The sequence below is a fragment of the Watersipora subatra genome, chromosome 8 (assembly GCF_963576615.1).
Source record: "Watersipora subatra chromosome 8, tzWatSuba1.1, whole genome shotgun sequence".
Taxonomy (NCBI): domain Eukaryota; kingdom Metazoa; phylum Bryozoa; class Gymnolaemata; order Cheilostomatida; family Watersiporidae; genus Watersipora; species Watersipora subatra.
Window position 1 is genome coordinate 29,311,394 of NC_088715.1, and position 72,089 is coordinate 29,383,482.

Consider the following 72,089-nt stretch of genomic DNA (forward strand, 5'->3'; position numbering starts at 1 on the left):
AAAGATTTTTTTCTAATGATATTATGAAGACATAGAGCAAATTTTTAGAAAAGCCGGTTAAGTAGCTAGAGTGAAATGGTACAATGGAAAGTTGTTAAAAAGGCATTGTATAAGAAGCATTGTTATAACAATGTTGGAAGAATTGTTTGAACATTATTGTAATATACATTTGATAAAGGAAATGATGCTACACCATAGAATTCCTTTTACATTGCAGCTCAATATTACATGTTACAAATTTGTTAATCAGCCCACAAGCTCATATAATTTTTGTATCAGCAGTTTTAACAGTGCTGAAATGCTGCCATTGCTGCCAACAACTGTCAAATCGCAGCATATGATGCAAGTGAGTGCAGAGGGCTGTCAGAACCGTTGTCTTCAAAAACCTAATTTACCAGTGGAATTACTGACCTAGGATGTTTTTCTGCAAAACTGAATGTACACCTGAGAAAGTTTGACGACACTGTTAGAAAGGAAAGTCATTTCCTAAATTTAGAAATGAAAGAGCAACGGTGAGTATCACAATGGTAGAAATGATTGCTAACAGGAAAAATGGAGAACTGAATATTAATTTTTACACCATACAAGGGCGACTCTCAAAACTGTACACTTACCTACAAAGCTAGCTCTAGATCACCCAGTAACTTCATGTCATTTTGATATTACAAGCATTTTGACATTTTTGTTTCCATGTTGAAACTGTAAAAATACCTCTGCCGGCTTCCAATGATACCCAATAAGCATTCTCGGTCGAACAAATTTATTGGACATTGGAATTGCTGTCAGAAGCAACCAGTTAAATGATTGCACCCATATGACTTACTAGTGCGTGCGAGACAGCCAATCAGCTGAGAGGAACTGCAGCTTGATATTGTATGATAAATACAATAATCAATAAGTTTGAAGGTTTATTATTGAGGACAATATTTGACTCGGCTGCGATGTACTTTTGTTATCATACATGTACCTCCTAAAGAACGATTGTGACAATCTTGTGCATTCTGAATCAGTGTTCCATGGATGTTTGCATCAGTGTAACAATGACTTCATTAAAAAATTAAGAAAGTTACTTTCCTGTAACACTACTGGGAAATACCGCTAAGGTTAAAAATTATGTGACACCTTTATATACCCTTTGGTGTGCAAGCAAATGTTATATGAATGTTTACACTTTAACCTTTCACTGTTTCTTTCCAATAGAAATGCCCGGACATTTGTTTGAAAGTATGAAATATGCTACACCATAACATTTAACTCACATTGCATATCAATGCAATATGAACAGTTATGGTCACATTTCAAAGTAACCTTCATGAAACATTGCTAAAACATTCAATAACAATGTTCTCTAACAATGTTATTATAACGCTAGTTGTTTACTGCTGTAATGTTGGCTTTTATCTCTTTTTTTCTATGTTTCTGTTTTGTATCCCTTTCTTTTATCTCTGTTTGTCTCATTCTCCTTCCTCCATTTTATTACTCATTTTAAGTCAACTTTTTATAAAACTCTCTCTGCCTTTTGTTTTTGCTCTCTTTTTTGGACTTTTTCTCTCCTTCATATTTGTTCCTGTTCCATCTTGTTTCTCTTTCTCATTGTTTATCTATATCATCTCTATTTCTATCTGTTTTGCTCTTTTACTCCATTTTTTTTCTATTGTTTTCGTCTTGTCTTTAGCATTTTTTTATTTTATTCGTTTCTATACTATTCATTTTGTTTTCTATTTTTTCTTTTTGTTTCTTTATCCTTCTCTGATTTATTTGTTTAGATTTACCAAAAAATTGCAACAAGAACTGATAGTATGGAATCATACCAATTATGAGAAGATATAAAACATCACAGCAACACTTCCTTTGAAAATTATACAATAAAAAAGGTTCGAGGTTTTACTCACATTATGTCTATAATTCTCACTATTTATGGAGGCATATTACTTAAGAAACTATATTACCCATGTATATATTGAAACATGAATTGTTTTATGTAGAAAAGTTACTGAGTTACCTGTAATATTTTGTTTTAGTTTTTGTATCAACAATTGTTTAATATTAAATAAACAAAGACACACTCCAATTTTATAAAAACAGTCAATAATGGATCAATAACATATCCCTTAGAATGGATCACCCAAAAACCAAAGTTAACACTATTTGTCAGCTTTGGGTCTAAACTTGTTAATTTTTTCATATCTAATAACTTTTTATAGTAAGTTCTGGTTGTAACAGTTCCACTATAAGAACAAAGTATCATTAAATTGTGCTCACTAAATTTATACACAAATCTTCAAGTTTCAAAAAAGCTACACTCCATGCACCATGTGCTCTAATGTGAGTTGACCTCATATCCTAATAAAATTATATTGAGTTTATAGACTATAGGGCAGAATGTGGCAAACCAGTCAAGATGACACAAAAGTAATAATAGAACAGACCTTATGAAAAGTGTATGAACCAATTATATCCACAAAATGGTTTGAGCCTCTGTGTGAGGAGAAAGCATAAATTTAGAATTGCATTCAACGTGGCAGCGTGAATGCGACTCCTTAGTACAAGATTCAAAAGGCCTACATGCTGCAACTTTTCTTCCAGATTTTGTCTCATAAAATAAAATTTTTGATACTGCTTTGAGCAGTGCAAGTTTATCATTTTATTTTATAGTTTTTGGTTCATTAAATAATTCAATGGATTAATTATTGACATTAATTGCTGAAGAATACCTTTTTGTTATTAAAGAAAAATGCTCAAAAAATTAAAACTTGTTAATGCAGCATCTTGATCAAACTGCTGATTTTTGTTTTATAAGTCACTTACATCAGTTCTACCTAAATGTTATCAGACTCATCACTGCTATGTTATGCATAACACAATCACAGCTGTTTAATGATTATTGAATATCCTTTGAGACAACTAACCAACTTTTATGTTCAGTAAATAATTTAGCAAGTTTTCACCAGATGAATCAAGTCAATGATGAACGTAAACAATATGTTATAAAACCTGCTAAAATGACAATCGATTCATAGTAATTCATGGAGGTAACTGTTAAAACTTTATCAATAGACAGTAATACTCATTGTAGTATTATTACTAAGTCATCAATGTCACGTGTACTTATAGAATGTTGAGTGTAGATGAGGAATGAAGTTGTCATGAATTTAAAAAAATATATATTATTAATTTTGAGGTGAATAAAAACATAAGCAGCTAAAGTGGCTAATAAATCATTCAAATCAATTAATAAATCATATAATAATTGCAGCAAGCGGAAGTGGTTAGAATAGGCCAAGGAAAAGTTAGTGTTAGCAAAGATTACATAAAACTAATAATTACAATGAAAAAGCAACGGAGTCACAAATTAGTCTTATCCTACTGAATATCAAACCTAAGTTGTCCCTTACTTCTAGCAGCCACCCAGATATTGTCCTCATTTACACACATATCTTGAATAGTATCTTCATCTTTGATGTCAGAGAATTTAGGGTGAATGATTTCTGCTTTCACATCGCCTGTCAAGTAGACACAATTTTAAGCATGAATTTTGTTTTGGTTGTAAATAGGCTATCAATCAGTAATAACTTGTACTATAATTTTAAATATAGGTACATGCATATACAAGTATCAACAGTTCACTTTGTTGTATCATATATAAATAATAATAACATAGACTAAAGAATGTATTACTTGTACATCTAAGGTTAGACTACAGTGGAATGTAAGTAATACATACAAATAATATGTGTATGTACCTTATAGTTATAAACCTATTTTAATTATTCATAAAAGCACTATATTGTAGCTGTTACAGAGGGATGTAGTAATCGGTGACACTACAGTAACTGTTCAACTGTATTTATTGATAATCCTGTTTTAGCTAAACTTTCTTTCATGGAGTCGAATAGTACATAAAATGTTATGAATTGTTTAGGGGATGTTGGTCTGGGAAAAATTGAGTTGTTTTAATTTATCATGAAATCACTATATTATAAATGTCACAGAGCGATGTTGCAATGGGTGACACTTCAGTTCTACTTTCACATATACATGTTAATAATCCTGTTTCAGTTAATGGTTCTTTCATTAAGTCGGCAAGTAAATAAATTGTTAGACGTTTTCCGGAGGAATATTTGTCGGGAAAAAAATATGTTTATTTTGTTAAAACTGTATCGGTTAAGGTAGTGAAAATGGTAGTTTAATTTTACTAGAAACTATTTAATTGAATTATGACTCATTTTCTACAGAAAACTTAGTCATAAAAGTTGCAATCTTATCAGAGCTTCATTCCAATTAATTGTAACTTGATGTCAATAGTTTTAAAAGCAACCATGTTAAATGTTAAAATAATAAGGGCAAATTTATGTTGCAGCAATTTTTTGTTTACCAGAATGTATTATTTGTTCTGCCATATTGTTTGAGTGCTATGTAACTTTCATGAAAATTACATCTCATTTCAATTGATTTATAAGAATAGTAAAACCTAACAAATTGTTTGAGGCTCAGCAACCTAAAGGAATGTTTCTCAAAATTTAAAATACTGAATCTTTTTGGCACTGTACAGAAGTTATGGTTAAATATTTGGCGGTGAAATAGTTTAAGTTGCTATACTCTATACTATACTCATAAATAAAAATAGCAGGTCATTCATACAGACTGAACCATGATTTTAACATGTAATAGTAAATTATACACTTAGTTATTTCAAAGCATATGCCCAGCAGCTTCACAGAAGAAATTCATTTTTATATCAGGTACTTTAGTTAGACAGCACACAAATTTTGCATGATAAGCAATTAAAAGAAAACAAGAAAATAATATTTAACTATTTATACAATTTTATACATTTTTATGAGTTTTCTTACAGACCTAAACATAAGTTACTTATCACACAATTATTAATTAAAACTCTAGCAATACCACTTACTAGTTTTATGTACTCTCAAAAATCTGTCATCTTCATTTAGCCTGAGATCTTGTAACAATCATTAGCAAATCTCACTTATAAACCTCTCTACAACAGCTCTAAAATAGTGAAATTATAAAAGTCGATCAGGAAAATTGTAAAGCAGCCAAAGTTAATTGCAGCTGTAAAGTGATAATCATTATTGTTATGTTTTAATTTCTTGTAGCAGTTCAATTTTAACTGCAATAATGAAACTGGTAATGCAAACAAATTGGCTTCTAAGTCCTATGTGATGAGCATAATTACCATATTTTTCACAACATGTAACGTTTGTGACAGCTAACTATGTCAGCGTTAAAAAAGATCAATTAATAACTGATATTGCTGTTATAGCTTAATATTACTAACTAAGCGCTGCCTCGTTTATTTGAACACATTCTCCTATCATGAGAACAAAAGCTAAACAGTAAAAAGGGGAAATGAACCAGTTTGCAGTATTTTCTCAAACAACTTCCACAGGTGGCTATTTATCAAGTGGAAGACCTTATATGATATTGATTAAACTGTGAGTGAAAGGCTACCAGCCACATGCTTAGCACAGTTTGATAGGTAATGGCTAGACTTAAATTAACATCATTCCATTTTTTGTTATTAAAGTCAAAGTAATGAGTGTAAATGCCAACTCCTAAGATGTTAGCTTTTTAGCATTCATTTTAGCATTGAAATGCAAATATATGGCACATTTTAATATTGTTTAGTTACCTATTACAATATTTTGAATAATAGTTGTTACCTACTACTTATGGCAGTTTAATAAAAAGCACTTAGTTTACTATCTAGCTTATATGTTCCCTCATCATGTTGTTCTCTTGTTATATCACTCGTTAAATTTGTTACACCTTAATTCTAATCAGATTATTTCACCATAGTAAACCAATAATTGAAGTTGTCTCCTTCCATCTGCACTAATTTTATAAATACTAAAAGGATAATACAGTAGTTTATATAGTACTTGGTATAGGGATAGTCAGTATGTCACTATGTCACATATGTCACTATGATATTAGCTGAAAATCTTCACTATAATAAGATCTGTGTCTGTTCAAAACCATTCTTAGAGGTAAGAAAAAAATGCATTGTACCTGTTTTGAACTTACATGTTTGACTATCTAGCAAGGCACACTACTGACTTAACCACTTTACCAGCTTCCTGTTTTAATAAATTTATGGAGAAAACACATGACGATTAAAAATGACAAACTTTCATTAAATAACAAGAAAACATGATGATCTCTGATTGGTCACCAGACTGCCAGGGTACTAATTGCCAAAAAGATGACCCACTTTGCAAGATAGTGATATGATTATGGCTAGAAGTCATTAACTAAAGTTAACAGTATTTAAATCTTTAATAAGATTTAAATAACAATGATAACAATTATGAATAAAATTGGTGAAGATTTAAGCATCATATTAAGTTTTACAATTGTTTATATGACCCTTTGTTTTGTTGATCTCTTTCTTTACAAAATGTTTAATTTTCATACCAAATTGTACCGCTGATTATTTCACCAAGATAAACCAATAATTGAAGTTGTCTTCTACCAGCCAACTTATGTGTATAAATATCAAACCAGGGGAGCAGTACTACAGTATACGCATTACATAGTAGAATAATAGTCTGTATATGATTATGATATTAAAGGGTTAACTACCATAAACACCACACTTGTAAAAAGTAATCAATACAATCATAGTTGAAAGTCGTAAACTCTAGCTAACTAATTTTCAAATTTTAATAAAATTTTGTCAGAAATAATATTTAATAGTAAAGAAGGGAAATGATTTGAGCATTGCTTATTCACATCACAACTCAATCATGTAATAAGTTGGCAAGATTAGACGTACTGTGAGATCATGTATTAGCTTCAACTCATGATACTATGATAATCATAAGATAATAGTATTATAAAAATATTCGCTAAATATGGAGTTTAGGGTATTCAGAGTTAATGCGGTTTTTTGCTCCTTAAATGCAAAGAAGTATTAATAATAAATTCAACTTGTTTTTTCGCAATGTTGGATTATTATAGATAATTATATTTTAAAATGTTAGCCGCTAAACTCAACACGGAGCTAAGGCTATTCAGAATTTGCTGCATTTAACAGCTGATCAAATTTAAATAAAATAAAATAAATACTTTAAAATTTGTAGTAACAGTGATACAAATGTTTTCTCAACATACTAAGTGCAAATAAGCGTGAATATTCTTTTCAGCTATAAAGTTTATCTATATTTCCATGCTTCTTCTTTAAGTTATAATGTCTAAAAAGACTAAAAGGCTAACTAATAATACTGTTGAGGCAGCAGCAGACCAACCTGACTGATGAGAAAGCAGGAACAGTACTTTACTACTGCGGGACCAAGTCCATACATTTTTACTGGCATCACAGCAAACACCTGTGGAATCAGCAACTTTACCGCTGGTCCATCTTATTGTGCCATCATTTCTCAGTGAGTGAACTTTGTTTGCTTTCCAATCACTGACTATGATACCCTCTGGGTGGCTGATAGCTAAGTAAATAGGGCTACTGAATATAGCATGAAAAATAGGATCAGCAGTTTCACCAGTTAAAGAATAGACACATAGCTGATGATGCTCTGGGTCAGCAACATAAACCTTATCATTAGTAACAGCCAGCTTGCTAATAAACTTATAGTTGGGTACAGACCACCTCCTCAACTCATTATAGTTGCTCCCATCATATACAATCACTTTTCTTTTACTACCTGGTTTAGGCTCTAAACACAAGGTGTATATACAACCTTTGTACCACTGGATAGATATAATATTACCATCAGATACAGATACAGACTTTACTACACTTCCCTTGCTGTTACACAAAGTGAACTTGTTATTTCTTCCTGCTAAGATCTCTCCGGTAGGTTTTACATCTACAGAGTAACAAGCATAAGCCAGGACTGTATCACACTTTCCAAGAGTTGTCTGCTCTTTGAGCCCTGCAAGAATAAGCAAGTAATAGTATATCTAACAATAGTGATTTGGTATGTTAAACCCGGTCCACCTCTAAACCGCTAGAGGCAATAAAATTGAACAATGTTTATCCATAGTGACTCTGTAATACAAATAATTAGATGCCTGCTAGTAATAAAACTTGTAGTGTAAGCTAATAAATACCTAGAGTTGTCAGCTCAACGAGTCATTTCATTAATGTACATATATCTTGTTGCAATACTTACTGTGTTTTATTATTGCATTTTATTTACATGTATTATCTTTGTAGAAAAATTGGTATTTATGGTAAAACTATTCTAGCAAAGTAATAATAGAAATTACCCTTGTTGAACGTATTCTTTAAATTTTAAAAAGCAATTGAGGTCTTTTTAGCTTTGCTAAAAGTTTTAGAATATTTGCATATCAATAATCTTTTAATGATACATCAATCACATCTATGTTTATAAATGCAATCTGAAGCTCATATAAATGAGTTAGACTACATGAAACATTTTTTTTATAAAAAAACACAAATATTATTTTTCCTATGATCTTGAAAAATGAATATTCCTGTACATAAACTTGCCACGTGCGGTTAGGGAGCCAATATTTAAAAAAAAATTATTCATAAGGTTGCTTTTTCATGTAAAGTTATCCTCTCTTTACTGATTTACGGAGAGCAAGAACATTGTTGATGGAAGTACAAGTATCAGTAGGGTTGTGCCTTGCAAAGATCAGGGCTTAAAGTTAGTAAGGAAAGCTATAGTCGGTGTCGTTTCAATAGTTACTGCCTAGATATCGATGGAACGTAAACTTATGAAATAATCTTCGCGAACTATTTGAGCATGTTTGTTTGATTTTCATAGAGTTTCCTGAATTAAACTATTATTAGATTTAAATGAAACCCTTTATTTTCATTATTATACAATCAAAATTGGGAACCGATCTCATCAGTTGATCTTACTGCCAGCGATAGAGGCGTGCAGCACCTGACAAGAGATCGCATGTTCGTCTACGCAACATTTTTGAAGCAGATGATGGTGAACTCTGTACTGATTAACAGTGCTGAGTTGGTTCATGAAGTAAGCTTTAAGAACTATTGCACCATGTAGTCTATAAATAAAATCTGGCGGAACAAAAATTCAAACGGTTTGAAACAGTCCAAATTATGAGCGAAAAGTATTTTGTTGACTTTCTAAAAGTTTTTAAAACTGCTACAATACTACAATGCATACAAACCAACTCTAGAGGTTTTCTATGAAGATAATTAGTTCAAGTCTATTTTTCTGACTTTTATATAATAATAATCACACAGTCTTTAGTATAAACAGTAACCAGCGTTGCAAAACTAACAAATTTTTGAAATTCACTTCGCAGGCTCTAAAGTTACTATGTGAAAATCTTTTATGATCCTATTGTTTTTTTATTCACAGTATTCATTTTTTTTGTTTGAGTGCACATTTTAATTTACAGTGATGCAACATTTATTTGCATAAAATGTTTTATTATGTACTTTTATAATAATGGTAAATAGTTTAAAATCTAATATTTTACTTTAGTTGTAGCTCTTCATACTGATTACTTTAAATAGAAGTAATAAATAATAATTTTTTTTGATTAAATATTTTTGTTAATTATTTATACTGTTATCATTATTATTACTAAATTACAATATTTTTTATCAGTTTTAATATTCTTAAAATATAAATATTTAAATCTCAATGTTTCTCCATCTGTCAGTCTGTCTTCTGTCTGTCCAGCTTTACTGATGAAGTTTAATGACTGAAAGCTAATCGGCGAACCTGAATAGAACTTGCAGCCTCAAGCTCTGTGAGCACTTCTTTATCCAATGCACTACATTGTTAAACTTGCTACACCATAGAATAAATTTAACACATACTTGGAATGCATGCCAATCGTTAACGGTTTCAGGTTACATGTAAATACTGCAGTTAGCTTGATGTGTTTAGTCATACCAAAAGATAATATGTGCAGCCTTTCTAAAAATAATGCATGACCATTGAATACAGAGTACCTTTACATTGAAACAGATTTCCAATAGACTTACACAAAACTTCTGATTTTACTAGTTTTAGAGTTAATGTTAAAAGGCAGTTTTTGTGCCTAGATTAGTTCAGACCTCCTACTCAAGTATGCCAAATCTGGTGGGTCAAGCGCCTTGACTAGCTGCAGTGCTACTGTGTATGCTAGCCTCATCATACCTTAACAAGTAGGTACTAAGCTTTCATTTATCTTGTTTTACTTAATCAATATTATAACCATATGTTCATTTTTGCTTGATGCTGTATTTCTGCTAATTGATGCAATAAAACTCACACGCATGCACGCACACGCACACACACACACACTCGCTCATACGCGCACGCACACAAAAGAAAAAACCATTAAACTCATAAAGCCAACAATACTATTGGAAGCAGTGTAGATCTGTAGCAGGCACTATAATATAAGGTATCATATGAATTACCCAGAAATAAACACAGTACAGAGAATTAGCGCAGTACACAGACAGACCTAAACAATTGTCTAACTTTAAAAGTTAGAATGGCAAATATTGATGTTGAATGTTTTCATTAAAAGAAAATTTTGCGTACATAAACTTTTTTTATTCCCTGTGCAACATGTGGTATTTAGCTATTGGCATAACATAAACATATTTTAAATTAAAATATTTTTAAAATATAGATGTTTTGTATTTATAATCTGTAACACATTAATATAACAGTACATGACTTATTTATTGCATTGCAAGAGTGTATATGAATATTATATTAATATTATATACTATTACACTCATGTATTAATAGATACTCTCAAAATCCCTCTTCATGTCCTACATGTTAAATTATTTAATGAAATTGTCAACAGTTTTTTATTTATGATGTAAGAAATGCTCTATAGAGAAAAAATATCAGTATTTACTAAAAGTTTAAATATCTTTGCTGCCACCCGAGTTGGGCTTTTAAAATTCAATCAATATCTTCTAAAGAAAAATTTGCATATGTAAATGATTTATGCAAGTTTTAAAAATTTATTGAGGTTATGTTTGTTTCTTTTTTATAAATTTTCAAACATTTGCATAGCATTAATGTTTTAATGACACATAAATCAAAAACATTGTACCTGAATACAGTCTTAAAGCTCAAATAAACTTGTGGAACCATCCAAAAGAAAGTTTTTAAAAAACACATAATTTTTTCCCATGTTTATGATCAAGAAAGTTTTAAGAACAACAGTGCTGTGTAATCTATGAATGCCATCTGAAAAGTTAAGTACTTTCAAGCAATCTACAAAATCTTCCAAAAAGCAAAAATTTGATTAAGTTCGACCTTGTTGAAAATCCAATACTCTTCAGAACTGATCCCACACCTATGTTCCAATTAGTTTATTATCAGATTCGCCACAATAATGATCTGATTATTAAAATGAAACGGAGCGCAAAAAATTACTTTAACTTTGTGACTATGTGAAAACCTTTAAGGCTGCTATCATTTTTTTCATTTCATGGTTTGAAGTGATCAATATCCATTTTTTGTTAAATGTGTTGCTCAATTGTAATTACCACAGGGCAACCTTCGCTCTGAGTTAAAATCATGAAAATTGTGGTTATATTTAATGTTATTTGTTAACTATATATTTCTATATATAAGTACCCAAGTATTTTAACTAACATTTATGATATTATAACACGATATGCAAGTATTTTGAGTAGCATTGTTCAATATTAATAACAATTTTGTAACCGCTATCATATTATTTGACTTTCATTTGACTTCTATGGCACCAGCAGAGTGTGTATGAACTACACTACAAAATTTATAGGAGCTTTCAAAATCTATTTTTTATATTCTGTTTATTAAACTATTTTATGAAATGGATAAAAAAATTATTTGTTCTGATGAAATTAATACTCCTTTGCAGTAAAAAGCTTCTCTTTTCTGCATTTTTAGATCTCCTTGTAACTTGAGTTTGGCTTTAAAAATTGTCAGACATTTTGAAAAAGAGAGCATTTAATTCGACATTTGTATTTTTAACCTATTTTATATGCAATAATATTTTTATTGTATGTTTTGAAAGGTGAGTTTTTGACTATGTTTGATGCGTGATGAAAGTAATAACTACGCATATTGTACTTGTAGCTAGGTTGATTAGTTTTTTTAAAAGAGAATATTAGTGACTACAATAATCACAACACCAATTTTAATTTATAAGTGTTAGCAACATTTTGGTTGTATGGAAACAAAGTGTTACTCTATCTAAGAATAACTGCAAGATCTTTGGGCTTATTAGAATTTATGATTGGGTTTAACTTGGAATTTGATTTGAGGTCAGCTAACAATATTCTCTGACTGTTAGTTTAACAAAAATGGCTTAAGTCATCAAAACAATCTGCTAAAGTTTTTTGAATATTATGTAAATTTTATGGATGCCATGAACAAGCTACTAACATTCAAATAGCTTTTACAGAATCAACTTCAGCCACTCTTTTATAACTGCTGTTCATCAATGCTGTTATTCTAGAATGAGCTTTTCTAAATATCCTCATCCAATCATAATACTTGTTTATACATATGAGTATGAACCACTATTAGCAGATTCTAATAATAACTAATGAAGGTCATGTTTATGTTTATAAATGACTAAGGGTAAGACTAAGGCTATGGGTTATTCTTTCTTTGAACTCATCTGATTGGATATTTAGTACCTAGTCTACTAGTGAATAATAAACTACAAGATTATTAATATAATGTCTATAAAAGTGCCAAATCTACAAAAAAAGCTTTTTGGTCTGGTAGCTAAAATACTACCTCTTGTTTTACCATTACCTACAAAAACTCTGAACTCATTACATATAATCTGTAAAATGAGTTGGCTAACCCAATTTACACACTATAAACTGCACAGCTCCTAAAATACTTAAAAATATTTCTTTACCAATAGACATCTGCTCCACAAGTCTGATAAAGTCAGTATCCATGACTTTATCCATATAAGCACAATAATAGTCTAAGACAGACTGTGATCCATCTTCCATCACTTTCATAGCTTCCAGTTGGTGTGATGTTCTCAGCTTTTCATGTTTGCTAAGGACTGTAGTCAGTGCATCTGGAGTGGCTTGTACTAACTCTTGCTGTATCTGAGAAGCTAGCAAAACTCTCTAAAAAATTTAAAAATTATGGTTGCTAGTAAGAGTTATGCGGGAGAATAAGGCTATATTGCATACTTGCCAAGTAGTGGAGAGAAAAAAGCATGAGATTAATTACAAACATAGTAGTTAAATATGAAGCCTAGATTTCTTTGTAAAGCTTTTTTTTCTTCATTGGTACCTACATAGGAGGCCCTTCGTGTAAGACTTTTTTATTTGCCGTTTTCCTTTAGGGAAAACGGCAAGTAAAAAAATAAAACCTCTACTTTTATAGAAAAAGCTGGAGGAAAAAGGGATATTTTGTGTAAAAGGGTGACTGACTTAGAAAACTGGAGGGTCCCGGCCAAACTGGGAGACTTGAAAAGTATGATATATTGCCCTTTCCTACTAAAACTACTTATTTCACCTAAAAATGGTTTTTTCTTATGCAGCTGGCGACTTTCTCTGATAGCTTTGTTTGGGCAAAGTTATGTTACATAATCGTTTCAACTATAATGTAATTTAATTTCCTCAATAAGAGATTATTAATCCTTATGGTAATCTGTTATGAGAAGTTTTATCTACAGTTCCCTTAAACAAAGTGTACGAATTCTGCAGATAAAACTACTTATCAGCTGTTAGGTAGCTTTATGTGCAGTTGAGGGTAACTAATTTATGCAATGTCTGCTGCGTAAATTATTTATAAAATTGAACAGAGGCAACCGGCCAAATTTCATAGCTCTTTAAACTGACCTGCTTTCTTCTCAGGTATATATAAATTTTGGCAGCCTACAATAGGCGGTAATTAGTTAAACTTAGTCAAGGCTGCATCATCTTAAAAACGTCTCATTCAACCCCCTAAAAGCAGTGACATGCTCTAGATGACAAGCTACCACATGAAATTTCCAAAATTCTGTCGCGACCACCCTGTGATTGTTCAGAATTATGCATTCAAAAAATAAACCAGCTCAGAAGAGTTTGAATATATATAGAGTCTTGGAACATCAGTGACAAAGACAGAAAAACATATATTCATCAGAGTGTTGACCAGCAAACCACTTATAAGACTACTAGTGCAACAAGAAACACAGAAGTAATTTTGCATAATAGTTTATATAATTTACTTATATTATTATTTACATGGTGTTCAAAATAATCTTAACATGACATCATTCATATTATATGTAATACAACTTTGCATGAAACATTCTTCAAATATTATTTAATTATTTTTCATATACCATTTTACATAATTCTTCCCATGTTGCTTTATAAAATACCCTACACATGATATTTTGCTGAATATTGTTTTGCAAGTACATCTGATGATTATTTACTTTAACGTCATTATTCCTACATTGTTTATTAGCTTTCTTACATCTACAGAATGAGAGATAAAAGAGGTGTTCAGCAAATTGTTTGCAAGAAAACTTTGTTATTAGCACTTGCCTACAGCCAATTTTTTCTTAGGAACAGTTGGCTACAGCAGAACTTGACTGTGGAAGCAACGGTCAGTATGAGGGACAAAAAGCCAGTCCAAGCGAAAATCGGCTGATAGACCAATGCTATCTGACATCAAAGTCTCTCAATTTGCCGTAACCATAAAGTAGTACTTTATAGGATGCGTCATAAAAAGGTGCTTCTACGTTTGATTACTTGAAGTCAAGATTTGACTTAACAAAGCCGGCAGCACTGACAGTCCCACATGCCATGTCTTTAGTGTAAAAATCAACAATGTCAAAAGATTTGATCAAATTTTTGCATGAATCACGACGAGTATTCTAGCAGGAGTCACGCGTTAAATCCTTAAACAAACTTATAAATAACTTTGACTAAAAAATTGAATTAATAACTTTGACTTTAATTTTTTGACTATATTTTTGTTTGTGATAACTGTTTGTGATAACTATTAATTTGTGTGCTTAGTTTTGTGGGGAAATTAAAAACATATTTATCAAAAGACAGTAGTTTCAGCAACTCTCGTATAGTTTTGAACACTTTTGTAGTGAAATTATTGGTTCCTAATTGCGGATGTTACTAAACTTACTTTAATCAAAATGATAGATCCCTTCGCGTAAATCCTAAACAGATTAAGCAGCAGACATTGCATGAATTAAATATCCTTAACTACACATAAAACTACTTAACAGCTGAGAAGTAGTTTTATCTGGAGAAGTCGTGCATTTTGTTTAAGAGTACTGCAGATAGAACTACTCATAACAGAGTAACAGAGGGATTAATAATATCGTATAACTAGAATTAAATTAAATAGTAGTTGAAAAGATTTGGTAACATAATTTTGCTCAAACTAAACCTTTATAGCAAATTAGACCAGCTGCATAACAAAAAATCATTTTCAAGTGAGATAAGTGTTTTAGCAGCAGAGGGCAGAATAATCTTCTCCTTTGCCAGAGCATTGACATCATTATAGTGCTATTCTGGGTTATGATATATTTGTTATATGGCTTTTTTGCCTCACAATGTAGAACACATTGTTCTTCATATTCAGCAATAGACAGTTTTGTTGCCTTTCTACCTTTAAAAAAAATTCCGAAAATTTGTTTTGGCGGTTGGTTAACTGAAAATGATGAAATCACAAAGCTGCCAAAAGCCCATAGAAGAGAAACGCTGCTTGCCACATTGTCAGCTCAGCATTTCTTGTGTTTGTTAAATGCTTGACATTGTATGAGTAAAATAAAAAATGATAAAAAATAGGTGAAAGTTAAAATTTATTCTGTATTCTAGTGTTTAATATAAAATTTAAAATTTATTTAATTATTTATTCCCATAAGGAATTTATATGTATAACTTTAATTCTTTAGCCAATGGTCCTAAGACTGAAAAAGACATTATGGAATGAAATAAGAAAATTATTTAATGGCAATAAAAACTTTATTGCAGATTATGACGGTAACAGTGCCTCTTTGTTGGTACAACGCACATAAAATGCATGCACGGCGCACATACAAGACACTTGCAATGCCCAAACATTGTTGATACAACGCGCATACACTATCATCACAAAACACATACAAAAGTCAATAGAAAATAAAAATAACACTTGGTGTAATGTTCTAGACCTGTTTTATTAACAAGTTATACATATAAATAGAATATTGAACCATAATATCATAATATTACAATAATATTACTACTACTATAGCAAATTGGTATCTGATAGACCTTGGCTAACTGTTAAACCGTTCACAACTAGAAAGGCTTGGATCTTTACTGATGAGTGGGCGGTACTTCATTTCACAATATTACTGACATTAACACCACAACAACGTCACTGCAAAGACTTTGCCTCCCTTACTATTAAATCTTTACTTTCAAACTGACCATAAAATGGATCGCACTATGGATCACACTATGGAAGGCTTGGATCGTTACTGATTTAAGTACAATTTCAACAGCAAAATACTAGTTTTCCACCTGAATAGTCTAAACTGACTGAGCGCGCTGAGCTGATGGCTCAATGCGGTAAGAGTTTAAAATGTTTCAGTACACCAAAAAAGTCATGTACTGTTGGTCAACAAAACTGGCCTCAATAGCCCAATCCAATCATACCCCCACTTACACCCATGACATGGCAATAACCAGAGAGGCAATAATCCAATCAGACAGACCTCAAACAGATCCGCAGCAAACAGTTACGCAACGCAGACGGCTTGTTACATAACATGTTGTACCATGCTAGAAACAACACACTAGAGCAAATGCCTGCAAATCAGAAACATTTACAAATATTTTTATTATAATTACACTTTAATATTATTTATAATAATATTAACATTGTCACTGTGTGGTGCATTTGTTGTTAATTACTTGTGTCTGAATTGTATCCACAATGTTTGTGTGTTGCAAGTGCCTTGTATGTCCGTTGAGCATGCGTTGTAGGCGCGTTTACCAACCTAAGATGCATCGTTACCATCACAACCACTGAGTACACTATCTCAGGTAACTATAGGTACTTGAATAAACATGTTTTTTTTTGCAACTAAGTTTCCTTATTTACAGTGCGAGCATAAAAAAAATTATGTTTTTCACCAGTGGGTGCTTTCCTTACAAAATTACTATGGGCTTTGTATGCCTTTTTATATGCTAATTTGGCCTCACGAAGCCAACTCTGTCACGAATTTATGTTGTATGGTGGAAGGGCATTGTAGGTTAAACATAAAATGGCTTCGAGCTGCTTATGTATTGGTTGCTTTTATGTTTTATTGTCTCTTTAAACAAATATCACTAATTACTCCCTTGCATGCTTATGAATTTACTTTTTAGGCTTCTAACAATAAACAAATATTCTCAATAAATTAACTATGAAGCATAAATTGTTTCAGGTTGTAGAAATCATTGATAAGCGAAAAGTAGTAGTTCTTTATTAGCATATTTAGTAAAGAACTGCTCAGGGCATCCAGCAACAACATATAGTTTGAATAGACATTTTCATCGCAAAACATATTATAATAATACCTGCATATGAGTAAAGGGTAGTATTCCAAATAAAAATTTGACACCGGAATTTTCTCAAGTTATTCACATTTCTTCCGACTATTTTCATTGATTTACTAATACGGATGTGCTGATAAACTCGATAACTTTATATAAGATTTCTAGATTTAACAGCAAGCTTTAACATTGTGCCTTTGGTCTGTGAGTATTAAATTACTTTGTTGCATTGTTTTATTTTTGTGGGTTTTCTATTTTTTGTTGTTCCTGTAAAATAAATTTCACTGGATATCTTCAGCAAACCAGCAGTTTGGCTAAATATATATTACGGTAAATTTGAACAGAACCATGTTATAGCTAACTATGACATACTTATTTAAAGGCGAAGCATTTTTTAAATAAATGGATAAGAACAGTTCAGTTTTTAATATACTTATCAAAGAACCAACAGCTCACTACTGAAAAAATGTGTTTCACTGAAACATGCCAAAAAGACTAAATATAAAATTTGATTTTGAATTAAAGATGAAAAGGTTTATCAAAAGTTAAAGTTTTCATAATTGTATACTGCTTACAAACACTTTAAATTAGTTATAAAATTATGGGAACATTACAGCTCTCTATACTGTTACCCATTACTTACATGTACAGGTAAAATTGTCTTTTGTTTCAGAAAATCAATCTCTTCATTTTTAGATTTAGCCGCCAGTTTAAAAATTGTGTTTTTATGCTTTTAAGTTCTATTGTTTCTATTATTTTAGTTTCCTTTAGTATTACTTAACTTTTGTCTCTGTTATTGATTTGGTAAAAAAAGATTGTTGTTTACTAAAACAATATATAGAAGTTAACTTTATCACAACTGTTCAATGTTGTATTGAAACAAATTAGACCATGATACAAAAACAAGTATCAGCAAGCCAGTGGACTGGAGCAGCATTTACATAGGCTAAGAGCTGTGTAATGGGGTTTTAGCACACTTTATACATTTTTTCTGATTTTTAACTAGTTATTTAATTTGCCTATGTACCTGTACTAAAACAAAAAAACAGAATAATCTGTTTGCATTGAGTCAATAGACAATATATCTTCTTAGCTTCGCTTTGTGAAAAACAAATTTTTGGTCAATTTCTCTTTTACTATTTTCGACCAATATTATGAACTTATAAATAAGAAGTGTCAGCAATTTTACTTCATCGATCTCCAAATTTTGGAGCTGAAAGTTCACACAAACTTTTATATGGCGGTTTATGGGGTGAATGGCCTCATGTTGTAGGTTTACTAAAAATTGAAAACGCGAAGCATAATGATAGCAGTGAAAATCTATTCAACATTTATTCAGGCAATTCACTGTCTAATGCTTATTGAAAAAGCCTTTAGTTAGAAAAAGTCTTAAAGTAACAAATTTTAGTTCAAAATGCACACCAAAACTTATCAATGTCAATGATGAGATTGTCTTGTTAGTGCAAATTTGTTGAAAAATACAACTGCAGATTATATCTTCCAAGCAAAAATAGAAATTTTAAATTATCATTTGACAAATTGAAACACAAATTTTAGTCGACAAGCTTTATCGTTGAAGAAGATGAACCGCTGTTAGCCACTTTAGCTGATGCAAATTTAATTTTAGAAAATAATTCTTTATATAGTAAGTTTGTTTACAACAAAAGGTCTCATGCTAAACTAGACAACTTACAATATGTGTTAAAATAGAAAATATTATTGTGCCTTTGGTACACTAACTGAACAAGCACACCAGTACAAACAAATGCACCACCACCAGGAACAAGCCAATCAAACAACGCAGTGAGACACTGTCAATTAAAACCCAGCCAAGACATCACAAGTCACAAAGGTTGGCCACTATGATTAGGTTACACCTTTACAGTAATTATCAAACTAGCTTTATTGCTGGCATTGTCCAGGTAATTAAAAAGGATTTGGACAGACAATTTATTTGTATTTAATATGTACAACATTTACTGTTTTAACTCCTACACTTCAATTCAATGGAACATAATTTTGGTGTAGCTCAAATAAAATCAGAGAAAAAACACAACAAATGTAAAGGTTTTCAAACTATTGTAACTTATATGTTATATTATGAAAGAGGTGTTTTGTTTAAATCAATCAGAAAGAAAACGAAAACTGTAAATTTGTTAAAATGTAAATGGAAAATCATTAGCAATCAATAGCTAAATATAATATGTTTTTCTACTATTACAATGACAAATTGTTTGGTATACAATTATATGATTGTTTTCTTTAGGTTTTTTACATTCTAAAACAAAAATATTGTATTGGCGTAAAGAGTGATATATACCCCCCTTAGAATTATGTAATGCAACCACTTCCTGATCAAAATCATCGTCATTAAAAAAACTAGTAAGAAAACGATATGTTAACTTTAGTAGCTAAATTTACCTACAATAATTTAAGCGCATTATGTGGTTATGGTCTGCAATAAAATTTAACATTACATTGTACTACCTGCAGAGTTATTACGTTCGAGACAGACGTGTAACACCAACGCCGACTCTAACTTGAATGAGTTTAGCTTGCTTTACACAAACTTGAAGGAACTTAAAGTATGTATCTTAGTAAACGTTAAACCGTAACTAAACTTTTATCACTCATCTGTTTGGGATCCAATTTTTATCATAAAGAATGAGGCTGAACTGAGATAAATGCCAAATGTTAATTTTGAGAGAAGTTTTTGTTGATATATACGTTTATTTCAAGTAACTCAAAAATGCAAAACGAGTAACGATTTAAGAAACAACTTTATGTTTTTAAATTTGTCTCAAAAAAATTGCCAGTTAAAGAATTAAAATTAGTAGTCAAATGCAGTTTAAAAAGCATGCCTAATTTTCATTAATTTAACATTAGATTTAATGCTAATCTATTATAGTATTAAGTAAAAATTTCAAACATGAAATCATGGATTATTTCATAATGCCTAAAACAATTCACAGCGTCATAAATTACCTAAGTTATACAACAGCTTAAAATATAAACCAACACTTTTGCGATTAATTACCTTTTCCTTCAAATAATTAATTTCTGCTTTCTTTGCTGCTTTCCATTTTTCAAAATGCTCCTCACTCTGCTTCTTCAACTTTCGAATACTGATAAGCTTGTGGAGACAACTAGACTTTGGACAATGCTTTTCCTCACTACATCTGAATAAATACATTTTAAAAAATATATCAATAAAAATAAATAAATACTTGTTTTTAATCTAAAAAAATAGTATAGTAAATGGTGAACTATCTCTAGTACTAAATATCATATCGGAAAATAAAGCAAAAGTTAAACAGAAAAACTGCAATAATAGCAATCCGTTTTATAGACCAATCAAGTATTTTAGTCCATAATTTTGTACACCTGAAACTATTGGCACATTGTGGCAGATAAAAAGAATAAAATATTTTAGAAATCAATGGCATCTTGAAACAGCATCAAAGATAACCAAAGTACAATATTTTCAAATTCATTTTCTAACCTTTGACAGATGAATACTTTACAGTCTTTGCACTGCCAATCTACATGTCTGTTACAGCCAGGATAATCACAAATGGCTCCTACAACAAGACTACAGTACACAGTCTGGTGGTTTGAGTTGCTTATACGCTGAGCAAACTAACAATGATTATAAATCACAATGGAAGTTGTACATGAAACATGAAACATTAAACATTAAACATGCAGTTAAACATTAAACAACAACAAAAAGAAATTAAAGTTTGCAAAAAAATATCAGCTTGTAAAACTGTTGTAGGAGCATTTAGCAGTATATCTCAGATAACTCTGAGAAAAGACCTGTAAGGCTTTGTCTGCCCTTTCCTCATCAATCAGTCAAATTTAACAAGATTTTAATCAAATACTTTTGCATGTAAATTACTTCAGAAGAGGAACTCTAGAGACAAATATACACATGTAGTACTAGCGGGCACTGGGTATCAATGAGAAATAGTGCGGTATAAGCAACAGCGATTGGCTGATCAAGTTGCAAATAAAGACAGGTCAATTTAGCAAAGTTACCTAATAATTTCGCTTCATGGGCAACTCAATAAGAACTTATTAGAAATTACAAGCCACTCAAGTGTAGCGAAATTGATGTACATGCATTATCTGAGCATCAAAGTTACTCAGATTAAACAGGTTTGAAGGCCTCTAACAACTTTGGATAACTTTACCGTCTTTTAGCTTGTTCTCTTTGATTGCTACGTGGAGCTTGTCAAGTTGCTCTTGAAGAGAATTGGCCAGTAATGCTTTTGGGTAATCTGATTGAGACTTTGAAATCACTAAGTTACAGTATGGGCAGTGTGGATCTCTTCTATCTTGAGATGCTGCTGATACTATCCTCTCTGAAAGTTAAGATAGGTCTTTAATAAAAAATCAGACACTAATTTGAGAGTGAGCTACTATATAAGAATATGAATATCTCATTAACTAATACACTACAATGTATTAGATAAATTTATTACAATAAAAACTATGTCAAGACGCCAATTAGCATTATATTATACAATTATACTATATTAGACAATTAAAATTTATAATAGTGAATAGCAAAGTTTTTATTCTTTCTTGGTGTTCTTTTTGCAAGGTTTGCATAATAATACAAAATAGTCACAATGAAATTGAGACTGAAAAGTTGTACAGAGAATCAAGATAACTTTTGATTGCATTATAATAGTAATAATACTGACTATCGTTACACATATACATATTAAACATTAGCTCATTGACTGGATCTTTTTTAAAAACATTCATGGGGGTCCTCCCTTGTTTTGTGACGATTCTGACAATCCGACGACAGGGATACTTGAAAAGTGACAGACGAGATGACCATTTTTCAATGTAGGTGACAATGATTGCGTAAGTAGGATCACTAAAGGTATGACTACACGCAACAAATTTTTAGTTGGTACTGAGTTCTGGCCGAAATCACGAAAAACAGAATTATTTGGTCGAAATTCTAAGAATTATTTGAGCTGTGCATGCCCATCTAATTCGTCGACGAAACGCTTTTAGCAGACTAAACATATTATTAGCGAGCACGATTCCAGAAGCTTTAGCGATGAGTATAGTCCAAGATTTGTACAGCAACTCACAATAACAGCGCGAAGGCAATTCAACATAACACACACGATGTAACTGTTTAAGTTGCGCTATCATAGGTTAGTGAGCACGAATCAGGCAAATTTTTAAACTTGATTTAGTCCGAAAGCATAATGCGGTACACAAGAAAAGTATCATTGTGATTCACCATAGTAAATACGATGCAATCGACTTTATTACGCTAAAGATCGCAACATTTTCTACCACAATACTTTTGCTGTTAAAACGGAAATTTTTATTTAAAAAAAAAACGACTCGAAGCCATATTGTCCAAACCATACAAACATACAAAAGCACAATCTAAACAGTTGCATCGTGTGTACTATGTGTAATGGCACTTATAGTTTCATTGTGTATCATTTTACGTGTCTTGGACTATACTACATAATTGCAAAAGCTGCTAGTATCGTGCTCGCTAGCACGATTCTTGCAGCACAGAATATTTCTGTGTTTCGTTCATTTTGTGATTTCGGTCAGAACCAACGAAAAATGTGTTACGTGTGGATGTACCTTTACTAACTTATTATTTGTCCATAAATCAACACGATCAACGAAACTTCACTAGTTTTGGTTAGAAACATATGGCTCAGCATTTATAGAATGCCAGGTAATTAAGGTAAACAGCAACAAAATGCCACAACACTAACAGCAAATCTTTTCCAAGTCTGTGACTGAGAGTGATTATTAAAGACAATCTCGGTCTATTTTCAGTACAAGAAATGTAGCCCTAAAAACCTAAGACGGTTGTCACTCTTTGCGGAGTAATCAGCAACACTCCCAAACATCACTAATAAGTTTGTGAAGGTTGCTGGTTGAGCCATGCTTTTGATTAACAGAAGTTCAAGCTGAGCCAGTTTCAGGTTTTAAACACAACCCAGTGCCACCAGAATGGATATTTGTAATAAAATAATGAATGTGAAGAAAGAGGTTGTTTTGGTTACCAACTTGAAAAAGGTGATGCCAGTGATTTTAAAAGTGACGACAGTGATTTTAAAAGTGACTATTCTGACGACAACTTTGTGTGGTAGGACCCCATTCATATTTAGTAGCTTAGTAACCTAGTAGCAAAAGCAATAATAATACAAATTAAAGTAAAAATATAGACTAGAGCTACTAATATGAATCTACTAGATAAACAGTTGTATCCCTTCAAAAAAAAGCAGATTATTAAAAAGTCATTATTTTGCTTATGGTGGTACTTGAACCATGTAAACTAAACATTAGGAAAATCAAAAAGCACACATAAACAATGACAATAAATCTACACATATTTGTTGAGTGAGCATCAGCAGTCATGATTTTCTGCTTCATTCATTGGTTGCCACTGCAACTACCTGTACACTAACAAATTATGAAATATTAAAGAATTTACTTCTTCCAGCATAACTATCAAAAATAGAAAACTACAAGACAGCCAGATTAACTCTACAAATAGGGGAGACAGCACTCCAAATTCACTCAGTGGCATCTAGCACCATCCCTTCTGCGAAATATATTTTAAACAAAAAGGTAGCACCACACAGTTGCCGCTGTATTAATAAAACTATAGCGGTGCTAAGTTTTGCCACTACTTGGCAGTATTCTAATGCGCCAACAATTCTCTCAATTGTGATTTTTATCTGATGCCATATTGAAAGAAATACTGTTTAATTTGTGATGACACCGAAGCTTGTTAATTTAGAGACTATGCATAACAGCTTGTCAACGTGAATCTTATTATAAATCATTTACCAACTTATTACTTTAACAGCCTATGAAAAGATTCCACTAAATCATCCTAACTATGAATCAATATGATAGAATATTGGTAAATAAAAGTTAATGTTGTGATTGCACAATTGTGGTCATTCAAACGAAATTAAGACCAAAATAAGGGTAAAAAATAATCTACAATTTGAAGTCATTTTTGTCTCTTTAGACTAGCCCTCTCTAGATATATGTGAGCATTTAAAAGGGTATTTTTTTCAAATTCTCCGATTCAAATGGGTACTTGATTAGTACATGTATTTAGTGAACGTATATGAAAAGACTCTGCAAGCAATAAATATATGATCTCTTTTTCAGCCAATAATCAGCATGAGCTTTTTATATAGAAAATATAACATTTTGGTCGTGAAAAAAACGCGCTATTTTTGATTTTGAAAAACATTGTCACTGGAAAATTTACTGAATTGCTAGATCACGCTGTTATTGACAAACAATAGAACTATAACAATGCTTCTACTTCCAGTGAAGGTGACTCTAAGTTTTCTGAGCATCCTGTAGCTAAAACTTGGAGCAAACAACCAATGATTAGAGCTGACAAGTGTCAGCAGCGTTATTCTGCATAGAACAATTGGAGAATGGAGAAACATATCTTAAACTTTGAATCTCTTATAAAAATGTACTGAAATAAATGTAATAGTTTTACCGCTAATGAATACAATTACTAAATTACAAAATTATAACTTTTGGCTATCATCAATTATCGTTTCAAACATATTTTATTGTTTCTGTTAGCTATAAAATCTGCTTAAAATTTTCTTAGACAGTTTTAATTAAAAAATTCCATTGACGATTAGAATTTATGTTAACTTCTCACTTGTAACAAGTAAGGACAAATAATTGATCAATGCTTCCGAAAACAGAGTTTCAAATTGTTGGTTTGGTGTACTTATGCTTTTGTGGAACACATTTCCATTTTTTATTTTACACTCTAAATCTATCTAAAGTCCAAATTAAAAATTTTCAGTTGATACACGTTAGAGTAACACATCGATGACATATTTATAACATTTGTTTCATTGATTACATGATTTTTGTGACATCACAGTAGGGCAGTGGTGTCAGTGTGTACACTGTCATACACGGAAATGAGAGACATGAATGTGGGTTGCACTAACTACACTATGTGACATTCTGTTCCTCAGACTGTTCCAAGGTGTGTTGCCGAAGTGCGATATATTACAGATCTAATAAAACCAAGTTCTCTAAGAGTGGCCTTACGTAACTACCGACACTACCATGGTAAGTTCATAGCTAATTGTATGTTTATTGCTGATGATTTTACTAGATGCCAGATCACTTCCAAGTGGAGTTCAATAAGTTTTCTAAAAATCACAAAAGTTTTATATTTTATTGGTATTCAAGAATCCAGATGTGGAGTGTACAAAACCATCTGTAAGACTGCAGGAACATGAGACGTATATCACAGTATTTAACGACAGAGGATATCTTGCACCTGCATATCATTGGTGTTTTGGACATACTCAAAAGCACTTACACTACAAGAGCAGAATGATAATTACTACCAACCTAATTATGCAACCTTGGTAGTGCTATATCATAGGACCAAAGATGAAGAGGAATATTGAGATAAAATACATACAGAGTTTGAGTTTACTGCAATGGAGTAATCTTTTCTAGTATATAAGCTGATACTATGTGAGTTGACACGACTTAAATATATATTTTTAATGAAAACTTTGTGCAAAGATAAAAATATTTTGGCTGGAAAAGCTTTTATAATAAAATAAACATGTGGAAGATAATGCAAAACATAATTTGCAGAACATATTAATTACAACATAGCATAGTTGCTCCCTGTCCCAGTGTCTTGTTGAACAGATTGGTTCGTGAAGTCTAATCATAGTTGTATTGAAAGGTACTTTTGCATAAGTCGACTTAGTTCCAACGAAGCAAATGTATAGAGCGGCTCAAAATATTTATGTTCGACACTACCAAGTGAAAACAGGTAAGTTTAGGCGGCCAACCAGGTGCAATAATTGTGTTATTAATGCTTTGCCATAATAGGTGAGTTAGTTTCTGTAAAAAAAATCTTGTGGTTTCGTGTTCACTATTTTGGTCATCTCAAAAACAATTTGCTTTGTAAAATAATCAACTAATTAAATATGACCAGCTAACTTTTTTCTACTAATTGATTCCAATAATGACTAGAAAAAGTTGACTAGACATGGCTTATTAAGGATGCAGCTGGTTTTGCCATATATTAGGACGTATTTTTACCATGACTAATTCTTTTATTTAGTAACTAGTTTTTGATGTGATTAACAACTGCATTGTACTTCGCAGATACTAAGGCCCCAACGTAAAAAGATAACTCATCGACTTAAATACTACAGACTGAAAAAATCGTATTCGGTACTCAGATGTTTACACAGCATTTAGAGGAAACTAATATTACAATTTTTTAATTATTCGTACTTAAAGCGGTAAATAAATTTATAATAATGTACGTATTTGTAGCTGGATTCAAGGTTTTATTTTGACAATTATGAGCGAACAAAAAATAAAGTATATGCTAATAGAGCGGCGTAGGTCTCGAATTTCATTGCAATAGCCGATGTGAATACAGAAGATAGAGACAGGCTGTCTCACTATATGCATCATGTTGGGCAAGTCTCGGCACATCTTTTTTCCGAGCACTTTACCAGTGATAAAGTTTTGTTGATTTTAGTCTTGAAACATCCTACCAGTCAAGCTACTTCAAACATAAAAACAGTTACAACTGATAAAACAATACCTATAGATTCAGATAGAATAAACAAAAATTTGGCAAAACTACATCTTTAAAGAGTGTAATAATTTAATGGCATCACAGAGTTCATTAGTTGTACATGTTCTTGATGCTAGCCAGATAGCCGTCTGCTGTAGAAGTAGTCTAATTGTTTCTCTCCTATCTACCTATCATGCTGAGGACCATATTACTATGGTTAACATCACCATATGAATAAGTGACATTCTGTCTTTTAGTATCATCAGGGTGTAACAATTCTGATCAAAGTTCTAGTAATGCATAAACTTTAATCTAAACTAGAAACGGGAACTGTTTGCTGACTCACCAATACAAGAGAGACACATGCTGTGCTGACATGGTAGCATTCTCAGCTCAGCTTCTTCTGTACAAATAGGGCAGTCTAAATGCTCTCGTAACTTTTGGATAATGTTGTCTCTTCCTTCTGCCATTGTTCAGATTGGTGTCTATAAATGCAATTGCAGCTTTGATGAACACTCTTTATTTAAAACACAACAATTCAGACTTTTTCAATATACATCAAATGCTTTGTAAAAATAATTGTAAGCATTTTATAGTATTATTGCCATAAATATATTAGTAAAGTCGAATATAGAATATATGATGATACAATCTATTCAGAGCATAGTGATATTTGTTAAAGTTGAGTAGTTACCTCTTTATAAAGATCACTGTATATGAGCTTTAATTTGCTGATGTGATACGACGCTACAGCAGTAGCAATAAGACTATAACATATTATATAATTACCTAGACACTCATCTTAAGTATTGGAACTATCTGATATTTTTTGTTCCATAGAAACAAAACTATTATTAAGTAAAACTGTTAAATTAAAATTTATACGCACCTTAAAAAATACAAAATTTCCCCATAAACCCAGATTCACAGTATAAATATGTCTCTAAAACTCTCGGGCAATGCTAGGTGCAACTCCACTGTGTATGCCAGTGAACTGCAGTGCATGGCAGTGAATAGTGTCATTCCGGTATGTTATCAGTTATTCAGCATCTTAGGTTTTGAGAACAAAAGAATCATGAAAAAATGCTTGGCGTCACATTTGTACTAAAATAACATTATAATTTGCAACAATTAACTTCTTTTAAAACCAAGAGTGGCAGGAACTTTGAGCTGTGGTAAGCAGAAAGATTTATCAATTAGCAATTTTATCAATAGCAATTTATCAGGTAATAAAGTTCAACATACAATCCATCCATATTGATGAAGTTTTGCTGAATGTTGTTCATGCAGAAATGTATAACTTAGTGCAGATCATGTTAAATTTTCTAGCTATATTTCACTCACACAAATTAATACTAGGTAGCACTTTAGGTGAAAAAAGCGGTATTCCTTTATAAGAAGATTATAAACAGAAGCTGCCAACGTTCATCTAGTTTTATGAATTCACACATAGTTCAAGCAGTGAAGCAAAACAGAAAGCATGTAATGCTTCATTTGACAGTTTGTATAGCTGATGTCTACGGATGCCCAAGCACAACAAACTGTGTCATTTAAATACTGCTAGTCTCCTTTTACTTTTATACAAATAACCAGCTAATTACTATTTATTTTTGAATATTTACAGATTACTAAATTTACATAGTGACAATCTTACCCATCTATTTACATATTTATCAAAACTTGTGTGCATGTAGTATTGTATTTTGTGTATGCGTCTGTGGTTGTGATTGTCTAACTGTAACTATTATTTTAGCATTAAAATAATAGTTATAGATGCCTCTGTAGAACAATATTTTTGGACTTAAGGTTATGGAACAGGAGGCTTCTTCGTATTCCCATTAGGACTAATTGGTTCTGCCCCACGATATCGGCAATAATTTATCTCAAACTTGAAGCTTGGTGATTTGTGCACTGATTATATATACGTTATTAAAAGGTATACGTCAGTCAACTTTCCATGGCGATTTATCTGTATCATTTATTCCGTATGGATTATAATGGAAACGATTCACAAACGTGTACATGATAAAACTTCTGGTTAAATTTTGAAGTTTACTAAAATACTAGTTTAATAGTAAAACTTAAGTTTACAAAACTTAAATGAATTTAGTTTACTAATGACATGAAGGAAGGAAGTTTTAAGTTAGATTCAGAGTTCATGTTACACGCCTGTCTCAAAGGTATCAAGTCTCCATTATGTGATATTGTAATGTTACTTTATCTTGTAGATCATAAGCACAAAATGCACTAAAATCATCGTAGGTGCCAATAGTTACTAAGGTTAACATAGTATTTTGTTACTACTTTTAATGACAATGATTTTCACCAGGAAATGATTGCATTAGATAATGATTATGGGTTGGTATACGACTCAATGTACGTCTATAGCCTATAATATTTTTACATGCCAAACTGGCATCCAAAAATTGAAATGCCAATTGTTTTATACTAACACTGAAATGAACTGAAATAATTTAGTTGTATACCAAATACTTTTTGAGTGCTTTCAGAGTGAAATAACTATATTTAGCCATTACTTGCTAATGATTTCACACTTACATTGAACACTTATTACACTAGTTTTCTTTTACTTCTGTATAAATAATTCATCAATTACCAGTTATTTGTGATATTTTCATTTTTCTACCTTTGTAAGGTAGGTTGCAATCGTTCAGCGGCGCATTTGGTTTACCTCATTCACTCTCATTTATAATCGGTAGGCCTATTCTTGTGTTGATCAAAACAAATTTTAGTCGTGCAATGCTGAATAACGAAATTAATAATGCAATGCTTATAGGTAATAATTTAGCAATGACTGAAAATGACTGGAGAGTAGACAATAATAAACCAGATTTGTTTTTGACATTTTAATAACCCATCCATGGCATGCAGACAATCAAAGTATAAAATACAGAGAACTTAGATGGTAATCAGGAAGAAAAACAATTACAAGTACAAAAGTTTTTTGTTTCTTCTGTATAGATAATTTTAAAATGCCCAGTGATCGGTGATATTTAGATTTTTTTACCTTCTTAAGGAAAGTAAAAAAATGTTTACCTTTGTAATGTTAGAATCAATCAGCGGTGCATTAATTTTACCTAATCCACTCTTATTCGTAATCAGTAGGCTTATTCTTGTGATGTTAGACAAAATGTTGGTAGTGCAGTGCTTAATAATGCAATTAATAATGCAATGCTTAAAGTTGACAGTGCAGCAATGCATATTTCCAGCTACTAAACAGAGATATAGAATAAACTGCATAATATTTAACAGAATATGAGATCTCATGTTATTAAATAGTGATGATAAGAAGTAGTACTACAAACTAAAATGTTCATAAATCATTTTTAACTCCAAAGTATAGTTTTAATAAAATAATAAGTCTGGCAACACCTGGTGAGTTATATTTTAAAGTCTGTTATGCACCTAATAATTCACTTGAAAAAAACTAGACATCAGCGTTTGCAATATCTGTGAGAATACTAAATGAGTAATACTCAGTGCGTCTTTTTTATTACATCTACTGATTGGCAAGAGTTACAACTCAAAAGTCAGCCTAAAACAAGATATGAAATCAGTACAATGTGTTGAAATTTAGTGTATTAATGGCTAAATGGTTGTAGATGATTTTGATATAACACAAACATTTCCAACAACTCAGTAATCTTGAAATACTTAACTTTTTTAATATAATTTCTTAAAATAACATGATTGTTAAATGGTTCAAAACTTCTTACCTACTTACCTAATTTTTTGCAGTTTTGAATGGCAAGTTTTGAGGTTGAAAACCTTATTGCAGAGGTTCCTAAAATTTCTTCTTTTGGTTTATTGTGAAAATATTCATGAATTGCTGTATAATAAGTATTACCAACCTATACATATCACACATCAACTCAAATTAAAGTTACCATAAGACATTGTAGCATTTAGCAGCAACCAATCAAACAGTTAACAGAACACAAAAACCTGGAACACGTTCATGGATGAGGGTTTGTAGGTCAGACTATAAGACTCATGAAATTAGCATATCAATAGTTAAAATATGGCCAAACAGTAGCAATTCATCAAAGGTATAGCTATGCACTCACAAAAAAAGTTGTTAGCATTTATATACATTTATGTTAGCGGCCACCTGTTTGCTGGTTAACTCTCTGAAAGGTTACTTCAAGGTATCTCTAGCTCTCAGGCTATACAAAGAAGAGCTGAAGCTGAGAACTTGAAATGCTTCAAATATAGCTGATCGAATTTTGTTGTTAACATTGAACCTACGAGCCATTGAAAGTTAATATTATTGGTGAAACAGGAAACTTTATAACGCAACCCCTAACACAGCGCAGATCATGTTTCATTAGTTTGATTTATGTGAAGCTTAAAATCTGGTGCTTTTGAATGATTTAAACAGAAAAACTCTGCCTAATTAAAAAAAATACTGCTGTTCTATGAGTAGATATCCCTTCTCATTTTAAAAAATTCGTATATTTTGATTACATAAGTTTGTTTTACTAGGTTTACACTGCTATTTTTATTCAAGTTTAATGCTGATAGTATCTAAGCAACTCTCATGACTTGAGACTTTCTTTGAAACTATCTGTTCTGTCTTAATGTCTGGAAATGTGTTGAAAAAAGACAACAATTAACTGATAAAAATTGCTGGCATTTTTTGGTTTTCAAAACACTTTGCAGGAGATAGGTATATTTTGTGTACTTTTTCAGTTCAAATAAAATGGGGAATTTTTGTGAAATAAGTAACAACAGCCCGTAAATGTGATGTATGAAAAACAGAAGGCACTACTTGACAGTATACTACCAGTAAACATAAACAAGCACATTATCTGTAAATAGAAATACCAAAGCGCTCTCACGGAGGAAGACTTTCATGTATAACAATTTGACTCATGGGAATACTGAACTTAAGGCTAAGGTGTGGCCCATATATAGCAATTAAGTATTATATAACCGTAAAACTACATTGGTATTTCATAAGCATACTCTAACAGAAATTGTTCAAAATTGTGATGTATCCCACGGTAGATACCCCATACGTTTGTGTTCAGTTACATAGAGGTTACATCAATGTTTTACTAGCTTCTAGTTTATGCAACTAAACTTTAAATGTTCTAAAAAAGCAATGGTATTGTATTTGAAGAATAAGATTGGATTGAGAAGCTGTTGATGGCAATGAAGCTATAAAGAATGGTTTTGAAAAATGACATTTATTAGATTAAGAAAAGAAGTACACATTGCCAGCGTCTATAATGTTGTGTGAGAAAAACTATTCATGCTTTAACTTGAAATAGAGGGTATTTCATGCTTCATTTGCTAGTTTCTTTCAAATTTCAGAAGCTAAAGCCGTGAAAGGACTGAAATATTAAAAAATGGCAGTCAGTCTGAGTACAAGATAAAAACTTTCAAGTTTCGCCCATTTCTTTTTAAATCCGAGAGTCTTCACGCTGCGATAAAAGCAGGAGACACAGCATTTTTATTTGCTAGTTTTTGTCCGCCTAACAATTTCATGCCTTTGCATGTTTTAAGTAGAAAAAAATCTATTTTTGAGATGCAATACATATAGATGCAATAGACCCTCGGCAAAACGATTTGGTAACACATAAAGGGTTTGGTAAAATCACACACTATTCCTTCTGCAATGAAAAATGTGACCATATCCCACATCATTTGCCTGTTATTTTAACGTTTATATGTGGCTGCTTTAAAATGGATCTAAAAGAGATCCATTGCTTTATTTGCTAGTTTTTTTTAATTTCAGAAACTGATTGTTTTGATTGTATTAAACAGATCGAGTGATGTTTTTTGAGTGAATATGAGTAAACCTGTATGTTGTACCAATATGCACGCATTAAAATAGATATATGTTTCAAGCTAAGATGCTGATATGTAATCACAAGATTCATCAACTGCTTCTATAAAAACTCATTAAGCATATATATTGATTGTTCTCTTTCGTTTTAATATAAGTAGAATATTAAATCACCAAAATTTGAAATAACTCGGGAAAATACATTGAAAGACCAAATTCATTTCTTGATGTTTAATTATTCCGTGCAGAGTATACACCTTCAGAGTGTGAATTACTGATAAGTTAGATGAGAATCAGGTATGAGAATGACTTCTAAATGTGTGCTTGTTTCCTTTGCTTTCATTTGAATAACCAGCAAGTTAGATTAGCTTTTTGTGTACCATTCTTGTAGCTCATCGGGTTAAGAGCATAGTCTCAGCGTACCAATCCCGTAAGTGCCGGACATGATTTAGTCTTGGCAGGTATTTTTAAATTTATTTTATTTTTTTCAAAAATGGCACTGAAATTTTAATTGTTAATTTGAAAATTTTTAAAAGACATCACACTAATATTTTGAGGTTATAACTAGTCCCTTATACGCATGTGCAAAAAGAACACAGTGCAAAAAGTTGATCGTTCTTTATGGATAGCTAATCATCATGAACGAACGCGACTTTTTAGGCGCTGGTAGAAAAATTCATTTACAGAGAGATATTGACTGGTTTGAAAGTAAAGAAGAAGATTTTAGGGCAAAATAATCTGAGAAAGACGTTGAAAGTAAAAAAGAAGATTAACAGAGTGAATCGGAATGCGAAAGTGAAAATGAACCGGCCGGCGTTGAGAAAAGGAGTCATGCCAGATTTCATAGATGGGTCGATTTAAAACCCAAAGAATAGCATTTTTATGACAGCTTGGCAGGTGTAAGAAGCCAAATTCCTGGACAGATAAGTATTTTTGGTTATTTAAAGTTGTTTATTACATCGGCCATCATGAATGTTATAGTTAATGAAAAAAAATAGATATGGCCTTTAAAAACATGGTGATGCCTGGCAGCCTGTCCATGACAAAGATATTTGGCAAGTTTTTGGTTTAATTTTGCTTATCGGTAATGCCAAGAAGCCTACTCTGTTGACATACTGGTCTACCAATCATTTGTTATCTATGTCAGTGTTTAGTTAAATGATTTCAAGAAACAGGTTTTTAATGCTTTTAAACAGTTTACATTTCACAGACAATATGAAAAACCCTGCTGGCAATAAATTTTTCAAGCTTGGAAATGTTTTCACCATGCCATTTGACCGGTTATCTTTTGTTTTTCTGTCTGGCAATTTTTTATCTATAGATGAAGGTTTGCTGGCTTGGAAAGGAAAATTCCGCTTCAGGTAGTATATTCCACCTAAAAGATATAGATTTGGAATAAAGCTATGCTCTTTCTGCGATACTGATTCTGGCTATGCGCGCAAATTGTCTGTTTACATCGCTGATGAGCAAAAGCAAGCCAAAGGAACTGGTAAAAGAATAACTCACAACATAATCATGAAATTAATGAATGGTTTACTAAATTTAGGTCATTTCATTGTTTGCTTATGAATAATTTTTATAATTCGCCAGAGTTAGCAGCTGAACTAATAAAAAATTAATACTCATGTTTGCTCAACCTTCTGTCTAAACAAAAAAGTGTCTCTGGTCATAGCAAAAGGCTGGCAGATGCCATATATTGAGTTGTTTTGCTCTAAATCCCACAATGATTCATTAAAATGTTGGCATGTTATTAAAAATGTGTTGCTAATGTATTTGTTTGGACCTACATGTAGATGAAACTCACGATCTCGAAGTCTCGTGAGAAGGCATTGTACAGTTCAGGGTATGAAGGGGACATATAAATTGATCAAAGAACTGTTGTGCAGAGAGTTTGGCAAGCGGATTTCTAAAATATCAGCAGATAATGCTTTTCTAAAACAGAGGGCAAAAAAAATTAAATATATGTTGATATATATAAATATATATATATATATATATATTTATATATATATATATATATATATATATATATATATATATATATTGCAATGATGGCATTCCAATGATGGCATTACAGCGTTTTTATGGGAGTGTGTCACTGGGCTATCAGTGTATAGAAACTTGTTTATTCACCGGCAGTCAAGCGTGCAGATAAAGCCCAGATAATAATAATCATTTGGGCAAATATTTATAAGCTTGCTGATAAGGGCAGATGTTGAAAAGTGTGACTATCAACCTGAATGTTACGAGCATTTATTATTTTTATTCCAACTTTCAGCCCTTGATTTGGGCAGATGGACTGACACTTTTATCATTATAACAATGATTTGCACAGCTGGCTTCTGAAAAATTGTATAGGTATTTTTAGACACCCTTGAAAATGACTAAACCTAACGTGACTTTTGTAAACTAAACTTCAAACAAAATTAGATTCACACAGTTATGGAGGCTCTAAAAAAAGTCTGTGTTCTGTACCGATAGCAATGCCACCACTACTTTCTTCTTTTGTGCCAGATGGATGTAAATGATTATTGACAGAACAATAAAAAACATTCTTTCTACTAGTTCAACCATATTAGAGAATAGTTATATTTTTCCAATAAACATTATTGCAGTCAGGTCATCGCTTTGCCGTAAATTAATTATTTTACCTTGCATTCAGTTTTTACTGACATCTATGATATAGAAGTTCTAGAAAATGATATATATGTATATACAAATACATGTATATATGCATATGTATATATATACATATATATAATATATATATAAATATATATATATAAATATATATACATATATATATATATAACTATAAACATTCACCCACATAGTGACATATATCGCCCAAAAAGTTCATTAATCTTGCATAGTTTCATTGCTAAGGGATGCTTAATTTAAAGTGCTCAATTGCTACAAAAAACGCACCAGCATTGACCGTGATATAGCATATGAACCTTACAAACAACAACAAAAATATTTGACAAAGAAACAATGTTTTTTTATAAAGTAATGCCAAAATGCTTTTCAACAGCTGCATCGTAATGTGATGGAAAAATGCTAAGATTATACGCCATCTAGCATGTACATACACTATATGGTATATGATAATGACGTTGATTAATACACCTTATATAGGTCAGTGGTAGAGAGCGTGAACCTCTGTGAATTCAAAACAATGAGAAGGTGCAATTTTGATTGATATTTAAAAAAAGTCTTAGCTGGTCATACACAATGACACACCGACTTTGAGAACTATGTATACATATACATAGTTACGGTGGCTAAATCTGTTATGCATATATTATTATATATATAGTATATATTATGCATGTAAACATATACATTCATTGTCTATATATATATATATATATACAATGGATATACACATATATGTCTATGATATAGGCATACAGTATGTGTATTATATACATACAGTATATGTATAAACAAATACATGATGACAGAAGTTGAAAGTTATGGTCTTGTAAACTTTTATGATTCAATCAGTATACTATTATTGTACCCAAGGTGGCATATAGTAAAATATTAGTTCCCATTTATGACTTGAATGAAGGCAAACTGAAGGAACAGTGTGAGAGATAAATTTAGCAGCAAAAATTAAAAACAGATATTGACAGAAACACCACATCCTATTCTGCAAAATGACATATCAGTGTTTTGATGTTCAATATGTGACATTTTTTTCAACTCATTAGCAACCAACCACTCACTTCAGACAGAGATGAAGTTATGACTGCTGCACTTCAAACCCTAAAATTGAGTTATTGTGTTACTTTTGCAAAATTCTTTAAAGTTTAAAACCTTACAATTTTGTCAATTAGTTTTCAAGTAATAGATTTTATCTGTCTGGTGAAACATTTAGATGATTTTTAATGCTCTAACACTTAGCTAGTTTGTCATCAGGAAGCGCATGGTAACATTACATGTACTGTTTGGTTGGTTCAAAGTGCCAGTTACTTCACAAAGGACAGAAATAATTTTTAGCATAGAAGCATGGTATCTCACTCTGATTGTTAGATGTAGGTTTCTAAAACCTCAATTCTTTCCTGGGAAAACAACGTATGCTACATGGATGCAAATTTGATTATATTTAAAACTAGCTGCCATACAGTACCCATAGTTTATATGACATCACAAACATAAATATTATCCTGGTTTATGTGCGTGATTTTATCAGAACCTGAGTAAAAGAATGTCATCACTCTGTTCTATACTATAGAACAATTTTGATTACCTAGGAAAAAGGTTAGCACATTAACTAGCTTGTTTGGGAAACAATTTTAAAACTATGCTTTCAATTTTTTATCAATATATATGGGAAGAGAAGGATTAAGTTGGAACGTCGGTCATTGATCAGTTAAACCTTTTCCATTCTACTATTTGATGTACAGTTTGGCGTTATGCCCTAGTGCCTTTAATTACTAGCAAGCAATGCTTCAGTTATCACCTGTCTGTTTATGCTATTTCAGTCTCCACCAGCTAACAACATGCCTTTGCCTTGATGATTGATAATACAGCTTATTGACAACCTCGTCTCATTGCTGGGGTTAATTTTGAAATATTTCAGGGAGCTAACATTTTTGAGTTATGAGGCTCTGATGAAAATCAGACATATTTTATGAAGCAATTAGATTAATACACATAAGCTTAATAAACAATAATAATTAAGTCATGGCTTTGCTAACAACATTATACCTACTTATGTACTAATCCATGGCTAACAAAGCGAGTAATTCAACTGAACATCTAGCTTTATGAATATTCATTCTAGAGAATGAATCAACACCCTGAGAAGTAATAAAAATATGTCCAACATTTACAGTCAAACCAAAAAGGACACCATCTCTATGGTAAAGGTTGGTAACATAGAGTAAATGTTTTTTCATACAGTTTTTGGCTTTGTAAAGTAACCAGTAGCTTACCGCGATCAATGTATCAAATTTTCATTCTTAGCATTGGAATGAGATGGGTGAAGTTGGAACACCGCCCATTGCTCAGTTAAACCTTTTTCATTCTACTATTTGATGTACAGTTTGGCGTTATGCACTAGTGCCTTTACTTACTACCAAGCAACTCTTCAGTTATCACGTGTCTGTTTATGCTATTTCAGTCTCCACCAGCTAACAACATGCCTTTGCCTTGATGATCGATAATATTGCTTATTTACAACCTGGTCCCATTGCAGTCGTTACTTTTGACATCACGCAGCAAGCTAACAACTTTTAAAATATGGAGTTATGATGAAAAGAAGACCACTTTTAAAAAAGTTAGCAGACTACTAAGTTTAAAAGATGACTCAAACTGAAGCAACTTTTGTAACTATAAGCAGCGAATAAGTTTTGAAGCTTGTTTTTAATCAGCAAATATAATGTCGGTTTAGGAGCTAGTCTCCATTGCGAGAACAAAAACAATTAATGTTCATTGCATGAAGTAAAATAATATTTAAACTTGGTTTTAACTAATGTAGAGACCAAAACAGTCATCTGAGATGTTTCATTTGTACTTAAAATTGTAACTGTTTAAATTTCAACCATTAGCTTTTAAGCATCAAACACGAGTAAGATTATTCTTTTTTACATGAATATTTATTTATGTGAAGTGCTGTCTTGAATGTCTTTTGTCAGCAACTCGTAGACAAGACTGAATAACATGGAGAAAAAGATTTGAAATATAGGCATTTAGAGTAGCTAGTCACACAAGATCAAACCATTAGTTCTGCAATGATGCATTAAAAACCTAACAAAACACCTAAAACTGTTAAAGTTCTGATTATGAAGAAAAATCGTTCGAACTTTGTGTTAAAAGAAACGGAGACATAGCATGTACAGTAGGTAGTTACTGTAGGTCAACCAGTCAGATATGCATAGATTGCAGTAGCCTAGGAAACAGTTTTAGTCATGAATATCTCATTATGTTCTGCAAAGGCTAGTAAATTTTTAACTGACATTCTGTGCGGAGAGTGTAGTCACGTGGAAACTTTTGAAACTTTCTAGACGTTTGAAACAATCAACGTTTTAATGTATACCTAGACCTGGTGATATCACAAGCGTATACAGGACACCCGTTTGCTCACATAGTTTCTTACATGAACTGCAGTTATCAGAAGCCTTTCTACACACTTTTTCAAGTAAGTAGCTAGTGTCAGTATAATGGCATTGCAGAACAAGACATAAATTTGGAAAGTTTGGACAAAAGATGCACGGCTTATATATCTTAGAAAAACTAACAACGGTATTATTTCCTTGGTAAAACTTGATTACATACCTCAAAGTTTTTTGAGTAGATATTAAAGTTACATGTAGGTAAACCCACTAGTTCTTAGCTGTGTTAACTGTATTGATTTATTCCTAGCGTTCTCGGAATGAAACGAAACTAATTGAATTGGAACAACACCGACTGCTCAGTTATAACCTCTCCCAGTCTCTCATTGGCTGTTTGATTTAGCGTTACACGCTGGAACCTCTTCTTACTAGCGAGCAACACCTGGGTACTCAAGTATCTATGTCACTCCAGTCTCATCCAGGCAATCAAATACTCTATTGCTAATTAGCACTGTACATTTATGTGTGTAAATATCGTCGAATTTTAGGTCATCATGAACATGTAATTGATTACCAATAATAGGCATCACATATTTTCTGATCATCGTTATCTTTCTTCAGTCGCACTCATCTGATTCAAACTTTTGTCATCTAGAATGACCGTGGTGATGTTACTTCCCCTACGCTATGATAATAATTAATTTATTAATGCATTTTATTTCACTATTTGTGTGCAGAATAATGATACACTTACTTGATTTTCAACTAAAAATACAAATTATTTCAGTATTTTAGCACAGAATGCCGCTCAGCTTGTCACAAGACGGTTCTTTTCACAACAACTACACATGATGATTGACGCTTTTGTATTCAGCAATTTGGTGCATGAGATACGCATCAGTGATTATCATGGTGCACAAATCATGAAAACAAGTTATGCGTCTCATCACCATCCGTAGTCCTGAACGCTATGTTTTTGGTCATAATCTTCAACTTGTGTTAATGGTGCAAGCGACTGTGAAACTTCAAATCCGCAGACACCATGAAATTCTTGATTGATGTTCTCTCGTCTTACCACTATTAGCTAGTGGTCTCCAATCCTTCTGTGCATATAATCCATATTCAAATTGGTACCAGATAGCAACTATATATAAAACTAGTTGTCCAATAACAAGACTAAATTGCTCGCCTAATGCGGTGTAATATTTGTTTAAGTAAATCATATGCATCTGGAGCAGTAAAGTTACAGCTGTTAAAATCAATTGAAAAGTTATAAAATAATCATACTATTAATGTTAGATAATGTTTATGGAGACATCAGTAGGATTGTGGACTTTGTGCCCTTAATACTTGTCACTTTTACGTGCTATCTATTTGGGCAGTAGGGAACAGTGTTGCTACCAATCTTCTAATCCACCATGTTTTTTCTAAATGGTTATTGATAGCCAGTAAATTTGCAGATGTTCTCGTACAACATCATCAATAGTGCTGAAATGAAATATAAAACATACTGGGCAATGCTAATGCTTTCTCGCTTACAAGTATAATACATTGAGTCTGTTCTTTCTTTGCATTTGCCTTACAACAGGTTTTAGAATTCACATGAATATTTACCATACAAGTGTGTTCTCTACCAATGAATGCATATTGCGGTGCGACATTAGAAAAATGTACAAGTTGGGGGGTCAACACTTTTATATCACAGTATTTTTAAAGCAGTTTTTTCCTGCAGTTCAATCTTAGCGAATATTTGAGGGTAGTTCTTTGTAACAACAAAAATTGAAACAATTTAGAGATGTTTTAAATTTTTAATGACCGAGCTTCAATCAAAAATATAGTGATATCGTAATATTTAGTAAATAGATATTTATAAGACAACACATGTTATATTGCCATTTAGATCATATTACAATGATATATTTTTTTACAATTATGTACACAGTAAATGTGTTTTGGGTAATAAGTAATTGTATAATTTTTGTGAGTTACTAAACATAAATTTAGTTTCTATAAACATCAGGAAGTGACCTGAAATAAGCTAATGGAACATTTTTAATGATACTCACTATGCTATCCACCTCAACTGAAAAATATGAGTGTGTCAGGATCCAACAAAATGTTGACTTATAGTACTAAACAGGGTCCAACATAATGTTTACTTACAGTAATAAAACCAAAAAGAATGTTGGCATTGAGTAGTTCGTTTATGAACTATGAGAAGCAATGCAGCACCAAGCCTTTTAAGCAATTACATTGTTAACTTGCGAAGCAATATAAGCTGGTCAATAAAGTTGGTTAGTAGACTGAGGATCGCGTGTAAAGAGGTTATATCAACAAAGAAGTATTATCAAAAATTTACTGACATTTGTGAGTAGGATTTTAAGGTAATGAATGCAACTCAGATTCAGTGGTTATAAAACATGCACCCTTGATGTAATACACTGCAATGGAATTAGTTAGCGCTAAACTGGAAAAAATGAAACTTAGTCTATGGTCCAATGGTTATAGTTAGAAACTAAGATGGTTTCAGATGCTAGCTTTAGGTGACAAGTCATAGTCAACATATAATTACAAAGAGCAATACAAACAGCTTTTTGTATTGAAGCTAGAAAAAATTATGTTTCAGTCCTGCACCTTGTTACTAACAGGAGGAAATGAACTGGCAACAAAAAATCGTTAATAACCTGCAAAAAAGTTTTACAGAAAAAAGGAAAGTACATCAAAATGGATTGACTATAAGAAAAATATAAGAATTATTAAAATATATTTGTATTCATGCCGTTTTATAAATTTTGATGAAGTACAAAATAATTTTGGTAAATTTTAGGAATTGTCAGATGTCGATTAAAAAATAAAAAATGTTTACTTTTAAAGGAAGCAAAAGGGTTGATGAAGCTCTTTTGACAAAGAAAAATGCCTAATCACGATGCATGTATTTGGGTACTTAATTTTACTTTGGTTAGAATCATGAGCAAAGAAGCATTATACAGCAGACTGAGACAAAACTAAATGTGGTAAGGAATACATAGCTGTGAAAATATTCTGGTTACAGAAAATATGACTACACTGTGTGAGCATCTAACTGTTCAGAAAAAATATCATGAAGCTTCACTGGTAGGTGTCCTTGAAAATCAAAGACGGTTTTTTGTATAATCAAGCTCTGGATTTCGAATGAGCTATTTTGATAGCATTGCTGTCAAGTAACCATTTACTTGGTTTGAAAAATAAATTTACAGCCATTTATATTTGTGTTTAAAAACAAAATTGATAATTTGTTTTATTTGATATGCGATAAGCATTGCAGGAAGCCTTGATTCAAGGTTGAACCAATGTCACAAAAGAAAACAAAATAATATAAAAACAAAGAGTGTGTCTGCACAAAATTAACAATGTTTCATAAGTCTAAGATACAAAGTTTATCATGTGTAGGAACACGCTTTTGACAAGAATAAAAGCATAGCATATGAAAGTGCATCCTGTAAGAGACTGCTTGCAACCACAGACAACCAATACAGGTTACTATAAAAAAACTGTACTAAGTGTGGGAGAAGATGATTGATGTTGGTTTTTACTGAAGTTGATATTTTGGTACCAGAATAAAATAAAAAATAATTTTTTGAGCTAAGCACTTTCATTCATCTAGATATAATATCCGAGATCATATAACAAGCATGTCTAAAGATCCTAGCCGTTGAAACCTTCAGCCAAAGCATTCTTAAATAAGTGAAACTCGGATAACTCAAACTTCAAGGGACCGAGCAAAAGTGTTCGAGTTATCAGAGCGTTCAAGTTATCAGAGCACTGTCACAAGTCCATGTATTTACTTATTTATTAGTAGATACATGTAAATATACAAACTATTATATAAATCAGAAGCACAAATGGCTTGTTTCAAATTAAATGCTTCTAATGTAAAGTTTAAAACGTTTTTATCAAAAAGTGTGTAGAGTTTTCTATCACTTGAGATTGGTTTGTTGTTTGAGGCGATGTTATTGCCAGGACGTTTTTTAGATTGACATTGGCAAAACTTGATCGTTGCTGAAATGCTCCAAAGAAAAGACATCTTTTTCTTTTGAGCGTTTTACACACGATCCATTTTGCCGATTTTTCTTGAAGTTTATGCAAAGATTACTTTACTTTACCTGGAATTCGTTAAGAGCAACACTCCGAGGCAGTTCAATTAAAAGTTTTACGAGGTTTTACGGTACATTGTATATCAGTCACGCATTTTGAATGGACACTCATTGAATGTACCCACGTATTCTGTATTTAGGTCAAACGATGAATAGTTTTTTTAGCTAAGACAACGTATATGTTTAATTACAACAATTTTCCATTCAACAATTCAACACGGAGTCAACGTCGGAAAACTATTCATCACGGGCTAGCCGGGTCACACACTCAAGGATTTTCGCCATGCAAATACAAAACAAAAACAACATGTTGTTTTTGTTTTGTATGTGCGTGGCGAAAATCCTTGAGTGCGTGACCTGGCTAGCCCGTGCTATTCATCGTATAGCAGTATTAATCAAATTTCACCAAACCTTTAGAAAAGTCATTGACAAAAATATTTTGCCGATGGAGATAATAACGACGCTTATGAATTACGAAAAGTTGAGGTTTACCTCTATGGCTTGGAATAAAGTGATTTTCTAAAGCAATAGCAACCGTTTCGGTAGCCGTTGGGCAAAAAACAGTTCGAACTAGCAGTGTTGAGTTCGAGTTATATAGAGCCATTTATCATTGCGTGGGAACGGACCAAGCAAGTCCATTTGAGTTAACCATGTGTTCGCTATATCCGAGGGCGTTATCCATGTTTCACTGTAGTTACATGTACTTAGCTAAAATATTTTACTAGCAATACCTATGTTATAATAGTACAGTATTCACAATGTAAAGTGTGGAACATTATTCAATATATAAAGTGTGGTACATTATTCAATATATAAAGTGTGGTACATTATTCACAATAAAACACCTACCACATTATTCAAAACATAAAAAGTGGTACATTACTTGTCATATAAAGTTTTGTACACTATTCACAATATTAGGTGTACAAAATTATACCAACTGATTCTGTGTAAACCATCAAAGTGTTTTGCTCATCTTAGTTACAAATTTATGGGTATATCAAAATATTAAAAATATCTCAGATAGTTTCACATTATTAAGTAATAAACTTTTGGTAGAAATTTTATAAATTGTAGTTCAAATCTAACATAATAGTTACATGTTTGTAGACATCGGTGCATATGGGAAAAAATCACAGTTTTGTGGCACATACAGATGAGTCTCTTCACGAAACAAATTAAATTACTTTTGGTAATCTACTAGAATAAAATCAATTTTTTTAATAGCAACAGATAACTGATAAAAAGAGTAAAAATTCAAATAAAGCCAACATATTCAATAATTGAACATGTCAGTTTTAGGTATTTTGTTCTGATTTTCTAAAATTTACTTTTGTGACAGTTGTTACCGTTTTTTATGGAAGTTTATCTCATTCAAAAACTTCTTTTTTATATAATGCAATACAGACTTGTTATTTTCGAACTTGAGCAATCAAATATTGCATTTGACAACTGAAAATACAAACAAGGTGAATTCATAGTTGAGGGCAATAACTGTCACACTCCAGAACTTTCCCACTACTACGAAGCTAATTTTAAAGCCAATTTTGGTAGTCAAAATTAGACAGTATAAAAAGGCTGTGTGCAAAAAAAAATATTATTTTAGACAAACTGTGCTATTTTTATAAAAGCACGGTGTCTGATTGAACCATTAGTTTGCACAGCAAGTAAAACTACAGTTTTGGCATACAACCATAAACCAGTTAAACACACACTCAACTTTGGGAGAAGAATCATATAGATGTTTTTCTAGCTTGTAAAGTTATCACCGTAACAATGGTATTCAACCAAATAAAAAGCAATTTATGTTTGTGTATACACCAGATGAAAAACGCTCAACCTACAGATATAAAGAGGGTGATATGAGCTAATGATGTTACTATTTAACCTCTGCAGTTGTGATCATTTCTGTCTAAACATTTTAAATACAAGGCTTATGCCTGGCATCTTCAAAGTAATAAAAAATTCTTCGAACAGAACATTCTATTTTCATTAAACATAATCAAAGTTGACTATAATTGTAACCCTTAAACTTCAAACAACAATGTTTGGTGCAATTTCAAAAAGTTAAGAAAAACGTGAATGATTTTAAACGTTTCAAAGGACTGTAAACTTTAGATTACATACAGGTATAGTGAAAGAAGAGTTTTGTTGATATAAATTAGCAAAAACGATTCCACAGCAAATGTATTTAAATTTAAATGTGAAATCATTTGCAAGTGATAGCTAAAAACAGACTGTTTTGCAACGTTTAGCTACAACAACAAAAAACGATTTGGCAAATAATTATCTGATTTCTGTTTGTTTGAGTGTTGACATTATGATGCAACTGTTTTTACCAGTTAAAATGGAACTGAATTGATATGCAAATAGCTGCAAAATGACCTAAACACATTTTCTTGCTAATTTATTTTCAGTACAAGTTTAATTTTGAGAATAATAATTGCGGTTATGTTGGAAAAAATTCACCTTATTATGGCAAGGACAGAAAAACAGCTTTTTTCATAAACCCATGGAAAAGATTTTATAACAGCGGCAGCACAATTCATGGGCTCCACTTATTAATTAACACGTCATTTATTGTGTGCATTTGAGAAAATGGGAAATAGTGTATGATGGGAGCAATATAAATCGGAGGACCGTGTAGCACAGTTGTTAAATGTGGGGTTAGAAGTTTGCTGTTTGAACTTTTGTAGGTTCAAATATTTTAGTAGCTATAGCTAGACAGATGAGCAGACACTAAGAGTTATATATATATATATATATATATATATATATAGATATATATATATCCGAACTGACAAGCATGTCCTAGCAAACCCACCAAATATAGTGGTGGTAGACAAGGAAACCAAGAGGGCTTCTATAATAGATATAGCAGTACCCAATGACTACAATATAGCCAGCAAAGAAAAAGAAAAGGTAGAGAAATATCTCCCTCTTGCAGAAGAAATTGAAAAATGCTGGAATGTAAGAACAACTGTAATCCCAGTAGTCATTGGTGCACTGGGCGCAATAACACCGGCGCATAAAATGTGGCTTGCCCAAATACCAACAGCAATCAACACAGGTGAGTTGCAGAAAAGTGCGCTATTGGGAACAGCTAAGATCTTGAGGCGAGTGCTAAAACTCCCAGGTCTCTGGTAGGAGACCCAAGTTAGAGCAGAATTTACCACCCATACGGTGTATTCGGGGTGAGGAAACAATTTATATATATATATATATATATACATGTTATACAACTTTGGGAGAAGAATCATATAGATGTTTTTCTAGCTTGTAAAGTTATCACCGTAACAATGGTATTCAACCAAATAAAAAGCAATTTATGTTTGTGTATACACCAGATGAAAAACGCTCAACCTACAGATATAAAGAGGGTGATATGAGCTAATGATGTTACTATTTAACCTCTGCAGTTGTGATCATTTCTGTCTAAACATTTTAAATACAAGGCTTATGCCTGGCACCTTCAAAGTAATAAAAAATTCTTCGAACAGAACATTCTATTTTCATTAAACATAATCAAAGTTGACTATAATTGTAACCCTTAAACTTCAAACAACAATGTTTGGTGCAATTTCAAAAAGTTAAGAAAATCGTGAATGATTTTAAATGTTTCAAAGGACTGTAAACTTGTCTACCCATATATATACATGTATATACATGTATATATATATATATACATATATATATATATATATATGTATATATATATATAGATTATATGTACAATTATTATAGATATTATAATAATATATAATATTTGTATTTAATACTATGTTAATAATAATAAGTAATATATATATATATATATATATATATATATATATATATATATATATATATCTTACACCTGTTGTATATATAAATTTCCAAGCTTGTCATTGTCAGTTGTGATCTGTTTAAAGATCTGTCTGTCCATAGCAAATAAAATCTTAGACTTTAAGTCTCGCGTTCTACTGAATTTGAGCTCATAATTATAACAGCCACAAGTTGCAATTCGAATTGCTAACCTCCAGTCTAAAAAGGCTCTTCGAATTCAAAGCCCTTAATATATACCGTATGCACATTTTTTCAATTTCATACCCTAAATGATGTAAGAATCGAAACTCCATGAACTCTATTACCCCTATGAATCACAATGCTTTTTCATTTTTTCGTGAACTTTCATTTCATGTTTTTATAAGGGTCAATTGCTAAATTGGTGAAGGCCCATACTTTATGAGTAGAAAATTGCGTTATCACACCCAAGAATAGCAACTACATTCTCTCTTCATTCAATCAGACAACGACCGTCTGAAATCTAATTTTTCCATTGGTACCTACATGTATTCTAGAGAAGTACCACTATCTCCTTATTCAAAGTTCTGATAAATATCTTCTGCCAGAACAGTAACTTTTTGTCTATGCAAACACACCTCTATGCAATGAATTGTTGTGATCAAAACAACACACTCATGATTTTATTTTTTTTCTTATTCCACATTAGTTGTATCGTTACCGAATTGTGTTTTATTGTAATCTTAGCAAAACAGACCTAATTTCGCTATTAGTTCTACTTGAATATTGTCAGACTTATCTCCGCTATGATACGCATAAAACAATGAAAGCTGTTTGATTGTTATTGAATACCATTTGGGAAAACTGACCTATCTCTATATTCAGTATTAGATTTTAGCAAGTTGTTACTAGGTGAATAATTTATTGATGGCTTTTAAGAATATGATATAAAACATATTAGGCCACAATAAACTCATGGTAATTCATGGAGGTAATTGTAAACCCTTCATCAACAGACAGAGATACTTATTAGATGATTATTAAAAAGTCATCATCGTTACTTGTACTTATAAATTATCAAGTGCAGATAAGCAATAATTGCAAAATGAAAGTTCATATACAATTATATACAAGTTAATTATACAAGTTATTATACAATTATTAGATGAAAAAAATTATATGCAGCTATAGTTAGCTAATGAATCATTTTTTAATTAATTGTAGCAAATGGAAGTTGTTAAAATGGGCCAATTATACAAAAAATTAGTAGAAAAGCAAGATTCCATGAAAATAATAAAGACAATGAAAAGGCCAAATGGTGAGTAGTTAGTCCTATTCTACTGAATACTAAACCCAAGTAGTTCCTCACACTTAGCGTTTTGTTTGCTCAAGGCAGTATAGTCATAGAGTATAATGTTAGTTACACATACAACAATATGTATTTGAAAAATGATAGTAATATAAAATATTTGTATCAAATGTATTGGAAAAATGTATCTGTTGCCAATTGTTATATCACATATTTTAATTATTCATAGAGCGACAATATTTTAAATGTTAGAGAGTGATGTAGTAATTGGTGACAATACTGTTCTACATTTATATGTAGTTTTTGATAATCCTGTTTTAGATCAACATTCATTCATAAAGTTATAGAGTAATAAAAATGTTTTACACTTTTTATAAAAATTTGCATGGAAAATTTTTCAATTCACTATGAGGTATCTGTTTTTACTAGGATAATGACAATGCAAGTTTATGTTTGCTACAAAACATATAAATAATGTTACGTCTTTTGCTCTACAGCAAACAGAGTCATAGTAATTGCTGTCTTATAAGAGTTACGTTAAAACTAATTATAAATTGATCTCAAAAGTTTTAAAACCAATTTATTTAAGGCAAAATTATGTTGCCACTTTTTTAAAGTTTTGCTTAACTTAAAATAAGTCTTTTTTAACCATATCACGTAAATGCCATGTAATTTTCTGGATGACAAAGTCTGATTTCAAATGATTCATAACTCTTTAAAAAACTAGAGAATTGTTTAATGTTCAGCAATCTACAAACATGTTCTGATAATTTAAAATACTAAAACCTTTCGCGCTTCACATAAGTTATGGTCAATATATCTGGCAACACAACAGTTGCAATCTACTATATTCATAAATGATTTATTCTAGATTAACAATGTAGACTGAGCCATCATTATGACATGTATTCCGCAAAAGGCTTGTAAATTTTGAACTTAATTTCTTTGCAAAGAGTGTCGTCACATAGAAACTATTTCCAATTTGTTGAAACAATCAAAATTGCTATCTACCTAGGCATGGTGATATCACAAACATAAACAGGACACTCTTTTGCTCATATATTCTCTTACATAAGCATTTATCAGAAGCTTTTCTACACACCTATTCAAGCAAGTAGCTATAGTGTCAATATAATGGTATTGCGGAACAAAACGTATATGACAATTTAGACGAAAGGTGCACAGCTTATTATAGATTTTGGAAAAATTAATAACAGTTTCATATCCTTGGTGAAATTTTATAACATACCCTGAAGTTTTATGAATAGATATTTAAAGTATGTTAACCCACCAGTTCTTATGCACTAACTGTTTTGACTTATCATTAGCGTTCTTGGAATGAAACAGAACTAATTGAGTTGGAACAACGCCCACTGCTCAGTTAAAACCTTTTCCAGTCTCTCATTGGCTGTTAGATATACTGTTACATACTGAAGCCTTTTCCTACTAGCGAGCAACGTCTGAGTAAACAAGTGTCTATTTACGTCATTTCAGTCTTTACATAGCCTACAATACACCTCGCCTCTGGATTTTAATCAAACACTCATTTGTTAGTTTCCACTTTACATTTATGCGCATAAATATATTTTTATTTAGGCCATCATAAACCTGTAAATATTACTAATTACATGCCTCAAAAATGTTCTGATCATCATTATTTTTCGTTAGTCGCACCCATCTGATCTAACTTTTGTCATATAGAATAACAGTTGTAATGTTACTTCCCTACTCTTCAATAATAATCAATTTATGAACACATTTTTTCACTATTTGTGCGCAGAATGATGATACACTTAGGTGATTTTCAACTGACTGTCCAAATTATTTCAGTATTCTAGCACAGAAAGATGCAACATCTAAATAATTTTTTTTTTGCGTTCAGCTTGTCACAAGGTAGCACACTTGACAAAAACAATACATGACAATTGTCGCTTTTGTATTTTGCAATTTGGTGAATTAGAAATGCATCAATGATTATTACAGTGCACAAATCATGAAAACAAGTTATGCATCTCATCACCATCCATAGCTTTGAATGCTATGTTTTTGATCACAATATTCAAATTATTAATGGTACGAGCAACTGAGAAACTTCAAAACCGCAGACATCTTTCTATGCTTGATTGATGTTATATCGCTTCACTAAGATTAGATGAAAGTCTCTAGTGTTTCGGTGCATAAAATCTTTATTCAAATTGGTACCGGAGTAACTATATATAAGACAAGTTGTCCAACTGTTAGCATACAAAAACCAGACTAAATTGCTCGCCTGATGCGGTGTAATATTTTTAAGTATATCATATGCATCTGGAGCAGTAAGGTTACAACTGTTAAAATCAATTTGAAAAACTATAAAACAATCATACTACTAACGTCAGTTAATTTTTACGCGGACATCAGTTGAATGGCAGCATTTGTGCACTTAACACTTGTGACTTTGACATGCTATCAATTTCGGCAGCACTTAACAGTGTTGCTACCAACCTTTTCATTCCTCATGCTTCTCCAAATGGTCCCTGATAACAAGTAAAAGTTCAGATGTTCTTTTACAACAGCATCAATTATAGTGCCGGAATAAAATGTAAAACCCACTTGACCAGCCTAATGAAGTCTTACTTACAAGTATAGGTTGAGTCTGTTCTTTCTTTGCATTTGCCTTACAACGAGTTTTGGAATCCTCATGAATATTCACTATATGAATGTGTTGTCGACTAATAAATGTACATGGCAATGCTACATCAAGTGATGAAGCAAGTTGGAGAGTCAACAATTTTATATCAGAGTATTCTTATAACTGTTCCTTTATGCAATTCGATCTGTGAGAATATATGACAGTATCTCTTAGTAAGAACGAAAAGGAAACATTTTAGAGATGATTAAATGTTTAATGACTGAGCTTCTATCAAGGATATAGTGACCTCATATTACTTAGTGAACACATGTAGATATATATAAGATAATATATGTTGCGTTTATGTATAGACTATGTTACAATGATTTAATTTTTTACAATGAAATACTTTGTATATGTATTTTAGAAAACAGAAAATTTTACAATTTTTGTGAGTTACTAAACATAACTTTAGATTATATAAGAATCAATGAGTGATTTGAAATGAGTTAGTGGAATTATTTTCAGAAATTCACAATGCTATCCATCTCAAGTAAAGAAAAATGAGTCGGTCAGTTTCCAAATTAACATTTATCTACAGTACTAACACAAAATGCATGTTACCATTGAGTAGCTCATTTAAACAAGATCAAAGGCAAAGCAGCAGCGAGGCTTGGGAGCAATTAAATTATTAACTGTCAAATGAACTGTCAAAAAACCAAAACCATGATGTGGATTATTAGGCTAAGGATTTCATGTAAAGAAATTATTTCAACAGAGAAGTATTACCAAATATTGACTGACATTTGTGCATATGAGTTCAAGTTAATGAATGGATGTTCAGTGACTATAAACCACACATCCTTGATGTAAAACATGGCAATGAAATTAGTTGGCGCCAAACTGTAAAAAATGAAACTAAGTCTAATCATTGATCCAATGATTAACGTTGAAAACTAAGATGGTTTCCGATGCTAACTTTGGGGCACAAATCATAGTCAACATATAATTACAAATATCAATACAAACAGCTTTTTGTATTAAAGCTATAAAAAAATGATGCTTCAGTCCTGGTCCTTGTTGCTAATAAGAGAACGTGAACTAGCAACAAAAATGGTTGATAAAATGCAAAAACATTTTTTTACAGAGAAAAGAAAATACTTCAAAACGAATTGACTACAGAAGAATATAAGTATCATTAAAATATATTTGTAATTATACCATTTTATAAATATTGATGAAGTGGAAAATAATTTTCTAAATTTTATGAGTTGTAAGCAATCGGCCATAAAATAAAATATGTCTACTTTTAAAGGAAGCAAAAAGCATTATGAAGCTCTAGCAGCAAAGAAAAAAGTATAATCATGATGAATGTGTTTTGGTAATTAATTTTACTCTAGTAAGAAACATGAACGAAGAAGAATTTTGCACCAGACTGAGAAAAAAACTGCATGTTGGATAAGGAATATCTGTGTAGAATCAAAAAATTGTTTGAGTGAAAGAAAATATGAATACACTACGTGATTATCTAAGTTTTTACCCTGAAGATGAGGTACCTCCACTGGTAGATGTCATTGAAAAACCAAAGTAAAATCTTTTTCTTCCTACAACCAAACAAACAGGAGCGAAGTTTGAGAGTTTTTATGATAAACACATGTGCACACAACTTACAAAAATTATTTATCAACAACGTCTCAAACCCTCGTCTCAAAATCTCATCAACAAAGTTAACCATCAATTTGTAGAGTTGTTAAAGTATAATAACACTAAAAAACAAATATAAGCCAATTTAAATATGTTACCAAGCCTTTGTAAACCGTCAAAATTATTTTAAAACTTACTCATTTGATTGGATTATACACAAATAAACAGATTTATTTGAACAAAAATCGCTATTAAAACTTGCTATGCTTTACTTTTATCAAAATTAAGACCGGAAATTAAAATGCCGAGCGACAGAGAATAGAAGGATTAAGTCATGCGCATTTCACACAAAAAACGCGCACATTTCACCAGTCTATAGCATCGTCGAACTGCCGACGGTGTCTGTAATTATTGTAGGAGTACAGAAATCGTTTCATTTTTCCTGAATTCAAAGTCACTGACATTTTGGAAACTTTTGAGCACTTTGGTATTATAACTGATGTCCAAAGCAGTGAAAGTAAAGGAAAAAATTACGATGTTTTTTCTAACGATTCTCATGAGATTATTTAATTATAAGTTTAGACATTCTTCTTGATACTTCTTGATATTGTTAGCTATGACGTTTTGAAATGTAAACAACATTGTGCATTGTTTTTTTATTATTACTGCATTACTATTACTAAGTTTGGATATTCTTTTTGATACTTCTTCATAATGTTAGCTATGACGTTTTGAAATGTAAACAAAATTGTGCATTGGTTTTATATTATTACTATATTAATAGCTTTGGTTATTCTAATTATATCAGTGCATTTTACTTTGAGTATTGGCAAATATTGCATTTCTCCTACTGCGGGGGAGAGATATAAAAATATAATCTTTTCCTTTCATTATTGCTGTTTGTTGTATATCATTATACCCACACCCAGTACATTACAGCTACCATTGTAGTTATTCTAGTGCACTGCAGTGCCATTTGACTGCTAAAATTGCATTTCTCAACCATCAGTACCCTTTCTTTCTTCCAATATCACTTAGGTCGTGGGCTGTATGACAGTGGAATTTCTAGTGATGTTTGAAAAAATTATCATCACTGAAATTTGTGTTTAAAAAACAAAATCAGTAATCCGTATTATTTAAAATGCAATAACTATTTGAGGAAGTTTTGATTCAATGCTAAACCAATGTCAAGATAAGACACAAAATAATTTTAAAAAGAAAAGTTTTGTTGCCCAAAATTTACATTGCTTCATGAATCAAGGTTACAAAGGTTATTGTTATGTGTAGGAAAATGTTATTTAAAAAAATAAATATAGAGCTAATGGAAATAAGTAATCTTTGTAAGAAACTGCTTGCAAGCGCAGGAAATCTACACAAGCTACCATACAATAAGGCTGAATGGGATAGAAGATAGCAAGATGTTTGGTTTAAATGAACGTTATATTTATGTGCCAGATTGAAATAGAAATATTATTTTTCTGAGACTCAGCTCATTGCCATGCGCCCTCACTTGTCTGAAGATCATATCCGAGACTATATGATAGGGTTTTCTTAAAAGCATAACCATGACAACTCTCAGTCAAACCACTCTTAAAGGTAGATAGTTTACTGATTTACTTGTAATCTTTTGTCTTAGTTTTTTTTACCAACGATATTTTGGTATGAAATAAACAAAGACACATTCTGCTTTCGTGAAAAAGAAAATAATGGTCCAACAGCACTTTAATAAAACCCTTTTGTTCACTTTATTTTTGTTCTCTGTATTTTTTTGATCTAAAACCTTTTTATAGTGAGTCGTGGTTTGACAGTTCCATCTTAATAACAAAGTATATTTAAATAGTGCTCATTCAATTTAAACGCAAATATCTATGTTTCAAGAAAACTACAGTCAATGCACCATGCGATTTGATGTAAGATGAACTCACATCCTAGTAAAAGACATTTGAGTTTATGGACTAAAGGACCAAACATGCCAAACTAGTCAAGATGACTCAAAATAGTAATGATAGAAGAGCCTTGTAAGCAAAATATCAACCAATAATAACTGCAAAATGCCTTGAGCATCCGTGTGATGAGGAGGTATGAATTTTGAAATGATATTCATTGTAGCAGTGTGCATGCAACTCCTATCACAGATTCAAAAAGGCTCACCTTCTGCATCTTTTGTTAGTTGTTGTGATAAAGAATATCATTTTTGATATTGCCTCAAGCAGTGCAAGTACTTCTCTTGCACTTTAATACTTCTGATTACTTGAATAAGCTATTGTAGTAAGTATTAACAGTTTGATGAAGCATGAAATTTGAGTTGTCATCCTTTTTAGCAGCGTGCAGACAACTCTTATAGCAAATTTAAAAATATTTCCTCTCTGCATCATCTTTACTTCTGTGTTTTTTGTGAATGGAAATATCATTTTTGATTTTGGTTTAAGCAGTGCAAGTAAATCATTTGTGTTTTATTACATTTGGTTCATTGAATATTTTAATAGACTAATTATTGACACTAGTTACTGAAGGACTTTTGTTTGTTATTTAGGACAAATTCCTATTGATAAAAACATTTTAGTCAAACATCTTTGTGTACCAGTTAAAATAAATTTTACAAGTCACTTATGTCAGTTTTACTTTGAGATAACCAGACTTATCTTTGCTATGTTATATATAACACACTAAAAACTTTTACTGAATATTGAGTAGCACTTGAAAAACTGACCTGCTTTAATGTTCAACGAAAGTTATTGGCAAGTTCTCACCAGGTGAGTAAGTCAATGATGACTGTGAACTGTATACAGTATATATACTGTATATATATACATATATATATATATATCTATATATATATATATACATATATATAAATATATATATATATATATATATATATATCTTAGCTGCATTACCCGCCTACAGGAACAGATTCACGTGCAGCATCAGGTTTATTGAGAGTTATATTTCATACTGTATAACAACTCGAAATATGCAGTCTACTGAAATTGTTGCCCTGATGTATTATTATGTAAATTGTCTACTGAAATTGTTGCCCTGAATATGCACATGCATATTCCATGTCAATAATGTTGGGGAGAATAATGGAAATCTGCAATGTGTTTTACAGCTAGATGCATGTAAATGGTAGTAAATATTCTAAATTCATGTGTTTAGATTCACTCGTCTGTCCATACCTGTCTATATTTGCAGTTGGCGATTGCACACTTCTGCCGTTGAGCCCACGACTTGGCTGACCAGTATTTACCGGCTGATCAGTTGACACTGGCGCTTTTGCAATCATCTCACAATCAATCGCTTCGCACTCGCAATCAATCGGCTCACACTCGCCTCGCACTCAATCGCCTCGCATTCAATCGCCTCGCACTAGCCTTGCAATCGATCGTCTCGCACTCACAACCAAGCACCTCTTAATGAATCGCTTAGCACTCAATTTGCTAAGCGATTGATTAAGATGTGCTAAGCGACTGAACTCAGTTCGCAGTCAATCACCTTCCACTCGCTAACTCATTCATCCGGAAAGCCGCACCTGGATACTCTCATTGCACTCGGGGCGAAAAAGGTCTCCTGCGCATCCCCGAGACATGCCACAGCCCCAAACCGCTAGCTGCATTACCCGTTGACGAGAACAGATTCATGTACAGCAAAAGGTTTTGTCGAGAGTTGTATTGCTTACTTTAAAACAACTCCAAATATGCAGTCTACTGTAGTTTTTTGCCCCGATCACACTATGCATACACATATGCAGTCATATATGTCAATAATGCTTGGAGAACAATGGAAATCTGCAATACGTTTTACAGCTAGTCTACAATGCATCAGTCTCAACCACTCAAATCGACAATGCCCTATTTGTGTACAGAGAACTGATAATAAAATTGACATCGCCAGGCTAACTGAAGTTCTTCAAACTGGCATTATTGAAAAGTTTTGCATCTTCTAAAAAATTAGACAAAACATTTTGCTATAGCCAGCATTTATTGAATGGAGACTACATGCTTAAAACACTAATCATTGCTCACCAATTTTTATCTATAGCCTGTGTTTTGACACGGTATATACAAACAGTAATGAGGTTGTGTCGATAAAATTTATATGTATAGCAGCACAGACAGTAGGATGTCAAAGCAGATACAGCATTAGCACCTTACAATAATAAAACGTAACGCCAACATGATAGCCTTTTTATGAGACACAATAAGGATAACAAATGCATGAAAAAATATATATACTGAAATATATGTTAGAAAATGCTGCATGCGGTATAGCAGAACATGAAGAACATAGCATGACATAACAATAACACAATGTTAGTTCAATGCAATACCTGTGGATAGACAACATCTTTGGTTTTTCTGTCGGGTGTATGAACAAACAGTTTTTGGCAGGTACCTACTTTTTAACAGGCGATGTACAGGTGGTCATGGCCAAAGCAGGGTGACAGTAAGTCGATACCGGCTGCTCTCTTTCTTTTCACCATCGCCTACCGCAACCCTCGGAGTAGTCGTGCAAGTTCAGTAGTAGTAAGTTACAGTAGGCCTACTTGTAGCTAGAAAAAAAATTAGTAACTCAGCTGCTGAAGGAAATGAACTTGTCCAACTATCACAAACAGTGGCAAACCCAACTTTATTAAGTAGTTGAGGTGTGGCGATTCATAGGCATTACAACATTGAATCAAATGTCCTAACCTTTTCGATGTAGAAATTTAGTATGTAAAACGCAGTAGCAGTACCCGTGCAAATTTTGTAGTAGCTGTTGTTCTGTAGTACTCATAGCTGGAAAGAAGCAAAAGTAACTCAGAAGGAAATGAACATGTTTACTATCACATACAGTGGCAAATCCAACGTTTTCAACTCTTTCACCAAAGTAGACTCATTTATGCAATTTCTAGGGTCGACCGCCATAGATACATTTTTGCGACTTTCCCAGCAATTGCTAGTAACTGAATTTTATTATTCGTTGATAACATAACCATCGATCTATAGGACTTTTACAATAGTGACAGTGTTGTCCTAAGATTTCTCTATAAAATTAGCCTAAAGTTTAAAATTTTCATCTTTGTTTGGGGATTTCCAACTTGAAAACGAACATTTTGTGTAAGTTCATCAAAGGCGTCCGAATTAGAAAATAAATAACCACTTCTGTTGATGACATTATAGCCGATTCAGATTTTTGTGAATTACACAGATAATTAAAAAAGCAAAAGCAGCACTGACTCTGATGGCGATGAAAGCAATGGTTTTGTAAGAATAAGGAACAAGTAGAGGAACAAGGTACAAGGAATAAGTAGAGGATCGTTTTGCTTTGTAGCTTCACGTCGCTTTATCAATGCGTGAAGTATAGATAAAACAAATTTTTTGTATAGCAGTGCTTGTTAACATCTTGGCATAATGAAATATATAACCAAAAAAAACTTTCTAGATGGAGTTTGAAATTGAAAAAATATTGTATACATATGAAGCAATATCGGCAAAATGGCTGGCAGTAGGCTGATAGCTAAATTTGTACATGGACGCAAGTGAAAGGGTTATGTAGTGGAAGTGTGGCAATTCATAGACAATACAACATCGAATAAGAGGTACTTACCTTTTTATGTACAGATTTAGTAGGTGAGAACTGCATTTTTTCCAGTGACCGCCAGAAACCAACGTTCGCATGACTTTCCCGGTACACGTTGGCAGCAAATATTAATTGCATGTAGATTACTATTCATTAATTTATTTTATTTAACGATTAGTACATTTGTATCGCTGTATAGGCATCTTTTATAGGCTGCAGAACTCAGGACGGTGCTTTTTAACACGGCAGCAACTTTGCTGTTTCAAATGCACCAGTGTCGTTGGGCACCAGATATACAACGATTGCCGTTTATATAGCAGATATATATATATATATATATATATATATATATGTATATACATATAATATATAAACATATACTCATATATATGTGTATATATATGTATATATATATATATATATATACATAGATATATATATATATATACATATATACATAAATATATATAACAAACATACATATATATATATGTATATAAATGTATATATATATATATATATATATATATAAATTTAGTAAGAAATTTATTAAAATTTGACTAAGCCTAGAAATTACTAAAAGTTTCACATTACACAAAAGGTGTGTAACACACATTAGATAAAATGCTTAGTGAGGACTATACACAAAATTCTGCATTAGCTGGTAAGCTGAAATAAAACCTTAGGTATTAAAAACTAGATGGATGAGATCTATTATGTAACGCTATTTCGTAAAATATGTTTCTTAGAATGTATACACGTAGATATTAGTTCGCCACGTTTTATTAGAGTTGCCTTCTCAGGTCTGCAAATGATGAAATATTTTTCTGTATATGATGAAAGACTTGTGCGCTATATTTGGCTCACTTGATCTAAAAATATTAATAGAAGCCAACAGGAAAATAAAAAATTTCCTAGACGTAACCCCAAACCTGGAAAATGGGAAGTATGAGCCCTACACTAAGCCATACACCACCGTTACCTATGTTCACAAATATTTCAACCACCGGCCTAACATCATTAAAAATATACCACTGGCAATCAACAAAAGACTCTCAGAAATTTCATCAGATGAAAAAGCCTTCTGCAAAGCTGCCCCTATTTATCTGGAAGCGTTAGCAAAAAGCGGATACCAACACAAGCTAGAAATCTTCTCACCTAGAGCTCAACAACTAAAGGCAAGGAATAGACAAAGAAAGAGAAAGACAATCTGGTATAACCCCTTTACAGCAACACCGTACACACCAAAATTGGGAAAACGTTCTTTAAATTAATCGATGAAGAATTTTCCATTGACAACAAGCTACACCAAATCTTTACCAGAAATATTATCAAATGGTTACAATGTGAAACAGGCTATCAACTCCCACAATCAGAAGCTACTATCACTGAACAATCAAGAAACAACTAATCCTAGCTGCAATTGCAAAAATAAGAATGTCTGCCCATTACCAGACAATTGCCTAGCAAAATCAGTGATATACCAGGCAAGCGTAACAACCACCGATAACAAAAAACCTGTAGACACATATGTAGGGCTAACAAAAAACAGCTTCAAAACTAGATATAACCTCCACAAATCGACATTCAAGGACATATCTAAACGCCACTCTACCAAGCTAAGCAGCTACATATGGGACCTCAAAGAAAGCAGCACTGGCTACCACATAACCTGGAAGATTTTATCACACGCCAAGCCTTACTCTAAAAACAGCGGAAATTGCAAGTTACGTGCTTTGGAAAAAATATTTCATCATTCACAGACATGGGAAGGCAACTCTAAACAAACGTAGTGAACTAATATCTACGAGTATACATTTTAAGAACCATCTTTTATGAAATAGTGTTACATAACAGACCCCTTCCATCTAGCTTTTAATACCTGATTTTTTATTTCAGTTTACCAGCTAATGCAGAATTTTGTGTATAGTCCTCACTAAGCATTTTGTCTGATGAGTGTTACACACCTTTTGTGTAATATAAAACTTTTAGTAATTTTTATGCTTAATCAAATTTTAATTAAATTTTTACCAAAATTATAGAAAGCTCTACATTAGTATCGAGCACTTCATGCTGACTTTTAGCCTAGACTTTATTGCATATATAAAAAAAATTGTTTTTTCAGCCGGTTAACCCATTTGGGTGGTAATTTCTGCTCTAACTTGGGTCTCCTACCAGAAACCTGGGAGTTTGAGCACTCAACCATCTTGAATCAGTAGTCCATTTGTCACTGCCTTGTTCTGGTTCAGTTACAGGCAGTGCAGACCTTGTCTGGTCAGGCAACATCCAAGCCAGCATGGCTTTGGTTATTGTGCTCTTTATAGAGGTTTTAGACAATATACAGGCAAGGGTCTTGTCTAAGGACCTGCAAGAAGGATGCAGTTGTTGGGGTTGGAACCTAGGGCCCAATGATCACTGTTCCAATACCTTACCAACTGCACCATCTGCACAGGTAACAAAAGGTTTTTTGCACAGAAGATTTATTTTTATCAACACTCATGACATTTATCATTGTAATTTTTAAATAAAGGTGTTCTTTTTATTTCTGTGTTCCGCATTTTTTTCTGTGTAATTCAAACTGTACTGGTTTCAGTGCCTACTACAGCATTATTATATTGATTGCAATAGTATTGTTGGCCATGTTAGTTTAAGCATTTTTATTCATGAGAGGGCATGAATTTCTCTCCTGGTGTTACATAATGCATAATACTGGCTGCAATATGAGGGTCTAGCCATGAAATATTGACATGTGTAATTAGTATTTAATATATAGTATTAATTTGTCCAATTTATTTGATAGTATAACTAGTTGGGCAGAGGAGTGTATTGAATAAATATCTGTTTGCTTAACTGGAGGTTGTGACTTCAACTCCAGCGCACAGCAGATTGGTTATTGCTAAAACTTGAATGGCATAACTGGACAGATGGACAGACGAGTATACAGACAAACTTTCAGATTTATTTATGTAGATTTATCAAGATATCAACCTCAGTGCTTGTCATTTGTCTGTTAGTGGTTTGTCGTTCGAGTGTTCATTTATAGCAATCAAGTTTGATGATGGCAAATGTGAGTCACATTAGATTTGAACTCTGTGTCTCTGGGTCTGCAGGCAGCCGTTTGCAAAAAATAATAAGGCAAACCATACACACTACACTTGCTAATCTTTAGAGCCGATTTGGTAAGATACTCATCCCTCAGCTATCCTAATTAAAGAGCATGAATCAATATTTTTTAACCCTGGCTTAAGTTATAATAATGGCTCTTCTTATAACTAGCTAAAGTTACTCGAATTTATTGACAAGAGAAACTTCGCCAATTGAAATGCAACTTCTATCAAAAAACTTGTGGATTACCTAAGGAACTCTGGACACTTAGCTAGAATATGTTTATATATCAACAATTTAATGTAATTCATAGCACATGAAGAATTAAAGAAACACTTACCCTAGAAGTTAGATGGTAAATAAAAACTTATTTCTGCATTGCTTTTACCTAATATATATCATATATCAAGTGAAGATACATGTACATAATATTATTGTACTTAAATATTAACCTACATATGTATAATTTTAAGTATAGACATATATATATATATATATAAACATATATTAATGTATATAATTTTCATGTGTATATAATAATACATCGTAAACATGAATATACATATATATATATATATATATATATATATATATATATATATATATATATATATATATATATATATATATATATATATATATATGTATATATATATAAATTGGAAAGTCAAATAGTTTACTTATCTTTCAGCTACTGTCAGTTTCCTGCTGGCGCATTCTTCAGGCTGTAAGCTTCAACTGGTCAAGATGGTGACTTTTCAAACATCCCTTTCTTTTACGTGATTGGTGGGTTCTGTCGCGCTCTGATTGACTTATTACTAAAATTGCAGAGAAGATAACTCTTAGAATGAGGACAAGATGAGGCAATTTCTGTTCTTTTATTAAGTGTTGACATGTCAGGTTTTTTAATGATGTAATATTTTTCAGAAATACATAAATTGCACTTTTTCCTTAAGTTGCTGTAGGATTTGGCGTGTTTTAGTATAGTCCACTCAAGTTTGAAGTTAATGTCTCGGTCTTTTAGTGCCCATATGTGTTTGCTCAGTTCTGTAGCATTTCTTTTTGAGCTATTATTTATACTGCTTTTATGGTTGCGGTATCTAGTCTTAAAATCTGTTTCACAAAGTCTGACGTAGGTCTCAGCAGTGTTGCTGTCTAGTCTTGTCACTTGTGCTTGGTAGACTATGCTCTTCTGAAGGCAGTTTTGGTTAAGGGGACAGTCTGATTTTGTTCTACAGTTGCATTTTTTGGTCTCGGTAGTTGGCGGATTTGAAAGGAGCCTGTTGTTATGGTTTTCTATTTTGTTCTTGATGTTAGGCATAGTTGAGTAGCTCAATTTTAAGGTATTTTTGTTAAATATTGTATGTAGAGGGTTTGTCTTTCGGAAGCACTTGTTGATCAGGGTCAGGAATCTTTTTCCTATGTTAGTTTTCACACTTGAATTAAATGGTGGGTTATACCAGGTTATGGTTCGTTGCCTAGTTTGTCTTTTTCTTTTGTTAGTTGAATTTGTATTTTCATAAGTAAGTATATGGTTGTATCCACTGTTTGTCAGAGCGGTCTGGTACGGTTGTACGGCCTTGTCAAAAATATGTTTGCAAGAGGAAAGTCTGTTCAGTCTTTTATTAATGTTAAGTTGTAAGTTTTTAATTATGCAAGGGGGGTGATTGCTCAATCTATGTACATATAAAATGGTGTTGTTAGGTTTGGTGTATGGGCCGTATGAGCCTTTGGTTAAGTCAAGGGTCACGTCTAAAAAGTTGACGGTTTTCATGTTAGCTTCGATTGTTATTTTCAAATTGTTTGCTTTAAATATATTGCCAATTGTCTTTTTCATGTCTTCGGCATATTTAGGTGTGTCGTTGCATATTGCCAGTCCGTCATCACGGTAGAGTCCAGTATTACTTTTTAGTTTATCTGGTAGTAGAGATAATATGTAAGTTCCCACGAGTTCACAAGTCTCGGCTCCGTCAAAACTACCCATCGTTACATCGAACATGTTGGCAGAGTCCTTTTTAATCCAGGTGGCATCGTTATGGCTGAGGTAAGATTTTTTTGTGTGCATTATTATATGTCGTTCGTCATCACTGATTTTTGCGTATTTTGAGGCAAAATTTAGTGCTTTTTGTAGGAGTTCTGGTGTTATAGATGGGTAGAAGTCACAAACGTCAAAAGTAATGAAAGAGTGTTTGTGTTTATTTTTAATGTCTTTAAACCAGCTGGTAACTTCTGTCGTGTTTCGCCATTAAGTTGCTTTTGTTTTAGATCGCACGGAAAGGGTTATATTAGCTAGTATTTGTTTACTTATTTTCCCAATTTCTGTCTTCGTTGGGTTTATGAGTCTGTAAGTGGGGTTGTTGGGGAAGTTGGGTTTGTGGTCTTTCACTGTTATAAAAGCCTCTTTTGTTGCAGTCTGTTCAATTCTGTCATCAAGGTGTAGTTTGCAGGCAATTTGTTGGTCAGTCAGTCCTATTGATTCAATTTTGTCAGTTGTAGTTTTTTGTAATTTTTAGTGACGTTATCTAGTACAGTTTTTTTGTATAAGTCAGGTGTTAGTTTGTAGTAATTAGTGGTTTTGTCAGCTTTGACAAGTATGTTGTTGTCTATTTTTATTGCTTTTAAATCATTCTTCAGTTTCTCCTGAAAGTGATTTGTAGTGTTCTGAAATTCGGTATTTTGTATAACTTTAATAAGTTCTAACTCAAACTGTGTCAATTCTTTCACGGTTGGTGGCGTCCTACGTGATTTAAATTCGAAACTTTCACAAGAGTTTGGTTTTGCATTGGGATTTAAGTAAAAGTATGCTCTCCACCTCATTCTTTTTATTAACTTCTCAGTCATTTCTATCAGTCTAGTCAAATATTCGATGTTATTGGCAATTGGAATGTTTTTAGTTGAATAAAGTAAGTTTAAACTATCCATGATTTAGTCCAGCAAAGAGTGCTCAACATGCAAGTGAAATTAAATAAATAAAATTACTTATATGGAGCAATAAGTATTCAAATGTATCCTACTTGAAACTAAAATCAGAGTGCTCAACATAGGATGGAGCAGTATAAATTGGAAAGTCAAATAGTTTACTTATCTTTCAGCTACTGTCAGTTTCCTGCTGGCGCATTCTTCAGGCTGTAAGCTTCAACTGGTCAAGATGGTGACTTTTCAAACATCCCTTTCTTTTACGTGATTGGTGGGTTCTGTCGCGCTCTGATTGACTTATTACTAAAATTGCAGAGAAGATAACTCTTAGAATGAGGACAAGATGAGGCAATTTCTGTTCTTTTATTAAGTGTTGACATGTCAGGTTTTTTAATGATGTAATATTTTTGAGAAATACATAAATTGCACTTTTTCCTTAAGTTGCTGTAGGATTTGGCGTGTTTTAGTATAGTCCACTCAAGTTTGAAGTTAATGTCTCGGTCTTTTAGTGCCCATATGTGTTTGCTCAGTTCTGTAGCATTTCTTTTTGAGCTATTATTTATACTGCTTTTATGGTTGCGGTACCTAGTCTTAAAGTCTGTTTCACAAAGTCCGACGTAGGTCTCAGCAGTGTTGCTGTCTAGTCTTGTCACTTGTGCTTGGTAGACTATGCAAACAATACTTACAAACTCAACTACAACATACAAACTCACACAACATACAAACTCAACTAACAAAAGAAAAAGACAAACTAGGCAACGAACCATAACCTGGTATAACCCACCATTTAATTCAAGTGTGAAAACTAACATAGGAAAAAGATTCCTGACCCTGATCAACAAGTGCTTCCGAAAGACAAACCCTCTACATAAAATATTTAACAAAAATACCTTAAAGTTGAGCTACTCAACTATGCCTAACATCAGAAACAAAATAGAAAACCATAACAACAGGCTCCTTTCAAATCCGCCAACTACCGAGACCAAAAAATGCAAATGTAGAACAAAATCAGACTGTCCCCTTAACCAAAACTGCCTTCAGAAGAGCATAGTCTACCAAGCACAAGTGACAAGACTAGACAGCAACACTGCTGAGACCTACGTCAGACTTTGTGAAACAGATTTTAAGACTAGATACCGCAACCATAAAAGCAGTATAAATAATAGCTCAAAAAGAAATGCTACAGAACTGAGCAAACACATATGGGCACTAAAAGACCGAGACATTAACTTCAAACTTGAGTGGACTATACTAAAACACGCCAAATCCTACAGCAACTTAAGGAAAAAGTGCAATTTATGTATTTCTGAAAAATATTACATCATTAAAAAACCTGACATGTCAACACTTAATAAAAGAACAGAAATTGCCTCATCTTGTCCTCATTCTAAGAGTTATCTTCTCTGCAATTTTAGTAATAAGTCAATCAGAGCGCGACAGAACCCACCAATCACGTAAAAGAAAGGGATGTTTGAAAAGTCACCATCTTGACCAGTTGAAGCTTACAGCCTGAAGAATGCGCCAGCAGGAAACTGACAGTAGCTGAAAGATAAGTAAACTATTTGACTTTCCAATTTATACTGCCCCATCCTATGTTGAGCACTCTGATTTTAGTTTCAAGTAGGATTCATTTGAATATATATATATATATATAATATTTATATTTAACTTAAATACTTCTTCTGCCCAAGTTTATAGGTGTGATGAGTCACTGGACAATGTTATTAGTACATATCGAATTTGTTTTTTAAACTAGCATTGATAGATTTTAAAGCATTGATTAAAATTCTTAAGAGAGGTAAACTATGTATATTGTATTTTTATAATGAATATAATTTGAGAATAAACCTTATTTAAATTTTGTTCAGAACGAAGGTAATGAGCTTGTGTATACTGTAGTTCTAGATATTTAAAAAAAGTATCTGCTCTAAAGTTGTACAAGATTAACATCATATGTATAAATTATATTTATTATGAATCTTTCTAACTCAATAATTTTATTATTTGTTAAGCTTTCTATGTGAAAAATAGGAAGGAATTCTTTTTAAAGGTTTGTTTCCTTTAACGTAAATGGCAATGTACGAGATAAGCTGTAGCATGTGATATGTGCCAGCACATAAGACGTACCACAGTGTTTGCTTTACACAACAACAACGGTGAGATTCTCTTTTTTCTAAATATTTTTGAACTTAATCGTGTATAGTCAGTGATAGTGAAATCAAGAAAGTAAAATCATTGTTGAGACAGCAATAGAGACTATCAAGTTCGTGATAGTGTCTACACCAGGGCTCAAATTCCATTATATTGCATCATATTAAAATATACATATGTATGTGACTGTTTTAGTTGATAAAAAAGTATAACTATTGAACTTTATTAAAATGAAACATGGATGGCTAGTATTTAGTGTTAGTTTAGATGAAACAGTGAGCCAGTCATTTGAATACTATAATTTAAATTATTGGTCCTATTTGTCAGTGTGCCATTAAAAACTAAAAATGAATATCTGCTTCCTACTAGCCTTAATCATACACGTGAATGACAACATAATGTTTTAACCATCAATATGAAATACTGTTGGTCATTATATCATGAATAGTTTTTTATTTTTTTTATTTTTATTTGCTTTTGTTCCTTTTCAATTCTTTGTTATTTGTAGTGATATCATTAGCTTTACTTGTTCGAAGCACACAACAAAATTCTTAAAGAATTCTTGATTGCGAATGACTCGTAACAATTAGATATTGAAATGAAACCAAAAGTTTAGCATTAAAACATCAAAGTTCAGAAAGCATTTATCTTTTGACACTGTAAAAAAGGGGCTTCAGCAAACACTGGATACAGCTAAAGGAATTATGCTACACAAATTTCTGATTCAATTTTGGTATACTCTGTATCAATACATTTAGATGAAAATCGACTCAACTGGAGCTAAAGCGTCTTATTGAAGTGTTAACTGGGTGCGTTTTTTTTCTGGTTAGCAGCATCAGTCATGTACTACTAATATCATATTTTTTCTGTCATAAGTTACACTGCTATGTTTGCCTCATGTTCTTTAAACTAACTTTCATCACTAATTAAACTGCCTAGGATGATCCAAATACTGAAAAAAAGTTTATTTCTCATTAAAATCGTTTGAGTGAGATAAAAAGTCAAAGCTAACATGTCTGAGGGGCATTTTAGGTACAGAAGTCGCCGAGAAAATTTGCTTTGCATGAGTGAATGTTCTACTGGGCTTCAGCTCTGTGTTATGTTTCGACTCAGAACAAGTTAACACCGGATGAACATTAAGATATTCCACAGCTGCTCTTAAACCCCTGATTTGTAGCTCACCTGTCCAACATACTAACCATTACATCATGTCCAAAGCTAATCTGAAGCAATAGCGTTTATGTTACCCATAGAATATCCGCAGAATGTCATTATTGTTTTAGAGATCAGTATGAGTTTGCCATCATTTAGAATGTCATTTTTTGTAAAAAGGTAGTAATAATTATACATGGAACAAGTCAGCTCTTTGATGCACTCAGTAAAAAAAGTGATATGTTGGTGAAATGTTTTTATACACGTTTACACATTTTTACTTACCAATAAACTGACTCTTTCACCCGACATTACCCCAATAAATGTATCAATTTTAATTTATTATTACTATAGATATTATTATAACCATAATAATAAAAATAGACAACAATACTATCAATAAATGTACTCACTATTGATTAATGGTATATAAATTTATTTGTCTTACATATTTATGCACCAAGATTAAATTCTAAAAATTCCCTGGTCATACAGCCCACGACCAAAGTGATATTGAAAAAAAAAGGGTTTTGATGGTTGAGAAATGCAATATTAGCAGTCAAATGGCACTGCAGTGCCATAGGATATCTGTAATGGTAGCTGTAATGTACTGGGTGTGGGTGTTATCATGTACAACAAACAGCAACAATTAAAGGAAAAGATTATATGTTTATATCTCTCCTCGGCAACATGAGAAATGCAATATTAGAAGTGAAATGCGCTGGTATTATTAGAATAACCAATATTATTAATATAGTAATACAGTAATAATATAAAACCAATGAACAATTTTGTATACATCTCAAAACGTCATAGCAACCAATATTAATAAGTTGTGATATTCATATAGATTTTTAGAAAATCTATTCAACAAAACTATTTAGAAAAACTAATAACAGTAACATATTGCCCAACATCGTTCACTATATACTTCGATCTTGTAAATTCGAAGGATTATTCTTATAACTGAATCTTATAAAATTGAATAACTATTCTTATAATAAAATATTGTAATAATCTCATGAGAATCGTTAAAAATATCATCATCGTTTCCTTTACTTTCACCGCTTTGGACATCAGTTGGAATACCAAAGTACTCATAAATGTCCAAAATGTCAGTTACTTTGAAATCGGCAAAAAAGAAACAATTGATTTTTAGTATTTCAACGATAATTACAGAAACCTTCGGCATTCATACAACCCTATATACTGGTGAAATGTGCACGGTTTTTTGTGTGAAATGCGCAGGACCTAGTGGTTCTATTCTTTGTTGCTCGGCGTTTTGTGTGCCGGTCTTAATTGTGATAAAAATAAGGCTTGTCAAGTTTTAATAACAGTTTCAGGCCGAATCAATCTGTCTATTAATGTATAATCTCATCAGATTGGTAATGTTTAGAAAGCTTTCTACAAATAATAAAGACTTGGTAAAATATTTAAATAGGTTTATATGTGTTTTGCATCTTTATTATACTTAAACGACTCCATCGGAAAAAGGTTAAATTCGTTGATGAGATTTCGGTACAAGGGTTTGCGATGGCCGTTGATAAATAATTTTCATGAGTTGCGTGCAAATATGCATTTATCATAAATCTCCCAGACAATCGCTTTGCTCGTGTTTAGTCGTGGGAAATTGTGAAATTTTGACTTTTGTTCTATAAAAGATAAAACAGTTTTTTGCATCAAGATTAATTTAATTCAATTTACTTTGCGGTTATTAAGAAGTAGATTCACATTAATTAAGCTAATAAAGTAATAATATATTTAAATGTGAATATTGTCACATTGTGAAAAATAGTCTAAAACAATTAAGATTCGGTGTGTAACAAAATCAATGTTAGCTTATAAAAAGTTGTATTTGGCAATTTTATTATAATTATTGTTTAAATATGGAGTAACATATTACAAAGGTCATGTATAGAAAATCTAAACTGACCATAACAGAGCTCATGACACACTTATTGATAGTTTGGTAAAACATGTGTCCTGATTATAGATTAGTGATTATTGATGCAAATAAACTGTATATATACCATAGTAACAAAATACTCCCATAGCTGCAGACATTGATTTAGTTAAATCAGTTCGTTTAATAGAAATACACGTCATACAGCAGCGATACTACTAAATAAATAATCAGTTTTAGACTCAAACCCTGTAGACTGTATGCAGAGGATACAAACTCATATAGAGCAATAGGTAGAAGATAGGAACAGAGTGAAACTATAAGATGACTGTACTACGACTCACAGAAGTCATGTTCTACTTAACTTACATAACTTAGCTGACTTATTGATAACGGTTACCGTTGTTGTTTGCATCATTTTTAAACTGAACAAAGAAAGCTGTCAGATTGAGCATATTTTGTGAAAATGAAAGCATTATCAAGTTGTATCAAATGTGTGTTTAAAAGGCTGATTCTCAAAAAGACGATGAAGCTATACAACCAAGTTTTTTTTGCAGCACATAGCGTGTTTTTGCAAATTTTGATGTCAATTCGCTAAAATTTGAAATTTCTTAGCATTCACGCAGATAAATAAACGCATACCTAAACACAATTACAAAGGGAGAAATATTACCAAAGACCTCAGCTGTAGAGATGAGTAGCCCATGAGCGAGTAAAGATCTTTATTACTTATTCTATGGGTGATTGTACCAATTTCAAGTGAGGGGGCATATTTGAGTTTTAACTTTAGGAGTGTTTTAGAGGTTGGTTCTCAAGAACTAGATGGAGTTATGTCGCTAAACATTTTGAAATATAATTGTGAATTTGAAACAATATCAGAAAAAAGTTGGAAATGCACAGTGTGCTTACACACTGATCATAAAAAGCATGCACACCCAACGACAAACAGACTGATAGACTTGGTGGTAGACCCGAGTATGTATAACAGATAAGAGAAAGTGCAGACCTACTACTAATGATTGCAAGAAATGGTGGTGAAAGCACTTAAAAATTTATGCGTCTAAACTCATATTTTAACAAAAAGGTTACAGTTTCCAACCCAAGTGCAGGTATCTTTTAATCTCTGAGTAGGTTGAACAACGTTTCGCTTCTTTAAAAAACACATGGTAAAAAGATTCTCCATAAAAAATATTCTCTGGAATAAGTTAGCATGCATGTGAATATTTTGTTCAGACAAACCTTTGATCTAGTCTCATACAATAACACACATTCATCTTACATTCAATACCATCAGATTACTTATATATTCCAACTAGCGACATGGCCGATGTTGAACGAGTGTTAAAAAACAGATTATAAACAGTGATAGTAATTCCAAACTTATATGTTCAGCTTATAAACAATGTCACGTGTCATTAGTTTAGCACATTACCAATGGTTAATTTGAATGGCTAATGGTTAATTCAATTTAATGGCTAATACATAGAATGACATTGCGCTTTAACTGAGAGCGGGGCCTGTTTTCACCCGCATAGCAACATATATTACCCGATAAAGCCATCAATCTTGCTTAGTGAAATAGTTAAGCTTATTTTCTGGGGAACCGGAGGTTCCGAGATTGAACATTCCGCGATACAAATTATTCATTCCAAAAATTTAATAGCTATAACTGGACATAAAAAACTACAAAAATACACCCAGACAAACTTTTAGATTTATACATGTAGATTCTTGTGTCATTTTTAGTTCATTCATTTTGTCTTTTTATCTAGGTTTTTGCATGAAATCACGATATTGAGACAAGACTTTAATCAAGCTATATCTGAATTTTAATTGAATGTTTTGTTATTATGGCTATTTTATCTTTAAAAAAAAAACCTGTTATGAATATATTATGAGCATACATACAGAAGGCATGAGCGTAATATAGTTTTTTTCAAAACCACGGTATCTTGTTTCTTAAAAGATTCTTCTTTCATTAATATCTATCCAGTTTTTCATTGGCCCATGCTAGGTTTTCTGTTCGTTTTACGTGCTCGCCCAAGTGTTCTCATCGGTGACCGAGCCTTTTTCAATTGCAGGAAGTCTTGGTCCAGAGACTACAGGAACTAAGAAATCAGTTTCTACTGCCCTGGTCACGGCGCTCTGTCTCTACACTTATTAATTAAAACAAACTAGCTCATTGGTCATCTCTTGAGTGTATAGTCACTGGCAGTTCACATACTTTGAGGCTTTTCACCAACAATCCGTTAATACTTTTGTTACATGTAACAACAAGAGCTGAGTCAATTACTACTCACACTTTGAAACACACACTTTGTGTTCAAACTGATCCTCCTTGTAAACTTTGTGTAAAGCAGTAGTCATATTTAACATATTCTTATAGATGTTTGACTAGACTTAATGCAGTTCATACATTTTTGGATATGTGCGCCTTAAAAACTATTTAATATTGCTTAGATCGCAAGTAAAAACCAGGGTAAAACCATTCACAACTAAGAATATTCTGAGACACTTTAGAAGCTATTCGATTTCATTTCATCTCAAAATTCTGGAGTAGCACACTGAACTAATGCTCTGCCAAAACAATGTTTAAAACAGTTAGGTATATGTGATGTCTTCTTACAGATGTTTGATTAGGCTTCCCAAAGTTCTTCAGAATACAATAAAACTTTTTGAATACCAAAAGGCACCAACAGTTATCTTATCTTTAAGTAAATCAGACAATGTAAGCAAAAGTGCTGCTGACCTGCGACCCTGTGACACGAAGGTTATCTATGTATCTGAAAATGATGATTTTAACTAATAGTAG

General features: G+C 32.1%; 1 protein-coding gene and 1 non-coding gene across 3 annotated transcripts; one reads left to right on the forward strand and one right to left on the reverse strand.

The window, feature by feature from the left end:
- Window positions 1–2,868: 2,868 nt before the first annotated feature.
- LOC137401699 (uncharacterized) lies at window positions 2,869–39,851 on the reverse strand. 2 transcript variants are annotated; one of them, XM_068088159.1, is made up of 8 exons: window positions 39,763–39,851; window positions 27,475–27,613; window positions 21,706–21,876; window positions 21,012–21,090; window positions 20,547–20,688; window positions 12,868–13,090; window positions 7,275–7,916; window positions 2,869–3,503 (listed from the first exon to the last, which is right to left on the reverse strand). In XM_068088159.1, exons 2-8 carry the CDS (start codon window positions 27,596–27,598, stop codon window positions 3,364–3,366), a joined length of 1,521 nt encoding a protein of 506 aa, XP_067944260.1. In that variant the 5' UTR covers window positions 27,599–27,613; window positions 39,763–39,851; the 3' UTR covers window positions 2,869–3,363. The 2 variants fall into 2 exon arrangements, with proteins under 2 accessions (XP_067944260.1, XP_067944258.1); XM_068088157.1 differs by lacking the exon at window positions 39,763–39,851 and adding an exon at window positions 39,232–39,335.
- Window positions 8,934–9,007, forward strand: LOC137402994 (small nucleolar RNA SNORD69). The gene has a single exon (XR_010979542.1). It is a non-coding gene; the product is annotated as a small nucleolar RNA SNORD69 (small nucleolar RNA).
- Window positions 39,852–72,089: the final 32,238 nt, after the last annotated feature.

Coding starts and splice junctions, on each gene's coding strand:
- LOC137401699 (XM_068088159.1), bottom strand. CDS start 27,598: ATGGCAGAAGGAAGAGACAACATTATCCAAAAGTTACGAGAGCATTTA. Junction 21,877..27,474: donor CATGTGTCTCTCTTGTATTG/GTGAGTCAGCAA, acceptor CTTAACTTTCAG/AGAGGATAGTATCAGCAGCA. Junction 3,504..7,274: donor CCTGCTTTCTCATCAGTCAG/GTTGGTCTGCTG, acceptor TCTACTTGACAG/GCGATGTGAAAGCAGAAATC.